General features: G+C 46.8%; 4 protein-coding genes across 7 annotated transcripts in view; 2 read left to right on the forward strand and 2 right to left on the reverse strand.

Annotated features, from left to right (window-relative positions):
* Positions 1-1,433, reverse strand: part of Ccdc107 (coiled-coil domain containing 107) — a 2,653-nt gene extending 1,220 nt beyond the window's left edge. Inside the window, exons 1-2 of one of the 2 annotated variants that reach the window (XM_027403245.2) lie at positions 1,254-1,433; positions 1,020-1,171 (exon numbers count right to left, since the gene is read on the reverse strand). In XM_027403245.2, coding sequence (XP_027259046.1) covers positions 1,020-1,171; positions 1,254-1,359 — 258 coding nt within the window. In that variant the 5' untranslated portion in view covers positions 1,360-1,433. Of the gene's footprint in view, positions 989-1,019; positions 1,172-1,253 lie in introns of those variants that run through there. The other variant, XM_035439909.1, reaches the window with a different exon arrangement.
* Positions 1,434-7,867: 6,434 nt separating this feature from the next.
* Positions 7,868-8,894, forward strand: Sit1 (signaling threshold regulating transmembrane adaptor 1). The gene is given in 6 exon segments (XM_035439070.1): positions 7,868-7,909; positions 7,912-7,987; positions 8,109-8,244; positions 8,332-8,390; positions 8,509-8,570; positions 8,661-8,894. Coding segments are annotated over 6 exon segments (609 nt in total).
* A 25,285-nt stretch (positions 8,895-34,179) lies between these two features.
* Positions 34,180-41,953, forward strand: Cd72 (CD72 molecule). Of its 3 annotated transcripts, none has more exons than XM_035439910.1 (8): positions 34,180-34,450; positions 34,542-34,649; positions 35,206-35,277; positions 35,738-35,827; positions 36,255-36,587; positions 40,020-40,171; positions 40,699-40,811; positions 41,821-41,953. In XM_035439910.1, the coding sequence occupies exons 1-8, from the start codon at positions 34,369-34,371 to the stop codon at positions 41,951-41,953; spliced, it is 1,083 nt and encodes a 360-aa protein (XP_035295801.1). In that variant the 5' UTR covers positions 34,180-34,368. The 3 variants fall into 3 exon arrangements, with proteins under 3 accessions (XP_035295801.1, XP_035295802.1, XP_035295803.1); XM_035439911.1 differs by having other exon boundaries at positions 40,020-40,158; positions 40,701-40,811; XM_035439912.1 differs by having other exon boundaries at positions 40,020-40,158; positions 40,701-40,793.
* Positions 41,954-42,154: 201 nt separating this feature from the next.
* On the reverse strand, positions 42,155-46,769 carry Tesk1 (testis associated actin remodelling kinase 1). Its single transcript, XM_027403250.2, has 10 exons — positions 46,534-46,769; positions 46,282-46,403; positions 46,088-46,136; positions 45,432-45,578; positions 45,028-45,110; positions 44,776-44,866; positions 44,531-44,614; positions 44,330-44,419; positions 44,080-44,209; positions 42,155-43,608 (listed from the first exon to the last, which is right to left on the reverse strand). Exons 1-10 carry the CDS (start codon positions 46,735-46,737, stop codon positions 42,722-42,724), a joined length of 1,887 nt encoding a protein of 628 aa, XP_027259051.1. The 5' UTR covers positions 46,738-46,769; the 3' UTR covers positions 42,155-42,721.
* Between the last annotated feature and the right edge of the window lie 14,179 nt (positions 46,770-60,948).

Genomic DNA, 60,948 nt, shown 5'->3' on the forward strand with positions numbered 1-60,948 from the left:
TCTCCCACTGTTATGATGGGCAGACCCTTTAATTGCAAAGCAAGTTATTATAATGCACCATAAAACTATCTGCTGGAATGCCTCCATCTCTTCCACAGGTACTGCAGCTCTTCTCCCCAACCGTTTGGCTCCATTTATATTTTTGGTTGTGAGCCTAGCCTTTAACGGCTAAGCCATCTCTCCAGCCCCGTTTGGCTCCATTGATAAGACAGGAATAGAACTTGTTTTGGTTTGGTTTTTCCAGATAGAGGTTCTCTGTGTAGCAATACTGACTGTTCGGGAGCTCCATTTGTAGACCAGGTTGGCCTCGAACTCACAGAAATCCTCCTGCCTCTGTCTCCCAAGTGATGGGATTAAAGACGTGAGCCACCAGGCTCTGCTAGATTTTATTAATCAATCCCAATGCCCGTTCTACCCTGTCAAGTCTGCCTGGACTCGTTAACTAGTCATCTCATATAGTTTTATGCCACTGATTCTATTTCCTAATACAAATAATTGATCAGGGCTGAAGCTACAGCCCTCGGTGGTAGGTGCCACTTTTTAGTTCAACAATTTCAAATCCATCAGAATTACTGTCAGCTCACATTTCAGGACTTCCTTCCCAAGGAGAACACGAAACGGCTTGGGGTCTGGCACACTAACACTGTTGTTGCAACGGTTAGCCCTTGGGCCAAGGTTGGAGCCTCAGCTATAAGTGCACTTTTTCGAATGTAGACACTATCTATTGTTGGGTTAAAATACCACTTCCACCAGACACTACGTGGATGATCTCGAGTAAGAAAATCGCTCTTCAGTGGACTATGGGAGGATTAAACCTAACGGTCATTAGCTACAATTTCCCAGGCGCCTCTCTGGGAAATTCATTACCTCTCTGGATCCTTGAACCCCCATAATGTAGGAAAACCAAGGAACTAGTTTTCATTTTACAGGTAGCTGGGAAGCGGAGTCTTGTTCTTGGCACAGTAGCGCCCCCAGGAGATTGAGGCCCAGGACTCCCCCAACCCACGTCTATACCACACCTGCAAGCACTTGTACAGCACAAAAGCCACGACGGCCGCAGTGTACAGCGCCCCCAAAGGCAGCGCTCCCGCCCGGGCCCGCTCGCGCTGGTCCTTGGGTGGCGGCCGCCGCCGGGGTTCGGTGGACCCGGGACCGACCTGGGAGCGGCGTTCTGCGGATTAAAGACACCCGTCAGGGGAGAGGACGCTTTTCCCAGGCAGTCCAAGCCTCCCTCCAGCAGCCCTCGCTGGTACCTGAGTGTGCCCCTTGATCGGGGCTGGGGCGCTCACCAAGGACCCCAAACAGCGCAGACACAAGCAGCAGCCCCAGCACACTGGACACGGGGCCCGCGCCCGCCATGCCTGGCTCACCGGGAAGGTGCACCAGCACCCCGACTTCCCAGCGTTGGCTTCCCGCTGCAGTGCGCACGCGCACACGACTACAGCGGCTCCCGCTCTGGGTCGCCTTGGGTGACCACGCCCACCGCATAGGGCGGGCCAAATAATATTTGCATAATACCACCCCCATCTGGCTTTCCTACATTACTTAATTTCCTATCTATGTATATTTATTCCTCAAGCAAGAGTGATTCCAGAATCTTTCAGTGTAAAGTATCCATGCTTAAAACAGTGGCTGGTTGTTTGGGAATTGAACCGACAAACTTTGTCACCATAAGCGTAAAATAAAGGATGTTTTAGAGGTATAAAGGGGCTCCACCATGACTAACTAGCAGTTCGCTCTGAAGGCCTGTTTCCTAGGCTACATACGAGGGACTTGTTCCTTACCCTTCCGCCTAGGGGAAAGTCCCCGGACCATGGGCAGAGAGTGCCGCGTGCACACGCGCGCAGACTTACCCCGCGAGTCACTGTTAGTCCGCCAAGAAGCGACCCCCTCTGGGGCGAGCCGAGCGGCGTGCGGCGGGGCGTCATCCGTCAGCTCTCCTAGTAACGCAGGCAGTGCGCCTCCCGCGCACCAACCACACGGGGCTCATTCTCAGCGCGGCTGCTCTTTTACTTCTTTCTGATGGGGCTGGAGAGATGGCTTGGTGGTTAAAAGCATCGACAGGCTCTTGCGGAAAACTAGGGTTCGATTCCCAGCACCCGCATGGCAGTTTACAACTCCAGTTCCAGGGTACCTGACACCAATGTACAGAAAATAGAAATAAATAAAATTACATTAAAAAAAGCCCCATTTTAAAAGAGAAGACTTCTAATGGGATGAAGAGGAAAGAAAGTACTGTACGTTTTCAGAGGCAGATGTGGTGCCTACCAGTCATCTTCGTGGAAGCAAGAGGATCAGGAACTCAAGGTCACTCCCACCCTCGAGACATGAGACACTCTCTAGCTAAAAGAAGGAAGAAAGATCTAAAATAAAAAAAATATATAATATCACTAGGCTGTGGCCATGTCTCTTTTCCTATTTTACTGACCGATCCTGGCGAAGCTCTTGTCGCTAGCGGGCGCTTGAGGAATTGAATGAAATTAGTGAATGAACGTTCACAGCGAACCAGAAGATAAATACAATTAGATTCTTTGGGGTCTCATGTAGCCTAGACTGGCTTCAAACTTGCTATGTAGCTGGTGCTGACCTAAAACTCCTGATTCTCTGCTTCCACTTCCCAAATGCTGGGATTATAGCCATGCAGTACCACACGGTTTATAATTAGAGCTGCCAGATGTGGTGCCATACTCCTTTAATCCCAGCACTGGGTGGCAAAAGCAGGAGGATCAGCCTGGTCTATAGAGTGAGACCCTGTCTAAAAAAAACCAAAAAACAAAAAACAAAAAAACAAGAAACTAGGATAAAATAGGGTGTTACGCCCTCTGCCTTACGTTGTGTTATCTGTTTGAGACAGTCTGTGTCTCAGTATATACAGAGATCCTCCTGTGGTAGTCTCTGGAGTGCTGGGGTTACAAGGTATGCAACCAGCACACCCAACTTTCCCTGTTACCTTTTAACTGGGCAACACAGGGCCATCTTCAATCAATAGCTCTCTAAGGGAAGAAACATGTTCCATTTGCATCTCTGTCTCAGGACTTGGCAATCACCAGGCAAGAGCTACACATGTGCTAAGCAAATGAATAAACTACGGGAGTCTATTTTTGTTTTTCCTGAAAGGGAGACAGAAGGATAGGGTAGGGCAGTGGGCGTTGTCAAGGTCTGATTGCTCCAAGATAGTTCAGAAAGCAGGGCAATACAAACCTGGAGTTGATGCCAGATGGCATAGTGCATGTGAGTAAGTTCAAGCCCATTCTAATGGCACAAGTCACTCTCAACTGAAGGCTGACTTTTTTTTTTTTTCGACTTTTGAGTCATGTAGTCCAGGCTGGCCTCAGAACTCACTATGTACACTGCCAACTTGAACTTCTGAGCCTCCTGCTTTTCCCTCCTGTGCACTGGGACTATAAGTGTGTACCACCAAACCTGGTCTTTAGAAAAGGTTTCATTGTTTGATGTTGGTGGTAGTGAGGGTCTAGCCAATGCCCTCACACTTGGTAGGCAGGAACGCTATCACTTAGCTGTAACCCCAGCTACTGTCTTTGTTTTATTTTAGTTGAGACAGGGTCTCATTCTACAGCCCAGGCTAGATTCAAACTCATAATCCTTCTGCCCTAGCCTCCGGAACATGTGTCACAATGCCTGGCTCTGATTGCTACCTCAGAGAACTCTTGCCCACTATTGCCAGATCTGCCAACTTTTTTCCTTTCAAAGAACCAGCAATCAAGATTTTAAAAAATTGGCAGGCCATGGTGGCACATACCTTTAATCTTCATACTCAGAAGGCAGAGGCAGGAGGATCTCTGAAAATTCAAGGCCAGGCTGGTCTACATAGTGAGTTTCAAGACAGCCAGAACCACACAATGAGACCCTCAAGAAAAAGAAAAAAAAAAGATTAAAAAAAAATCCCATTTTTTTCCAGGCAGTGGTGGTATATGCCTTTAATCCCAGCACTAGTGGGACAGAAGACAGAGACAGGCAGATCTCTGTGAGCTGGAGGCCAGCCTGGTCTACAGCTTGAGTTCCAGGACAGAGAAACCCTGTCTCAAAAAACCAAAACCAAAACAACAACAAAAAAAAAGAAAGAAAGAAAGAAAGAAAGAAAGAAAGAAAGAAAAGAAAAAAAATAGCGGGACTCCCAGGGATGTGGATGTCAACTGAACACAACATGAGCTAGAACAAGACCAGGCGCAAAAAAACCCTTACATCAAGGCTGGTTGAGACAACCCAGTAAGAAGAAAAAGTGTCCCAAGAGCAGACAAATGAGTCAGGGACACCCCACTCCCACTGTTAGGAGTCTCACAAAGAAACCCAAGCTAAACAAACATAGCATAGGACTTAGCAGGGACCCATGTAAGCTGCTTGATTGCCACTCAGTATCATATCCTCCATACCTAGGAGTCTCCCACTGGGCCACCATGGTAGATTTCTGGGAGTTTCCACTACACCAGGTTCTACATCCCTTCCCCACCATGCCCTCCAATTCCAGTCTCTCTCCATACTCTCTCCCTCCACTCCCCTACCTGATCCCTTCTGTTCCCACCCCATTCACCCTAGTCCACCTCCAAAGCCTATTTATTGTATTTCCCCTTCCCAGGGAGATCCTTGTGTCCTCCCTTAAGCCCTCGTTACTTAGCCTCTCTGGGTCTGTGGATTGTAGCGTGGTTACCCTTAACAGCTAATATCCACTTATAAGAGAGTACATACCATGTTTGTCTTTCTGGATATGGCTTAGCTCACTTAGGATGATTTCTTTTCTAGTTCCATTCATTTGCCTGCCTGTATTGCATAGGAACTTGACTCAAAAATTCAAATAATCTTTTAGGTGTCAAATACACTAAGGATAGCATAGGTTTCTTATCAGCATTTCAAAACAGGTATTTCTGGCACTTTAGTGGTGAGATGGGAGAAGCAATCTGGTGGCAAGTTGGAGGCCAATCTGAGCTATGGGTTCAAATTCAGCCTAGGCTACATAGCATGAGCTTGTCTGAAGAAAAAAGAAAGAATGTTGGCTGCTCTTCTAGAGGAACAGAGTTTGATTCCCAGCACCAATAGGGCAGTTCACAATTGTCTTTAAATCCAATTCCAGGGAATCTGATGCTCCCTTCTGGCTACTCTGGACACCAGGCATGCAAGTGGTATACAGAAAGATATGCATCCATCCATACATGAAATAAAACTTTGAAAATCTTAAAAACCAAAAACATTCTCATACATTAAATAAAATCAATAAATCTAAAAAACAAACAAACCCCCAAACAACAACAACAACAACAAAAATAATTTAAGTCCAAAAATAACAGGAAAAAAAATGCTGGTTGCAACATACAGGGGGAGGGACCAGGACCTGGGTTCAATACCTAGAGCCAGCAAATAAATAAAACTAAAATTTATGGGATAGTGATTATAAAGTTAAGAAAAATAAACCTACTACTTTAATTCCCAGTTCCTTCATTCAAGGGGACCATTTGGAGTTTTAATTTATATTTAAGATTTTTTGAAATTTGTTGTGAATCTTTGCTAAATGTTTTCCCCATAGCTAAGACATTTTCTAGTTATATATTTGTTGCTTCATATGAAAGAAACTTTTTACACACACACACACACACACACACACACACACACACACACACACACACACACAGGTGCAGGTGCCTTTGGAGGCCAGAGAGCATCAGATCCCCTGAAACTGTTGTTACAGGTAAATTGTTGTTACTGGACCTGCTTGATGTGATTCGAACTCAGGTCCTCTGGAAGAGCAACAAGTGCTTTTAACTATTGAGCCATCCCTCCAGCCCCTAAAAGAAATTTCTTGAAACGAAATTTAAGAGATACAGTGTGATGGCTCAGGGAGACTGTTTGCTCTGGAGGCATGAGGACCTGGGTTTGAATCCCCAACTCCCACTCCAATGTTGAGAGCAGGTAGAGTTCTCTGGCCAGCTAATCTAGACAAGACAAAATGGTGAGAAAGACCATGTCCTTCTCCACATGTGTGTGCATGGGTGCACATACCCATGTACATTACACACATAAAGAAATAAACTCTATGTATGTATATATGTATGTATGTATGTATGTATGCAGGGTCTCATTTTATAGCCCTGCCGGGCCTGGAACCCTCTAATATAGACCAGGCTGACCTTGAACTTACAGAGATCTGCCTGCCTCTGCCTTTTGAATGCTAGGTTTAAAGGCATGAGCCATCATGCCAGTGGTCAAAAAGTAAAAATATTTAGTTATCTGTGAAGTTGGAGACACTATGCCCGCCCCCAAAAAGCCCTGAACAATTGAAAACTTGTAAGAACTAATCCTAGATGAAGAGGGATCTCCTTGTGTCAAGAACTCCTTGCATGACTAGATGCTCTCTGAATCAGCTTCTATGGCAAGTCAAGGTTTTTAGTTTATTTACTTGTTTATAGCTACAAACCACAGTCCAGCTCTTACCAGTGTTCCAGGATTATGGGCATGGGCCACCGCACCTGTTTTATGATGTTTTTAGAAAGATAAGCAACAGCTGGGTTGGCTGAGTAAGCCGGTGATCCAGTCCTCAGCAGGTGTAGCAGTAGCAGTTCAAGGCCAGTCTCCACTGTACAATGAGGTTGGGCTACATAAAGCCCTGGCCCCACCCCAATGCTAATTTGAAGCATACATATCATAGGAGCTCTCATCATTGTTCACATCAATTTAGAACTAAGATCTATAAAACATTAAAAAAATTATGCGTGTGCGTGTGTATGCATCCACACGTTCCCGAGGGGCCCGGAAATCAACTTCTTGTGTCCTCCAGTACTCTCCGCTTTAGTCTTTGAGACAGGGTCTCTCACTGAACATTCCTACGAAAATTCCTCCAGGCCGAGGAAGCTCACTTACTCAGCTAGACTGGCTGGCCAGTGAGCTCTAGTGGTCCACCTGTTCCCCTGCCACCTGTAAAGCTGAGGTTACAGATGTGTGCCACTGAGCCTGGCTTTTATGCGGGTGTTAGAGATCCAAACTCAGGTCAAGTCCTAGACAAGTACCTTACAGATTGAGTTGTCTCCCAGCCAGCCCTTCTGAAGGATTTTTCCTTCCCAAGACAGGGTTTCACTATGTAGCTCTGGAACTCCCTACTACTCTCTAGCAAGTGACTAGCTGCAAAGACAGGCCCAATTTGCCTGAATTAACCTGGGACAGAGATTCCCTTAATGCAATTGATGGAGTGTCAATTGATTGACAGTTTGAATGAGTTAGGTTGTGAGGAAGGAATCTTAACTCCTCTATCTTCCTATCCCCAAGTATAATACAGTAACAACAGCAACAACAAAATACAGATATTTTCTCAGCTGGGCATAGTGGTACATGCCTGTAATTCCGGAACTAGGTAGGTGAAGGAAGGAAGAACAGGAGTTCGAGTTCAAATTGAGTTTGAAGCCAGTGTGGGCTACATAAATAAATACATCTATTTCCTGTAGTGGAACTGTGAATTCTGAAGCCATTCCACTTTAAAGCATCCGTACTGAGGCGTACATCTCCTTCGTGGCAATGTGAGTCAGAGACAAAAAGTGCACATCCCATGAGAAAGGGCTCCTGTCCTTGTTAGTCCTGTCTTAGGCCAACTCCGCTCTTCAGAGTCTTTGTGGACTCACCCGCACGTGGCCCGGAACACTCAGGCCTGTGACTGCTCTCTGGTTAAGGGGACTCAGGGGCGTGGGGATTTCAGAGAGTTGAGAGCTCAGGGCAATGCAGGTGCAGGCACAGGGCGGGGTCTTTGTTCTTTTGCTCATCCCTCCTCTCTGCCTTCCTCTCCGGAAACCAGTATTGAGTGATGCTGAGCTGTGGAGGCCAGGTTTAAGAAGACATTGGGGTTGTAGGGGGTTGTGACAGCTGTCAGGTCATGAGTAGGGCAGACCCTTGGCTCGGGACAGTGTGATTATGGACCCGACTCTCACACCAGCAGCAGTCAAGAGCAGAGATGCACAGACCATCAACTGCACAGACCATCTACTAGCACCGGGTGAGCTGGGCGGAGCGGGGGCTCCTGGGGGAGGGGTTATGTGGTTCCATGTCCTATCTGATGCTGGCTGGGGAAGGGGTTTGCACAGGGCAGTAACAGCCCCCTCCACTCACATCCGCAGGGATCCCCTCCATAACGTTTGCGTGGGGACTGTGGGCCCTCTTAGGGCTTGTGACAGTGCTGCTTCTCATTTTGCTGGCTGCGCTCTTGTCCCAGTGGACCTCTCGTCGGAGCAGGAGCCTGGAGGGACAGGAACGGTGAGTAAAGGATAACTGGGATGGGTTAACTGGGTACTCCCTCTTAACTAAAAAGTCCCCACTCATCTCCCAAACTCTGTGCTGCAGCTCTGGAGGGTCCGTGGAAGAAATTCCCCTGTATGGGAACCTGCACTATTTACAGACGGGTAGGTACTGCATGTGGGAGGAACAAGGCACAAGGGCCAGCTCTTAATAGGTGGGATGGCGATGGAGAGTTGCCAGGGGCAAGCAGGGACTGACTGGATTCCTGTTCCCTTGTCCCAGGACGGCTGTCTCAAGAGCCAAGGCCAGAACAGCAGGACCCATCCTCAGGAGGCCCTGCCAGGGTGAGTCAGCTGGCCGAAGAAAAGGGGAGGGAAGGAAATGGGGACCGTCCCCGAGGTTCCAGAGAACGTCCAACAGCCTCGCAGCTCCAGGATACAGAGGAGGCGACGTGCTACACCAGCCTGCAGCTGCGACCTGCTCAAGGTCGGATCCCCAGCTCTGGGACCCCCATAAAGTACTGTGAGGTGGTGCTGGACTCTGAGCCAAAGCCCCAGGCCCCAGGCCCTGAGCCAGAACTCTATGCCTCGGTGTGCGCCCAGACACGCCGAGCCCGGGCTTCCTTCCCAGATCAGGCCTATGCAAACAGCCAGCCTGCATCCAGCTGAGGAGAACCTGGAACTGTGGGCAACCACGGCTCCGCTACTGGGTCAGGGACTCCTGATGCCCTGGCCAGTGCATGCCTCGCTCCCGACTGCCCCCAGGACACTGAGCCATTGCTTAGTGACAGGTGATGACCTACCCTGAACTTCCTATGTTATAAGGCATACATCTCGGAGTACGAAGGTTCCTGGCTTCCTGAGGATGGAATTGCAGAGGCAGACGACACCCCCCCCCGCCGCCGCCCACACACACACCTTTTCTATGTGTTTCTGTAAGCCCCCAAACTCCCTGCTTCGCACCTTTTCCTCCTTCCGGAGTTTAACCGGGTTCTCCATCTCCCCTTCTCAGCTTATCAGATACCCCAGCATCTCCTCAGACACAGGAAGTGGGCAGGGAGGAGGAGGTAAGAGCCAGAGAGGATGTGGGTGGGAGCCCACAGCTGAAAGGCTCCTGGGGTCTCAAGCTTGGTATCTGGCCAGAAAACCCTCGACAGAGAATTCGCTCCATGTTGATGTCTCTGGTTTTCAAATAAAACATCTCAAAAACGTTTTTATTTTCACCAGGGGCTGCAGGTCTGCAACAGACCTGACATTGTGTAAAGCATTTCTGCAGTTACCTAGCTGGGGAAGGACGAGGGTGAAGGACTGGAGCCCAGCTATTCAGGTGCTATTCCTGACTCTAGAACATTCACAAGGCTTGTATTCAGAGCCACCCCATCGCCACTGGGGTCTGAAACCTCACCAGTCTTGAGCTACTCTCTCTGTTACTTCTGTAATTGTGTCCCCATACCTTCTGGCCTAGCTCCTTCATCAGTTTCCCCATTAGTGCTGTCTACACCCTTATGGCGTCAGTTGCCCTGTCTGTATTCTGTCTGCCAGATACCTCTACCGGCCTCCTCATCACCCTGTATCACTATGGTAATGGTCTACTCCACTTTCTTAGTTGTCACAACTTGGATTTAAAACCCCTATCCAATATGCCCTGCCTGCCATTCATCACCTCTTTATTCTTTTCTTTTCTTTTCTTTTTTGAGACAGGATTTCTCTGTGGCTTTGGAGGTTGTCCTGTAACTAGCTCTTGTAGACCAGACTGGTCTTGAACTCACAGAGATCTGCCTGCCTCTGCCTCCCGAGTACTGGGATTAAAGGCATGCGCCACCACCGCCCGGCTTTTTTTGCGGTTTTTAAAATTAATTTATTTTTTACATTCTGATCCCAGTTCCCCCTCCCTCCTTCCTTCCCTCCCACTCCCCCCTCTTCCCCCTCCTCCCATCTGCTCCATGGAGAGGGTAAGGCCTCCCCAGGAAGTCTACTAAGTCTGTCCCATCATCTCCTTGAGGCAGGACCAAGGCACCTTTCCACGCCCACACCCCTGTGTGTAGGCTGGGCAAGGTATCTCTCCATAGAGAATGGGCTCCTCTATGTCAGTTTGTACATTAGTGTTAGGTCTTGGTCCTGCCTGCCAGTGGCCTCATATACTGCCCAAGCCACACCACTGTCACTTGTATTCAGGGGTCATAGTTCCGTCCTATGCTGGTTCACCAGTTGACAGTGGTGAGTCAGTGATCTCTCACTAGCTCGGGTCAGCTGATTCCCTGGGTTTCCCCATCATGGTCTGGACTCCTTTGTTCACATTATCTCTCCTCCCTCACTTCGATTGTACTCCAGGAGCTTGGCCCATTGGTTAGCTGTGGATTTTTGCATCTGCTTCCATCTATTTCTGGAAGAGGGTTCAAACTTCTCTGGGGTTATGGATTGTAGGCTGTGTATCTTTTGCTTTATTTCTGGTATCCACTTATGAGTGAGTACATACTATATTTGTCTTTCTGGTTTTGGGTTACCTCACTCAGGATTTTTTTTTCTAGTTCTGCCCATTTGCCTGCCAATTTTAGGATGTCTTTGTTTCTTACTGCTGAGTAGTACTCAGTTGTGTAAATATACCACATTTTCTTTATCCATTCTTCAATTGAGGGGCATCTGGGCTGATTCCAAGATCTGGTTATTACAAATAATGTTGCTATGAACATAGTTGAACAAATGTCCTTGTGGTGTGAATGTGGTTCCTTCGGGTATATACCCAACAGTGAGACTGCAGGGTCTTGAGGTAGGTTGATCTCTAATTTTCTGAGAAATTGCCATACTGCTTTTCACAGCAGCTGTACAAGTTTGCACTCCCACCAGCAGTGGAGGAGTGTTCCCCTTTCTCCACATCCTCTCCAGCCTAAGCTGTCATTGGTGTTTTTGATCTTAGCCATTCTGATCGGTGTAAAATGGAATCTCAGAATGGTTTTGATTTGCATTTCCCTGATGACTAAGGATGTTGAGCATTTCCTTAAGTGTCTTTCTGCCATTTGAGATTGTTCCATTGATAATTCTCTATTTCGATCTGTACCCCATTTTTTTATTGGATTATTTAGTAGTTTGATTTCTAGCTTCTTGAGTTCTTTGTATATTTTGGAGATCAGCCCTCTGTCAGATGTGGGGTTGGTGAAGAGGTGCCATTCTGACTTGTTGACTGTGTCCTTTGCCTATGTGTTCAAATGTATTTCCCACTTTCTCTTCTATGAGGTTCAGTGTGGATGAATTTATATTGAGATCTTTGATGCATTTGGACTTGAGTTTTGTGCATGGTGATAGATATGGATTCTTCTACATGTTGAGAGCCAGTTATGCCAGCACCATTTGTTGAATATATTTTCTTTTTTCTATTTTATATTTTTACCTGCTTTATTCTTAACCTGCACCTCCTGAACTATACAGCATTCAGTGGCAATAGGCAGATTGGCAATAAGGTTAGCTGTGGGCTTGGGAGTCAGACTGCCTGAGTTCAAGTTCTACACCTTCCACCTGTCACCTGTGTGTCCCTAATCAACTGGCCTCCGTTCCTAAACCTGTATGATGGAGAAGATATTCTTGTCATTATTTTTGTGGGTATGCATATTAATGTATTCACAAGGGAGGGTGCATATGTGGTGTGTGTGTGTGTGTGTGTGTGTGTGTGTGTGTGTGTGTGTGTGTGTGTTCCTACATGTGGAGGCCAGAGGCTAACCCTGGACGTTCCTAGTCAGGTATGGTCTATCTTGTTAGATTTAAATTTGTTTTAAAATCACATTTATTATTATTATTATTAGTGGTGGTGTTTGTGGAAGAGGATGATGAGGGAACAACATTTGTAGAAGTTTGTTCTCTCCTTCTACTGTGTCATATCCAGGGATTGAACTTAGATTGTTAGACCTGTCAGCAAATGCATTTACTCCTCTTTCCCCAAGCCTTGCTGCCCCAGCCATTTTGTCAGCTCCTTGCTGTGGAACAGTCTTTGTACACTGTAAACATGTGTTACTTTAATTGCTAATAAAAAGCTGATTGGTGGATACCTAGTCAGAATTTTGTGGGGCAGAGAGAATGCTGGGAAGAAGGACACAATCTTTGAGTCTCAAGAGACTCAGAGAGAAGCAAGATGAACATGTCATGTTGAAAGAAGGTACAGCCACGTGCCTGAAGTTACAGATAAGAAATATAGGTTGATTTAAAATGTAAGAGTTAGCTAGTAACAAGCCTGAGCTATCAGCCAAGCATTTATAATTAATAATAAGTCTCTGAATAGTTATTTGGGAGTTGCTGCCAAGACACAGAGAAACTCCACCCACAGTTCCTATCTGTGTTTTTGAGGCAGGGTCTCTTACTGGGCCCTGGGTCTAGTGGAATAGACCAGCTGACTGGATTTTGAGCTCCAGGGATTCACCTGTCCCCAATCCATTCTGGGATAACAACATGTACCACTGTGCCCTACTCTTTTATATGGGTGCTGGGATCCAGCTCAGATCCTCATGTGTGCAGAACAATGTACTTTACCCTCTGAGCTACCTTCCCAGCCCCTTTAAGAGTCTGACTGTTTCTACTCATATTGATGTGTGTGGGCGTCTTGCTTGCATGCATGTCTGTGCACCACTTTTGTGCCTGAAGTTACAGTACCCACCATGTGGGTTCTGGGAGCCAAAGCAGGGTCCTCTGCAAGAGTCACAATTGCTCTTAACTGCTGAGCCACCTCTACAACCCCATAAAATTATTTTAAAATTTTAACCTTTATTTTTATTTTTTTTGGGGGTGCTCTGCCTCCATGTATGTATGTGCAGTGCCCATGGAGACCAGGAGAGGGCGTTGGGTCTCCTGGAACAGGAGTTACAGTCGGTTGCGAGCCACCATGAGGGTGCTGGGAACCAAACCAGTATCCTCTGCAAAAGTAACAAGTGCTCTCAGTGGTTGAGCCATCTCCAGACCCCTTGTTCATTTAAAAAACAAAACAAAACAAAACAACGGTTTTTGTATGGTTTAAATGAATTACCATATCGTAAGCACTAAGAGTGTGAGTAAGCAATAGTTCTAGAATTATTAAAATCAGGAAAACATGTGGTCTTGTGGAGGAATTCATAGGTGAGGCAGAGAAACATTACTGGTAACCCGGAAAATGAAAGAACAGAAAACAGTCCAGCAGGGGGCACCACGAGGCAAAGGAGAAGGGGCTTGTCTATATAGAGTTCCAGATGGGCCTCGAGGTGAAGGAGCAATGAACAGGAAAAGAGCAAGGTGAGTCTGGTGGAGTGACGGAAGCCAGTCATGCCAAAGAGTTTGGATTTTCTGTTTCTGGTGAGGTGGAAAGGAGTCGCTGAGTGAAGCAAGGGATGAGCTCCAGTGGCCGCCACGGGGACTGTAGGATGGAGCTAGGCAGGCCCCTGCAAAGACGTCAAAAATGAAAGAAAAAAAAAAAGTCTCAGTAGGGATGGAGAGGAGATAATGGGTTAGAAGTGTTTAGGTTTTAAAACAAAGTGCCATCCATCGTATCATCCATCTTTGTGGTCTGAGCCCCATCACAGAAATATAGCCCAGTTCCAAACTGCTTAAGCACCCCACCCCACCCCCTTCCCGGCAGTAACACGCTGCGCTGTAAAAACCCTCTCACGCCATTGGCTGCTCTCCTCCAACTTTTTTTGCAGCCCATCTATGAACTACCCCACTCTGTCAAAAAGCCGAACCTGGTGAGCTCTTTCTTAGCTCCAGCTTCCCATGGCAGAACAGGGAAAAAAAGAAATTGCCTTCAGTCGGAGCTCCAGCCCTTTCTGCCTGGGGCCTCTGTCCAGCTCCACCGACCTTTTTGAGGTTCCAAGGACAGAAGAAAGAGGAAGCAGAGGTTTCATTCCCACGCGTTTCTCCTTTCCATTTACAAAGTTCTGAAGACAATCAGAGAGCAGGGAACCTTGAGCCTGATAGACACCGGGTGTCCGAGAAAAGAGTGGTAGCGGGGGCTCTCTGCATCTCTGAGGATGCCAACTTGTGTCTCCCTAGGAGACACCTAGCTCGTAATCAAGGATAGACAGTTGCGTGGGAAGAAGGGTTTGGGGGCGGACGCCGGATGAGGGGAACCACTGCATCGGGAAGTGGGCTTCAGAGGGCTGCTGTGCTTCTGAAGCTGGTTCAGAGCCTGCACCAGAAGGACTTGAGAGCTTAGGTTTGGGGGAGCTGATGATCGGAATAGCTCACACGCATAAGCGGGTATCGGGGTTAAGGGCTCCGAGGCTCCAAACGGAAAGCTGATTTAGGTCCCCCACTGGACTTAGTTTGTACTCAAAGCACTTAGAACTAATTAAGCTCCCGTGTCTTCGCCAGGCAAGAGGCAGTAGTGCACCACCTCAGCGCATGCGACCTGGCCATAGCATCCTGGGAATTGTAGTCCTTTGATTTTGAGTCGCTCCAGAAGCCAACCCAGGACATTATGTCTGGCTCAATGAATAGGCTTGAAGTTGGGCAAACACTGCTCATAAACTGAGTTTCTGTAAAGCAATAGTTTTGTATTTTATTTTATGTGTAGTTGTAATGAAGTATGATTTGAAGTTTGCTTTTCTTACAGTCCCTGAAGCCTGTGTTCTATGCGTTTCCTTTCCATCTCTCCCCAGTCTCCCAGTGCTAGGAATCAAACCCAGGGGCCTCATTCATGCTGGGCAAGTGATCTACCACTGAACCATGCTCCTAACCCCTTCCTCTCCCCCCCTCCCTCCCTTCCTTTACTTCTTTTTTTTTTTTTTAAGATTTATTTATTATGTATACAGTGTTCTGTCTGCATGTATGATTGCAGGCCAGAAGAGGGCACCTGATCTCATTACAGATGGTTGTGAGCCACCATGTGGTTGCTGGGAATTGAACTCAGGACTCCTGGAAGAGCAGTCAGTGCTCTTAACCCTCCAGCCCCTAAAAGCTACACACCTTTTTTTTTTTTTAATTTTATTTATTTATTATGTATACAGCCTTCTGTCTGCACGCCAGCATAGGCCACCAGATCTCATTCAAGGTGTTTGTGAGCCACCATGTGGTTTCCAGGAATTGAACTCAGGACCTTTGGAAGAACAGTCAGTACTCTTAACCACTGAGCCATCTTTCCAGCCCCTTCCTTTACTTCTTTCTTTTCTTTCTTGACAGGGTTTCTCTGTGTAGCTCTGGCTGTCCTGGAAATCGATTTTTGGATCAGGCTGGCCTCAAACTCAAAGATCCACCTGCCTCTGCCTCCCCAGTGCTAGGACTAAAGGTGTGCACCACTATGTCTGGCTTCTTTTCTTGTGTTCTCTTGTCTATAATTTTTAAAGGAGATTATTTTATTTAGTTACTTATTTATTCATTTTTTGAGACAGGGCTTCTCTGTGTAACAGCCCTGGCTGTCCTGAACTTGCCCTGTAGACCCTGTAAACCAGGATGGCCTTGAACTCACAGAGATCCACCTGCCTCTGACTCCTAGTGCTGGGACTAAAGTTGCGGGCCACCATGCCTTTAATTAAAGGCCATCATTAAGGTTTGTGCTTTGGCCCAAATCCTGAGCACCTGACAGGCCAACTGAGGCAACTGCCTAACTGGTTCCTAAATCAAGGAACATAACCACACCTTTTTGGTTAGTCACCTCACAATGTGTGTCTCCAGCTCCAAGTTCCTTTGTTTGTGGATTCCTTCACCTTTTTGATGTATTGTTTCAGCCAGGTAAATCCCAGGGGCCAGATTTTTAAGGTAAGTCACTAAAGTCACCTGGGGCCCAGGTTTCCCTCTTTCTGAGATCTGGTCTTTGATAACAATTGTAACTTAGGATCAAGGGCCACAACAGGAAGTTCTGAAGTGTCTTCGGTTACAAGTGGTGAGGACTGCAGGCCGTATCAGAGCTATCTACACAGGCTTCCATCTTTAGCCTTGCCTTTTCAGTCCATTAAGATGGGTTTAAATTCCAGGATGGCTTTGCCTTCCAGGAGGGAAGCGGAACTGGGTGGCCGTGTGAGACCAGGTCTTGGTGACTTCACTAAAAATCTTGGATCCAACCATGGGCAGAACTAGATCTGCTTTCTGGGATTTTTGGCCATGTAAATAATAAATTCCCTATTCTGTTTCAGTCAAAGTTGGGATTTTCATCCTTCAGTCACATGAGTTCTGAACAATTCTCTTCAAAAAGACCAGCAGATAAAAGCTAAAGTTGTAGAACCACTGATCTCTTCACTCACTGCTCAGTTCGTCTGCGAGCCACTTACATGCACTAGCGTGTCATTTGGCCCTAAGGTATTTAAAACAAAATAAAAACACAATTATGCAGGGCGGTGGTGGCGCACACCTTTAATCCCAGCACTCGGGAGGCAGAGGCAGGCGGATCTCGGTGAGTCCAACTTCAGCCTGGTCTTTGTGGGGAAGGAGGGATGTGCAAGGGTGAACAAGTGGAGGTTAGGGGACAACTTTCTGAGTTGGTTATCTCTTCCATCATGTGTGTCCTGGGGAATGCATTTAGGTCACCAGGCTTGGTAGCGCATGCCTCCACTAGCTGATAAGAGATTGCTGGATGTAAGATATTGAAGGAGGCATCAGATAGAATCACTTTGTTCCATTCTGATTCTATTTTTGCCTTTCAACAGTTTTTCTCCATCTGAGTCTGTCCTTTCCTCTTTGTGAGTCTCATAACCGGCCTTGAACTTGGGTTCTTCTTGCCTCAGCTTCCTAAATTTCTGGGATTATAGGCTCAGACCATTAGGCATGATATCCTGGGTCACTCTCTCTCCTGCAGACACCAGAAAAAATTAGATTTAATTGGTAAACATCTTTATTCCAAGGGGTTGACCCACATCAAGTAATAGCAAACCTTGCAGGACAGATCACCGCCTCCCTGAGTGAAGGCAGTCACCCACACAGTGAGGCTGCATCCTGGAGACAGACTGCGGCCCTCAAGTGAAGACATTAGCAGCTCATTCAGAACCCCTTGGGGAACCACAGTGATCAATCAGACCACCCCTACCCTAGTTGGAGGTGCAAACCCTGGGTACCTCACTTCCTCTAAAACCTCTAAGTTCCCATTAGTCCCGAAACTGAGCCTGGGGGTCACTGACCTCATTATCTATTCTCAGCATGGTCGTGTTGATTAAAGCTTGTTTCTCTACCCTTTCTCTGTCTCTGTATCCTTAGACTCTGGCAACATCATTTTTAAAGTTTTTATTTTATTTTTTGTGTATGAGTGTTTCACTGGCAGGGATGTATGTGCTCCAGCTGTACTAGAGGAGGCCATAAGAGGATGTCGGATGCCCTGAGACTGGAGTTACAGATGATTGTGAGCTGCTATGTGGGCGCTGAGGATGAAACCTGGGTCCTCTGGAAGAGCAATCAGTGCTCTTAACCTCTAAGCCATCTCTCCAGCTCCTGTAATGATATTTTTTATTTAATGTGTTGGTTAACTTGTTCTCTAGCCTAGTTTATCAATTTCTAGAACTATTTAGTTAGAAAGAGATTGGAAGATCTGGTCTAAACTTACAATGTTTTTATGAGTCACCTTCCAGGTCTCACTGTGAGCATTGCCAGAGTTGGGGAACTTTATTGCTTGACCAAGCACTCTTTTCCAATCTTTATAACCATAGAACTTTTAAGATTTTGAACCAAACTGCCTCCTTGTTATTTTCCTTCTTCTCCTGCTGGCTGAATTACAACCACACAATCTTTTCCCTTCCTCCTGTCCGCAGCAACAGGGAGGAACCGAGGAGATGCTCCTAGGAAGAGAACAGCCTAAGTGGTTTTCTGTTTTGTTTTTAAATTTTTAAAAACTACATTCTAAGCCAGGCAGTGGTGGCACACGCCTTTAATCCCAGCACTTGGGAAGCAGAGGCAAGTGAATCTCTGAGTTTGAGACCAGCCTGGTCTACAGAGCTAATTCCAGGGCAGCCAAGGCTATACAGAGAAACCCTGTCTTGAAAAGCAAACAAACAAGCAAACAAACAAACAAACAAACAAACAAACAAAAGAGTGCTTCTCAGAAGTGAATGGGGTTTCAGCCCCACACTTTGACTAGGAATGAAGTCAAGAAACAAGAAGCCTTTGTAAGATTAGACTACATGAAGGGGTTTATATTGAAAGAATGACTGGGGAAGTTGCAGGCTTGATAAAATGGGAATGTCAGACTGTGGCTGTGGTACAATGGACCTGCAGTGCAGCCACAGGGACTGGGAAATGCAGGCCTTCATGCTCTGTCTCTTCCTGATCTGCTTTCTCCATCTCTGACTCTTGTGTTTACCTACATCTTCTTCCCAGGTTGCAAACCTACTCTCTCATAACAGCTTCATCTTTCTTCCTTTGCCTATGGCCTCAGTTGAACATTTATTGATAGGAATACTGTATATACATGGTTTTTGGGTTTTTTTTTAAGGTTAAGATGGAGCCTGGCACAGTAGCATATGCCTTTAATCCCAGCATTGGAGGCAGAACAGGTGGATCTCTGTGATGAAGTTGTCCCTTCCATACCTGCTTTGACAGCTCCCAACTATAGGCCAGGAGTTAACTCAAGCTCTGCTGGTCTTGGCAGAGAAAATTCCCTATAGGCAATTCTGGAGGACAGCCTCATAGCCAAGGCCCAAGGACTGTCTGGAAGAAAGCAGATCCCAGAAGCAGCCTGCTTCCAATAAGAACCGATACCTCTGCTGGGTCTCTATGACTTCCCCAAAAATGAATAATAGGTTGAATCGCTCGGATTTTGTAATGAGGAGAATGCAAACAAACCAAAGGGCAGAGGAACCTGCTGGCAGAGATGGGGAAATCCCTGCCCAAAATTTGTGAATTTGGAAGTTCACACAAAATATTTCCTTGAACTACGGAGCGTGATCTCAAAGTTTACAGTTCCTATAGGTAAAACAAGGGGAGTCTTTGCTGAAACCCCTAAACAAGCCTAAGAAGTTAAAAAAAAGGAAATATCTCAAAGCACTTGACAAAAATATAGACATGCAAATTCTGTGGTGAACCATGGGATCAGAGCAGAACCAGGAAAGTCACCATGCAAAAGCTGTGGCTTCCCAGAGAAAAAGGTTATCACCAAGTGAAGGCTGACATTCCCTGGGCCGAGGGAAGACTTACCCTCCAGACCAGCTTGATAGAAAAAGAAACACACTTCAGCCATTCACAAGTAAAAAGAAAGTCTCAAAACTCAAAGTGATGTAGAAAATCAAGTCAGCAAGCAGGTTCCTCTATCTGCAGTTCTACTTCAACGAAATTCAACAAAATGTGGGCCAATGAGAGAAATGGCCTGCAACATGGACCCAGCAAGGAGGGATGAAAGGTTTGTAAAGGCTCACAGAAGTCTCAAAGTATCCCATCTGAGAAGTGATTTTGAGAAAACAACCCAAGCAGTCAAACAGAGGAATCAGAGCAGAGATGTCAGACAGGCAAAAATGCAAAGGAAAGAGAGCCGTGGAGGGCAACGAAACGTGGCCTATATATTTATATCTAAACCTATTTATAACGTGTAATATACATGCTAAATAAGAACTCAAGACAGATGGAATGCACTGTAAGGGAACTTTTAACAAGGACTAAATGATCTCAATTAAATTCTGGAATCGAGGGGCGAGAATTACAGGAAGGCAAACACACTCCAGATGTGTAAGAGAGGCGAGGGAGAGAAGACGGGGAATAATCTAAAGACCACATTATACTGGGGTGGGAGAATAATCATAACATTTTGGGAATAATTGTTGCTATATATTTTTTTTTTGTTGCTATATTTTTATATGCCAAGAAGAGTCATGTGTGTCTGAGAGTGCCGACCAACCCGGGCTGAAATTCTCTGAATGTTTTTTTAGACAGAATCTTGGTTTATAGCCCACGATAGCCTTGAACTCCCCGCCTTTATGCTTCAGCCTTGTGAGTGCTGGAAATAGAATAAAACAAATGGTATGGAGAACCAACTACATCATAATTGAGAGCGACACAGGCAAGTAAACTGAATTCTGCTGTTGAAAGACTAGTTGTCTCATAAAATTCAAATGAATATTTACCTAAGAGAAACACACAGCAAAGCGATAAAGTTGTGAAATAAAATGTGGATGAGAGATGCCAGAAGAAAATCAAATACAAGCAGATGTACGCTGATTTCAGACCACTAGAATTCAATCTACAGCCAGGCTTTGGGGGCCTGGGGACTATTGCCTTCAAAGAAACTGGATGGAATTAGGACGAAATAAGAATTCTCTTTTCTTTCCTTATTTTTTTCATTTCTTTTTAGGTTTACTTTATTTTGTGTTGAGTGTTTTGCCTGCGTGTGCATTCATGCATGCCTGATGCCCGAAGAGGTCAGAAGAGGGCGTTAGATTCCCCTGGTACTGGAGTTATGAATGATTGTGAGCCACCATGTGGCTGCTGGGAACTGAACCCAGGTCCTCAGCAAGAGCAACAAGTGGTCTTAACCATTGAGCCAACTCACCAATTTATTACTTTATTTATTTATTTATTTATTTATTTATTTATTTATTTATCTTTGGAGGGAGAGGGTGGGCTTGTGGAGCTCAGAAGATAGATTTGGGGGATTGGTTCTCTCCTTCTCTCTTGTGGATACTGGGGCATTGAACTCAGATCCTCAGGTGTGGCAGCAAGTGCCTTTGCCTGCTGATCCATCTCATCAGTTAGGAAAATAAATAATTTTAAAAAGCTAGTTTTCCTAAATTGAAGTGTATAATTATTATAATTCCAATCAGTAGCTTAAGGAGTAGACAAGGAAATTTTTGAAAACTTGACAGAGTACTGGGGAGATGGCTTGGTGTGTAGAGCACTTGCTGTGCAAACATAAGGACCAGGGTTTGACTCCCCAGACTTCATGAAAGTCACAGTGAGAATCTATGGATCTCAGCGCTCCTACAGATAGATGGGAGGCAGTGGCCTATGCAAACCCATATTCACACATACGAATGTGTACATACACACAGGTTATTTTTAAAAATTACTGAGGGAGAGCTAAAGGTGTATTTCAGTGGTACTGTGCTTGCCTAGCATGTGGGAGACCCTAGGTTCAATACCCAGCACTATAAAAAAAAAAAATAGCGAGAAAATTTTACCAAATATCAGTTGCTGTATCAACTTTTCTGGGAAAACATGAACAAATTTCTACTCCGTCCAGATAAGGCACCAATGACAAACCAAAGTGCAACTCTACTGATATCCAACTTGGGGAACTAACGAGTTTATAGGGCTCACTTATAGAGTGGGGTAGGGGCTACTTACAGGAGAATGAGTGACCCCAAAGCAGCCACACCACTGAAAGGCTCAACCCCATAGCCAACATAGATGGAGCTCCCACTTCAGTTAACACTGCCCATCACTTCCAGAGAGCAGCTTGTACAGAATTACACACAGCTGGCATGCAAGGGTAAAGCATGGCTGGAATCTTAGATCCTAATCCCTAGTCCAGTGACCTGTTCCACCCCTTTCTTCCATGGTGTTGTCAACAGGCTTGATCCTGAGGATCTCTGCAAGTAGTCACAGCTGTTCTGAAGGTGGTAATGGCTGTTATCCTGGGAAGACGGCACTCTATATAACATTCTACCCCTTCTGGTATCTCTTATGTTCCTTTCTGTAATGATCCCTGAGCCTTGGAAGGGGGACAGAGAGATATCTGGTTATTTGTCACTGAATGATGCACCACCATTCTACAGAAACAGTTACTCTTCAGAAGTTTAATTGAAACTGAGCAGTGATGGTGCAGGCCTCTAATCCCTGTACTCTGGAGGGTCTGAGTCTGTGAGTTTGAGGCCAGCCTGGTCTACAGAGCTAGTTCCAGGACAGCCAGGGCCACACAGTGAAACCCTGTTTCAGAACAAACAAATGACAACCCCAAACCAGAAGTTTAATTATTGAATATGTCTTTAAATTACGTGTGTGTGTGTGTGTGTGTGTGTGTGTGTGTGTGTGTGTTTGACAGAACAATGTGTGTGGGAGAGTTGGTTCTCTCTCCTTCCACTATGTGGACTCCTGGGATTGAACTCAGGTGTGAGGCTTAGGAATAAGGACCTTTACCTGCTGGTCTGAGAGCCATCTTGCCAGCCTCGGAACTTAAATTTTTACAATAAATACTACTCACTTAAAAAAAACAAAACAAGATTCCTTGGTCAATGCTGATAGCCTAAAAATAAATATTTAGAAGAAATTTTGACAGATTTATCATATCTAGTTAACAAAGCAGTTGTTTCCTCACTAGGGCCTGTGACATCTTCAGTCACAGGTTTTTTTACTGGTTTACATACAGTACCAGATGTAAATTCTGCCCTCTGGAATAAACCTTAAATCCAATCAGAAAGTTGGTGGTTGTATCCATTTACTGTTTGTGCCACTATTGAACTAGCTTGCACAACTCAAGTAGTATTTCTACAGTGTAGCTCCAGGGTCCAAGCCTCAGACCATAGGGAACAATTATCCCCAAGCAATTTGCACAACACCTTACAACACTGTGTGAACTAAGCAGCAGGGAGGGAACCTCCAGCCACATTCCATCTTGATTTCTTTAGATTCTGCAACCAAAGCATTCGTCGTCCTCAGCAATAGGGTCGCAACATCTACTTCGGGTGGTGGCTGTCCTAGTTAGTTTTGCTGTCAGCTTGACACAGCCTGTATTCATTTGAGGGAGTCTCAAGTGAAAAATTTCTGTCTATAGCCATGTCTGTGAGAGATTATCTTGACTGATGATTGCTGTGAGTGGGGCCAGCCCACTGTGGGCAGCACCACCCCTAGGCAGGTGCACTTGGACTGTGTAAGAAATCCAGCAGAGCATGAACTAGTGAGTGAGCTGATAAGCAGCATTTCTCCATGGGTTCTGCTTCAGTTCCTACTTGATTGAGTTCCTGCCCTCACTTCTGCTGCAGCTTCCTTATAACCCTCTTTTGTGCATACTACCATCAGGGGCTTGAAGATACTCTCTGGCCCGTCAGGCATTATCAGGATGTCCCTACTCCACTGGCAAACAAAATTCATCAAGGATGCATGCCACTCCATAACACATACAGGAAGATAGCCCCACTGAGATACCCTCACAGACTTTCACTAAAACTTTCCTTCTGGGGAGAAAATCCAGCCTCAATTGCATTAAAGGGCTCAATGCACACGCTGCTACAGCAACAGAGACATGCCATTCCATAGGCCATGAAGACGCCCACCCCAGGATTCCCCTAGGACACCCCACCCTCAGACAGTTGAGCTTCAGTTACACATCTTATCACCTATGGCAGAGACAAAGTCACTGCCCCCCTCCCCCAAACTCATCCTAGGTTCTGCACCAGGTGCTTCTTGAACATTTCCTAGGTAAATATAAATAAATGTATACTCTCCCCACATAGAGTACCAACAACAGACCAAAGTGCGATTGTACTGATGTCCAACTCAGTGAAGCAATGCGTTTATTTGCTCCACTTACAGAACTTGGGTGGGTGGGGGGTAACATACAAAAGAGTGGGTGACTTTAAAGCAGTCATGCCACTGAAGAGTCTCAAACCAGCCTGGATGACAACTTCCCCACAGCAGTGTGGGTGGAGTCCCCTTTCCGTTAGCCGTCTGACTGTCTACACTCTAATTCCTCCTGGAGTTGCTGCACAGGTGCAGACTTGAAGGTGATGGAGAAGGCTTGTAGATTCAAAATACCTTTATTCTGATAAACACCAGCCCAAACGCAAGCCAGAGCGTGCCCAGAGGTCGCAAGCTAGGGTGGCCAGAGAGAAGGGGCTATATGCGGTCCCTTAAGAATCGTTCCGCATCATCTTTGACTTCCCCTGACCACGCCCGTGAGGTCTAATACCTGTCGGGGGCTACTAGGAGGCGGGGCTATAGTGTCTCCCTACAATGACTCACACACATCTGGGATGAAAAGTGTAGGAAAGAGTGGCTGGAATCTCAGCTGAGGGTCTCGTGGCCCCCTCCACCCTCTTCTATGGGGGAAAGTCAATAAGCCTGACCCTGAGAGTTTCTTGTAAGTAGCCACAGCTGCCCTGATAAGATGCTAGTGGCTCTTACGCTGGGCTCTTACGCAACACAGCGCAGCCTTAAAGGCAAGGTAAAAGGCCACGACTATTGGAAACAGTATTGGAGCAGCCTTGATCCTTAGTGAGTGTTGATGCAGAGCTTGATCTCAAGTTGGAAGTGGAACATGCTGGGTAAAAACACAACTTGTTCTGCATCACAGCCTAAGAGGCGGCTGATTCAGGTTCCAATGTGCCCCATGGGTCCTGGTTTATCCGTAACTTCCTGCATTTCCCCATCCTCACTGCCTACTCTGCAGAGTCCAAGCTTAGCCTCAGAAGAAAAGGTGTGTGTGTGTGTGTGTGTGTGTGTGTGTGTGTGTGTGTGTGTGTGTTGGGCGTGTGTACAGAATCATGTGCCATCTAATACATTTGCGAGGTTTATTAGGCAACTTTGTTCTTGTGTGACCATCATAGACCATACTGAAACCTAGATGGCATTGCTTACTATACTCCTTGACTGTATGATAGAGCTGTTTGCCCCTAGTCTACAAGCCTCTCTGCAACATAATGGTACTTACACATCTAAACAGAAAGCATTAGACAGTAGGGCTTTTTTTTTTTTTAAGCTCTGTTATAATCTCATAATATTGTGTATTCTCTCTGTCGGAACCAAAATATAGTGAAGACAGGTGTGACAGGACATGCCTGCAGTCTTAGTGCTTGGAAGATGAAGGCAGAAGATCACTGTGAGTTCAAGGCCAGCCCATGTGTCAGCATGAGACTTTGCCTCAAAGTAAAATCAAATCAAGTCATATAAACAAAAAACCAATCCAACTAAGATTATTCTATAGCACATACCAGTATGTGTATGTAAATGAACACACATATCCTAATGTCTGTGTTTATCTCCTTGGGCCCTGACTGACTGACATATCAGATGAAAAGCATAGAGGTGTCTGTATTTATCTTTTTGGGCCTTGACTGACTGACATACCAGATGAAAAGCATAGAGGTGTTCATTGTATTATTCTTTCAACTTTCCTTTAGGCTCACATTTTTTTCAAAGTAAAATTATGGTGAAATAATGTTAGCAAAGGGTTTTGTTATAACTTCAACAGAGCAAATTCAGCTTTCTAAGAGACATGAAGACATACACAAATTCACAAGGTGTCCAGATGTGTAACCTAAAAATGGGGTCCACTTTATATCCAGGGCAGAAGCAGGCTGAAAACCGCTGGGGAGTTCTGAGAGCCTCTTCAGAATGTGTGCCCTCTAAAACACCTCCCATCCCTGGGAATGAGGCCCCTGGTGAGTCCACACAGCAGTGTCTATGCCCTGACAGTGTCTGCCATCTTCACACTTGGCTCAGAAGTTAAATTCATGCAGTCACTGCTTCTCAAGAGAGTTTATTTAAAAGGAGGAAGAGAAGTAAAACATACAGTTAGAGGCCCGTGGAACATAAAATCCCCAGTGTGCAGTTGGTTCTAAAGCTGAGCTCATGTTCTTTTTTTTTTTTTTTTAGAGTTTATTTACTTATTATGTATACAACATTCTGCTTCCATGTATATCTGCACACCAGAAGAGGGCACCAGATCTCATAATGGATGGTTGTGAGCCACCTTGTGGTTGCTGGGAATTGAACTCAAGACCTCTGGAAGAGCAGTCAGTGCTCTTAACCTCTAAGCCATCTCTCCAGCCCAAATGGGTGTTTTTTATTTTTTGTTTTTTTGTTTTGTTTTGTTTTTTGTTTTTTCAAGACTGGGTTTCTCTGTGTAGCTTTGGAGCCTATCCTGGCACTCGCTCTGGAGACCAGGCTGGCCTCGAACTCACAGAGATCCGCCTGCCTCTGCCTCCCGAGTGCTGGGATTAAAGGCGTGCGCCACCGACGCCTTGAGCTCATGTTCTTGATTTTCATCTACTGCCATCTGTTCTGGACCCCTACCCCACTCAAGCAGTGATGAATGGACAAGATAGTTTGCTGGTGTAACCTAGACTTCATTTCTGAGGGTTCTGAGCCCTCACTCCTGGGCCCTTTCCAGCTGGTGGTCAAAGTTGTCCATTTGTGGATGTATTTTGGGGCACAGGGCACCAAGAGGCACTGGAGCATCCCTGCTGTGCGCTCTGGTTCTGCATCTGTCTGTCTGTAGATGGTTTTCAGGACAAGCACCCCTGCCAGGCTCCTCACCCACCTCAGTCAGTGTGGGAGTCAGGAGTCAGGCACAGTCACTGTAAGTGGCAGCTCTACTCCGTGGGTCAACAGAGATTATCTCCAAGCACGAATTAACCACCAGCTCCTGCTGAGTAGTCATCTCCATGATTTCTACTTAACTTTCTGAGATGATCATTGGATAAGCTCACACCACTACCAATTTCTAAGCCATTGCTGGTGATAGGCTGCTTGGTCCCCCCACTTGCTTCTTTCAACTAGCTGGAGCCGAGGGGCTGGGGCATAGAGTCCAGAACTGCCTCGTTGGTAGGGTTTTGCCCCTTAGAAGAGTTTTTGAAGTGGCAACAACAATAATTTTATGATTGGAGGTCACCACAGCATGAGGAACTGTATTAAAGGGTTGCAGTACTGGGAAGGTTGGGAACCATTGCACTATGTAGTTCTGGCTCACCATTAGACTGTGTCACCCTTGAACAGAACAGGATCCCCCTGCCTCTGCCTCCCAGGTGCTGGGGTTAAAGGCATGCATCACCATGACCAGTTTCTTGAACTTTGGTACATAAATTATTGTTAACCCCAAATTCCTTCTATCCTTGGGGCTGTAATTGAGTTTTGAGCCCCCAATTTCATTTTTCTTTAAATGCTAGCCTTTATGTTTCCTTCTGACACTTTATTCTGTGTTTTGAGCCATCATTTTTGTACCACTATAAATTCTGAGTTTTTTCTCTTTCTTTCTTTCTTTCTTTCTTTCTTTCTTTCTTTCTTTCTTTCTTCATTCCTGCGTTCCTTCCTTCTTTCCCTCCTCCTCCTCTTCTTCCTCCTCCTTCTTCTTCCTCTTCTTCTTCCCCTCTTCCTCCCCACTCTCCTCCTCTCTGTCTTCTTCTTCAGGTGGTCTTGCTATGTGGTCTTGGCTGAACAGTGATTTGCTATGTAGACCAAACTGTCCTCCAATCCTCCTACCTCTACTTCCCAAGTGTTTGGATTATAGACATGTGCCAATGTTTGGAGGTTGAGTTTGCCTTTCCATGTACAGTGTTTGCTTTTCTTTTTAAATCATTTTCATCTGCATGAATCAAGGTGTCTTGTGTATCACTGCTCAAGGAAAGACCAAAGAAAAGCCAATTTGGCAGTCACCAGAGATCTATCAGGAGCCATGAGGTTCAGAGATCAAACAACCATAAGTCCCTTTCATGATGCTACCAGATGCCCACAGTTGTCCTCCTGATTCTGAAGCTATTGTGACAATTTTAGTTATGTATTTGTTTATGAAAAGGTCTTGCCTGGAGCCTACTGTAATTGTCATCAGAGAGACTTCATCCAGCAACTGATGGGAGCAGATGCAAAGACCCACAGCCAACATTAAGCAGAGCTTAGGGAATCCAGTGGAAGAGGGAGAGGAAAGCTTGTAGGAGCCAGAAGGGTCAAGGATACCACAGAATTAACTAACTAGGGTGCACACAGAGACTGAACCAATAATCAAGGAGCCTGTATGGGTTTTACCTAGGCCCTCTGCATATATATTATGGTTGTGTAGCTCGGTATTCTTGTGGGGCTCCTAACAGTTGGAGCAAAGACTGTCTCTGACCCCTTTGCCTGATTTTAGGACCCTTTTCCTCCTACTGGGTCACCTCACCCAGCCTTGATACAAGGGTATGTACCTAGTCTTATTGCACGTTGTCATGGAATGTTTGGTTTATATCCCTGGGAGACCTGTTCGTTTCTAAAGGAAAATGGAGGATGAGTGGATCTGGGGAAAGGGAAGGAGGGGGAGAAACTGGGAGGTGAGGAGGGAGGGGAAACTGTGGTTGGGATGTAATATATGAGAGGAGAAGAAATAAAAAGAAAGAAAAGAAAAGATCTCGCTAGGCATGGATACAACACTTTAATCCTAGCACTTGAGAGGTGGAGGCAAGCAAGTGATCTTTGTGAGTTAGAAGTCAGCCTTGTCTACACAGTGAGTTCCAGGACAGCCAGAGCTGCATAGTGAGACCCCAAAAAAGAAAGAAAGAAAGAGAGAGAGAGAGAGAGAGAGAGAGAGAGAGAGAGAAAGAAAGAAAGAAAGAAAGAAAGAAAGAAAGAAAGAAAGAAAGAAAATGGTCTTGGGTCTTGGGTCTTGCTGGCCTGAAACTCATCACTACAACCATTGGCCTCTGGAAAACCCTAACCTACTGATAGTGACAGACTAAGGGCATCCAAATGTTTATACATTAATCCCAGATACCTATGAATATGTGAATTTACCTGACAAGGTGTAGATGTGCTCAAGTGAAGGCCCTTTAGATGGGCGATCACCCTTTCTATCCTGGCAGTCTCAGTTTAATTTCAGGGCAATAGGTTTCCTGCCTGTGCCCACATGCCCCCCCCCCATAATAAGTTTCTTTACTGACACAGTAAGCCAGATCAAGCTGAACTGAAAAAGCATAACAGCAGGTTTATTGAGTAAAGCAACTCCCAGGAAAGTTCACTGGTCTCAGAGAATGAGGCTAGAGAAGTTGCACACTGGAACTAAGGCAGGGAGGTTTTATAGATTGTAGGCAAGGGGTAATGACGTGTCTGCCAAAGCTGGGTTGTACCCAACTATGGTCAAAAGCTGATCACTTAGGTGGGATTTGAGTGATTGATGGCAACAGAGGAACTAGTAGCCAAGAATGCAGAACTGGACTTTTGGGCACCTTTCCTTTCTTCAAAGACTCTTTGAGCAGGTAGGGTTTAGAGAGGCAGGTGGCAGGCAATGGAGGGACAGAGGAATGGGGCTCCAACCAAACACAGGGGACCTCAATAGAGGTCATTTCCAAGCTAGGGGAAGAAAGGCATTCCAGAAGGTGGAAGGGTCAGAGAGATGAGATGTAAAAACTCACCCCTGGCTGGTTTTGAAGGTAAGGGGCCAAATGAGCCAGTGAGTCCAGACAGCTTCCAGAAACGGGTAGAACAAGGAAGCATGTTCCTCGTGAGCTCCACAAACAAGCCAGCCCTGAAGACACCAGATTGACTTTGAACTTGTGATCCTTCTGACTTAATGTTGGGGTGTGACTTTAAAGAAGCCTTTGCTGGAGTTTATACCTCCTGTTAGTAAAGCTTTGATTGACTTCTAGACCATTTATTATTTACAGATAGGAATAGTAACTTGTATAATTCTAGCACTTGAAAGGTACAGGCAGGTGGAGTTCAAGTATAGCCATGGATACGTATCAAGTTCAATGCCAGCCTGAGCTACATGAGACCCTGTCCCCTCCCACTCCCTTCCTCCTTGCCCAAAAGAAAAGCCACTGTAACTTGCCCAAAGAGACATAGTTGAGAGGTGGTCTTCATGTCTGTAGTCATGTTCTTTCTATCACATCACAGCTTTGTTGCTAACCACAAAACTTACCTCCTGCTGCCATAACTAAGTCTGATAAACTTGGTGGTTAACTGATATGTTTTCTTTCTTTTTAAATGTTTTATTTTATACAGGGCCTCTCTGTAGCTCTGGCTGTCCTGGAATTTGGTATATAGATCAGGCAGGCCTTGAACTCACAGAGATCCACCTGTATCAGTCTCCCGGGTGTTGGGTTAAAGGCCTGTGCCACCAACACCCAGCTTGAATTTAGTCTTAGGGAAGGGACGATGGCTTGGTATGTCTCTGTTCTTTACCAGAAATCCTACAGCTAAACAATACTCTTGTGAGGTTTAGATGGTTATCTATTAATGGCCTTCCAGGCAGTACACAGTGTCACGTCTCCACCAGGATCAGCATTACGACAAAGATGCCCCCCTCTTCTGACCAGTCATCAAAAAGTCCTGACTTCCAAGCCCGATTCTGCAAGCTGCTGACTAGGAAGGGTGGGTCCAACCTCAATGACCTTTGGTTGTTGTATTTGGAAGGCTAGAGAGGTGGCTCAGTGGTTAAAAGCACTGGTTACTCTTGCAGGGGACCCAGATTCAATTCCCAGCATCACAGGGTAGCTCGCAACCATCTGTAATTCTAGTTCCAGTGTCCTCTTCTCAGGTGCCAGGCGTGCACCTGGTGCACATACATGCAGGCAAACACTTATTCACATAAAATAAAATGACTCTGCAAGTTTTCTTTAAAAGGTAATTAAAAAAATTTTGTGTGTGTGTGTGTGTGTGTGCGCGCGCCCAAGGAAGCCACAGAACATTGGACAACCCTGGGGATTTCCTGCTGGAGTTACATGCAGTTCTGAGATGTCAGATGTGGGAACTGGACTCGGGTCAGCAAGTATACCACACAGTGCTCTGATGAAAGTGACGTTAAGGTGTCCCTAGGGCTTCCTTGTTCTACTGGTTTCTGGAAGCTGCCTGGACTCCCTGGCTGTTGGATCCCTTCCCTTCAAAACCAGCAAGGGGTGAGCTTTTGCATCTCATCTCTTTGAGCCTTCTTCCTTCTGGGATGCTTTTCTTCCCCTAGCTGGGAAAAGATCTTCCTCTGAGGTCCCCTGAAATCAACCTGGGACTGCCAGAATAGAAAGGGTGATCGCCCATCTAAAGGGTCTTCACATAAGGGCATCTACATCTTGCCAGGTGAAGTCACATACACATAGGCAGCTGGGGTTAGTGTATGAACTGTTGGGGTGTCCTTAGTCTGTCACTATCAGTAGGTTAGGGTTCCACCAAGACCAGTGGTTGTAGTGGTGATGAAGATAGAGTTTAGCTCAGTTTCCTGATGTCTGCGGGATTTGCATGACCGAAATGACACAGATGAACCCCTTTCACATAGCATATTCACAGTTGGGCCCCCTGCCTTAGTGAGACAATCCGTTCTCTGTAGTAAGCAGAGTGGGGGGCAGGTCAGGGCAAGGCAAGGCTGTGGTGTTTGTCCTCTTGATGTCAAATCTCAGACTGTGGACTTGAAATGCACAACTCTGACCTCGAAGTTCTTAAACCCTCAGTGTTGTTGACATGGGACTGTGGGGAAAACCGAGTTCCAGACTTGTGGGTGTTCAGCTTTGAAAGGTAACATGAACGCCAATATTGCAAAGACTTTCATACACACCCAGGAAGGGCAAGGATTGACCCTTCCTCATTCTGTTTCCCATCTGTAAAATGTAAGATCACTTAGAAGTCAATCAAGGGATAGCAGTGCTCCCGGACATCCCCAGGATCTGTCACATTGTATCCTCCAGGGGAGCTTTGACATAGACACTACAAGCTGGCCTAAGACTGAAGGGACTGCAGGATGTCATGAAGAGATAGTTCACCATCACCAAGATGGGGAAAAGGAGAGAAATCCAGACCACTCCTGATGAAGACCTCTGGGCCATTCAAGCCCAGATCCATCTCAGTGCCACTTTCTTGTTTCTTGGAGACAGCATGAGGGTCCCTGATGCTGTTTCCAGTGCACATTAGAAGCTAGGCTTGGGCATCTAACCTGACATCCAGGTCATGTTCACCTGTGTACTGGGGTTTTGGAAATGGAGACATTGTCTATGGTCCAGGGAATTCCTGCCAGTGTCCTTATAGTCACTCACTCTGACCACACCCACAGCTTTTGTGCCACAGATGCAGTGGCCCTAACTGTCCCCACCCATCCCTGACACCAGCTGCTCTGTGCCCTCCCACTCACTCTCACATGCCCCAAGGTCCCCAGGGAGTCACCAGTCCACTGCTAGTATCTGGGGGAGGCCCTGAGCCTGGAGGAAGGCTGGGCTGTTGGAAACTTTAGTCTAGCAGGGACCGTTAACAGCTGCTGCAGAGAACCCTTAAAACACAAACGAACCTCAAAAAGGAAATACTTGTAAAACGTGTTGGCTTGACCTGTGATGAATTTTCTGAAAGGGTTCGTCATTCCCTGCTGTGGCAAAAAAAAAAAAAAAAAAAAAAAAAGGCATCTCTCTGACAAAGACACTCACCTCCCACAACACCCCTAACAGGCCACAAAGTATAGGAGCTGTGCACATGCAAGCGCACACAGATGCTTCCTGCACCTGCCTCTTTTCAGACACTTTCCTCGGGTGACAGTGTGCTTGCTCTTCTGCCCCATGGGTCACTTTCTCTGGGGCAGGCAGGCTCTCCTGTGCTACTTTGAGAAAGCTCTCCCACCATCGCCTAGCCCTGCTATATACCACCAGTCACAAGAGTTGGTTGCATGTAGTGAGGAACTTTACCTCTCTTTCTTCCTCCCCACAGCTGCAGGACAGCTGGTGTGTGTGTGTGTGTGTGGGTGGGTGGTGGTGGTGGTGGGCGGATGTGGTTCAAAGGGGGTGGGTTTTTCTCACCTCCGTGCCTCATCCGGCTCCAGCTCATTCCAACCCCCAGCCATGAAGGCCTTTTGTGATTCCTTTAAGAGGCAACAATGTGGTAAAAGAATATTATATAGTCCCTCTGGGTACTGCGGCTCTAAGCCTCACCTTCCTGCCACTGTCAACTGGGCCCTCTTCACCTCTTCACCCACAACAACTTAGTAGGTTTGGTAGTCTCCTCTGCAAATGCCTCTTCTCTCCGTGTGACTGATTCTTTGTGTGTCTCTCTCTGTGTGTCTCTGTATCTCTCTGTCTCCCTGTCTCTGTCTCTGTCTCTCTGTCTCTGTCTCTCTCTCTCTGAGACAGGGTCTCATTACATAACCCTGGCCAGCCTGGAACTCATGGTGTAGACCAGGCTGGCCTCTGACTCACAGGAATATACCTGTGCCTGCCTCTGCCTCCTGATTTCTGAGTTTAAAGGTGTGTGCCACTACACTTGGCCAAGTGTCCTTTTTCTCTGGGGATGAGTATGGTGGACAATGTTTGGACTATATGCATGTCTACATGTTCTGGGAAGTAAGCCCAGATCATTATACTCCTAGTGTACCATTGAGCTACACCTCCAGCCCCTAGGACCGCTAAAAGAAAAAATTAACTATAACAATGGGACATTTCTTTGCCTCGCCGCTTCCTAGGAAGCCACAGCCACCACTTTCTTCTTTTTTAAGTTTTATTTTATATTATTTTTATATGTATGAGTGTTTTGCCTGAATGTATGTTTGTACCAGGCTGATGACTGAGGTGGTCAAAGAGAGTGTCAGATCTCCTAGAACTGGAATTACAGATGGTTGTGAACAGCCATGTGGGTGCTTCGAATCGAACCAGTACTCTTAACCACTGAGCTTTCTCTCCAGCCCACCACTTCCCTTCTTGAATCCCACACTCAGTTTCCTTTCCTCCCTCCCTAGGAGGTATGTAAGAACTATTGTTACTCCAGGCTAGCCCTTCAGCACAGCCCAGAGCTGCTCCTGAGCCCCTGCTGAGTGGACATTGATCCCTGATACTGCTCTGGTGTGGGAACACAGGGGATGCCAGAGGAGAGGATGTGTGAGAGAAGGAGACAGACCTGGTCACAGGTGTGTTCAGGTAGACAGCAGGAAAAAGCTGTACAATGGGGAGTCTGGGGTGCTCACAGAGGAAAACCAGCTTCTTCCTGCCTCCCTTGCATCCTCACATTCCCAAGAATGGTTTCTGGGTGACAGTTCAGCAAGCAGGAGGGGAGTCAGAAGCGCTCCATGCTAAATGGGGGACATGAACCTTATCTAAGCTACCAAATTAAGGAACCCTCCTGGTAAGCCATGGCCCTACTGGGCACCCTAGAATGAGGAGAAGCTAAGGCTCCATAATAGGAACCCCAAATCTAATGGTTGAGGATGAAGCTGCAACCTGGAGCAGTGATTGGTGCGTGCCCTGGGTCAGTTAAGAGAAGAGTCCCAAGTGTACACTGATCTCAGTGAATGGCAGCCCAGAGGGAGTGGACAACCGGAGAACACACCAGACTGGTGCGTGGATCTTAAGTACTGTGGAGGACAGAGTGGGTCTAGGATAGGTGGGGAAGGGCACTGGCTGGACACAGGTCCAGGCTAGCGTCAGTGTCTGTACTTTGGACCTTGGTAGCCCTCCTTGGTCTTCTGGCTTCAACCCAGGGACCTCTTCTGCTTCATTGAGTCCATCTGCCAGCCGCCTTCCTCTTTTGTGACTTGGGGTCACAGCACAAAGCACGGAGCATCACAGTCAGAGAGAACTCAATGTCTAAGAGAGGAGAGTGGCCCGTGGATTAGCTGGAAGACCTTGAGGCAGAGGTGCCCAAGGCCATGGCTGATGCCATCACCTATGCAGACCTGCGCTTTGTGAAAGTGCCCTTGAAGAACAGCATCTCTAACCACTTAGGACAGGGTAAGTCCTGCTTGCTGCCCCCCTTCATATTCCACCCTCATTCCACAGTCCCCATTGCAGACTCCTCCTACTTCGGACCTTCCTCTTCCAGACTGTGAGGCCTATGAGGATGGAGAACTCACCTATGAGAATGTGCAAGTGTCTCCGGTCCCAGGAGGACCATCAGGCTTGTCTTCCCCTGCACGAGTGGACAAAGCAGGTATGGAGGCCCCGGGAAGGGTGTGTTTATCTACGAAGGCTGTGTTTATCTGGCGAGTGTAGAGCAGTCTTGGAGAAAGCAGCAGGGCTGTACTTGAGAACAAGCTAAGAGTCAGGGGCAAGTTGAACGTCCTCGCGGTAAGCTGGGGGGAGGATCAGGGCAGCCGGGTGCGAGATGGGTGGGGAACAAGAGTGGGAAGAGATGTTGAAGGATGAGAAGTCACAGACAAGGGACCCCAAGGAAATGATACAGAGGTGATAAAGGGAGACCCAGGAGAGAGAGGAGGGATATGAGGTGTGGACAGGGCGACCCAAGAAGGGCTTCCGGAGAGAGGACTTCACTGCGTGGCATTTCTGGGGGCAAGCAGGAGGTGAGCAGGGACCACTCCCCCAAGCCCCGAAGGCCAAGGGACATGAGTCCTGGGGCAGCAGAGGAAGTCCCGAGAGTGACTGTCCCATAGCACTTAGTCCACGACAAAGGTCTCAGCATGGTGTGGGGCCGGGGGAAGGGAATTACGGGGACTTTCCACCCTCATTGGGACGTTCCCCTTCGGCAGGCGTCAGGTCAGAGCAGCCAACTGCGTCATGGAGCTCCGTGAAGTCGCCGGCTGGAGGGCGGATTCCCCGTTGTGTGTATCTCCCCCTCCCACCCCCGCAGCTCCAGCCTGCGTTCACCCGCAGCCCACCTGCGGGCAGCGGGCAGGGATGCCAGATGCCGCATGCGTGTGTGTCCTGGAGGGGTGGGGCTGGGTTCTGCCCTCCGCTGCTCTTTCTGGGACTTGAACGACAGCCCAGCCACTCCACCTCATCACCGGAGCGATTGTTCGATTGTTCGCACCTGCAGTCAATCCAGACCACAATTCCCCTGTTCCGATGGTCCCTAGTCACATGCCTCCAGGTCCCTTTCCCTGTATGAAGTTTAGTTCCTTCCGCCGGGTAATGCCCCCTTCAATCCGTTTCACCAGTTACAATCCCCAGCCCCTATTTCCTGACTGACAGAGCCCGCTTAGGAGCGATTTCCATTCTCTATGTGTCCCCACGTGGACACCCTTCCCCGGGACTGACTGTCCCTCATCTCTGTCCCCTAAGGTCCCACAGTCGGCTTGCAATACTTCTTGCTGGGCCTTCTCCTGGCCTGTCTGATGTTAGGGGTGGCTGCCATCTGCCTGGGAGTTCGCTGTGAGTATGGGTATCCCCATGCCCCTCTCCTTCTAAACATCTCCCCTTCTCTCTCCGCCCAACTCGCCTTTCATCAGGAAGGCTCAAAGACACTGTCCTGACACCCTTGGCTTTTGGGTCTGTCCTAGAATGCCCTGCCTTCCTAGGTTATCCTTACCCACTTCAGGAGTTCCTCAAACTGGGCAGACAGATCTTAAATTCAGCACATTATACAGGAAGTTACATAAGCAGAAAGGTTGATAATGCAATCTTAGAGCACCAGCAGGAGGAAGCGCTCTCAAGTCCCCCATCTGTGTCTTGCCCCCGCCCCCCCCCCCAGTTCTCCATTTGTATCCCAGGCTGGCCTGGGCACCTATCTCAGCCTTCCCTAGACAGGGATACAGGTGTGTGTTGCTACACCCAACCAGTGTCTTCCATGGCCAAACAGATCTGCAGGTGTCTCAGCAATTCCGGCAGGTAACCAGGATTTTGGAAGCCACCAACAGCACCTTGTGGCAGCAGCTCAGGCAGAAGACAGCTCAGCTGGGGCAGAAGGAGGTGGATCTGCAGGAGTCCCAGACAAAGCTGACCCTGAGTCAGAGCACTTTACAGGAGAAGCAGAAAATCCATGAAGCCACTGAGCAGCAACTACAAGCCTGTCAGTCTGAGGGACAGAGGACCAAGGAGAATTTGGAAAGGGAGGAGCAGAGGAGGAGGGACTTGAACCAGAGGCTGATCAAAGTTCAGGACACACTGAGGAGCCGCCTCTCTTGTTCTTCAGGTATCTTCTGGGAGGTTTCAGGGAGGTGGGGCAGACCGCCTGTGAGGGATGGACTGAATCCAGGAGTGTCTAGTGACTGGGTCTGCCTAGTTCTCAGCAGCCAGTGAGTTATTCAGGAAAGGGGCAGTGAGCCAGAGCAGTGGCTGACCTGGGTGGGCTATGCAACTTGGTTACTGAGAAGAACACTGGGTTTAGGGGGATGCACCCAGCTATATGGCAGATCATGGGGGCAGAGGCACAAAGAAATCTCCAGCAACCTACATCACATTGTCCAAATCTCTTTCTGACCCAGGGGGCATCTAGATGCTTCCACCAAGCTTAAGACAGCAAGATTGAATTTAATTTTATACTTATCTAGCTCTATATGCAACTTAAACTGTTAAGTCTCATATTTCTAAATTGCTATATATCTTTAAATGATGGTAAACATTTAAAGTCATAAAGGTCTAATTTAACTATACTTAAAATATAAGCTAGGTCCATACAACTTAAATTTAACTCATGTATCTTTAAATAATGATGAAAGTTTAAAATCACAAAGGTCTATTTCAAACTAACAAAATATTTATACCACTCAGTCCATCCTGTAAGCCGTTTACAAAGGTACAGCTTTTATTACAAAAAGGGATTTTTCTCTAACTAAAGGCAAACTTTTAACTGCTGAGATACTAAACAGACAGTCCTCAAATGCTCAGAGATCTAGAGAATATGGCATTTAAAATGTTTTGTTAAAAAGCTTTTTATAACAGAGAGACAGGCCAGCATAATGCCTGAACCTTTCACACGCCCCTAGCTCTCATCTTATGCCTCTGGTGTCTCTGTGTGCATGTGTGCATTCGTGAGTGTGTGCTCTTTCTCCGCTCCCCCGCCCCCCCCCCCACTCCCGTGTGTGTCGTTGGAGAATAGTTTTTGAGATAGGCTTTCTCCACTCAATGTAGAGCATGGCCAAGCTCAGCTCTACTTTTTCTATGGGTGCCAGGTATCTGAACTAAAGTCCTCATGCTTTTGTGGCAAACACATTTAACTACTGAGCCATCTCCTAGCCACTCTCCTTCACCTTATTTTCCATGACTCTCAGTCCCTTGCCAGTGCTGCCACCCATTCCCATATCTACACTTTAGACCTTCATGTCCCGTGGTGCCCATCTGTTCACAGCTTGGGTGTAGACATCTATTTCGATTGTAGCTACCCAGCCCTACAGGGTTCTCTACTCTCCTCCCACCTTCCCAAGGCATCCAGCCTGGGGAGTCCCAGTTTTCTTTCTTTCCCACAGCTATCTCTTATCCTCACTTCTCTCTCAATCCATCTTGGGTTCCAGAGCCTATTACCCAATCACCCACTCTTTTGTTTCCTGGTCCTGGTGCACTAGACTGATTGAAAACTCAATCCTGGATGAGCCCAGCTGACAATTTAGTATAGGCCTGCATCAGGTGTGATAAATTGTACCATTGATCAGCCTGGTGCCACTGAGGTTCTGCTCTGCAGTAGTCTGTCTGCTTTTCGCAGTGACTCCCTCTCCATCGTGCCTTTTCCATCATGTTCAGCAGGTACTGCCATTATCAACTCATCAGAACGATTCCACCTAGCCTACCTGTATTCCTCCTTTTTTTTTCATCTGTTCATTTTCATGTGTGTGTGTGTGTGTGTGTGTGTGTGTGTGTGTGTGTGTGTGTGTGTGTTTGTATGTGCGTATGTATGCATGTGTGTGTGTGTGCACAGTTTCTTTGACGCAAAGTTTCATCCTTGATTGCTCTTCTACTTTATTCACTGAGGCAGGATCTCTTGGTCAAACTCAGAGCTCATCAATATGGCAGCTTTCTGTGGGGATTCTTTGCTTTCCACGGCAGGTATGATAGGATGGCTACCACTCACTGGTGTCTTAGTTACTTTCTATTGCTGAGACAAAACACCAAGACCAAGGTAACGCAAACGAGTTTAATTGGGTTTGTGGATTCAGAGGGTTAGGATCCACGATGGCAGAGTGAAGGCATGATGGCAGGAACATCTGAGAGCTCACATCTTGCTCCTCAAGTGGGACACAGAGAGAACACATGGGAGTAGTAGAAGTCTTTTGAAACCTCACCACCTGCCTCCACTGACTCCTCTCCTTCCACAAGGCCACACCTCCTAGTCCTTCCCAAACAGTTCCACCAACTCGGGACCAAGCATTCAAATATATGAGTCTATGGGGGCCGTTCTCATTTAAGTCACCAGACTCAGGATCTGGGGATTCTAAGTTTGGAACTCATGCTTGTGTGGCAAGTGCTTTAACCATTGGCCCAACTCTAGTTATGGGGAAATCCTTAAAAAAAAACCCACAAATCTAATCATGCTGTCCCGGTCTAGGCCATGCCATTCTAATTAGTTATCTAAGTAGTAAAGGGGTATAATACACTCCAGTATATGCCCAGACATGGGATGTGGATAGAGAGCAAAACTCCTCTATGAAAAACCTGACATTATTTTCTCTTCCTAATAGTATAATAAAAAGTCCAGAGCCAGACATAGTGGCACACACACTTGTACTTCAGCATTTAGGAAGCTAAGGCAGGAGGATGAGGAATTTGAGCCCAGCCTAGGCTACATTATGAGATCCTCTCCCTCTCCCTCTCTGTGTCTCTCTCTCTCTCCCTCCCTCCAGCCCCCTCTTTCCTTAACATGACTTTCAAGGCCCCTGCCTACCTTTCAGCATGTTTCTTATTCTCTCACTCTCTTCAAGTCAGTCACACTGATTTTAAAAAATTCCTTTAAGTTGCCACAGTATAGATCAATGGGAGAAGCTTGAAGCTTGATGGGGACATAAGAAAATGTAGATGGATGAGAGGGGGGGAAGAGAGAGAGAGAGAGTGAGAGAGGGAGGGAGGGGGGAGGGCGGGCGAGTCAGTGGATAGGGAATGCTTTCTGAGTGATAGAGCTAGGACTGATGGATCAAATGGAAAGAGGTGTGGGATGTTAAAGAGGATGTTCATTTTTAAAAGGTAACCTGGAAAACAACAGAGCCAGGCATCTTTAAGTGAAAATATAGAAATGGAGGTGTTTGTAATTTCAGAAAAACAGGAACCAAGTCTATCTGCTTATGGCGTTGTGGAGAAAGATGTGGTCAGGGGTCGAGGACAGAGGCAAAACTTTGAATGTGCAGTGGAGATGTGTTAGGAAGTAAATGGAATCAGTGAATGAATGAATGCCTGAGAAGCCCATTGATCAATGTGGGAGCCCAGGCAAGGGACAGTAACACTAGCTCCACTAAAATAATCTTCCCACATTGTTAAGAAGTAAAATGTTTCCAGAAAAGGCAGAAAGATTGCAAAGATCAAGCACTAAAGTTGATGAAGATGTCAAGAGTAGACCTGAGGGACTACTGTTAGCAACCAGCTGGCTAACTGGTCACTTTATTCCAAGTGTTGTGACTGTCATATTCTTTCTGCTTTGTAGACACCTGCTGTCCGCTGGGATGGACACGAGAACAGGGAAGATGCTTCTATATCTCAAGCACTCTCAGAAGTTTTGAGGAGAGCCGAAAATACTGCATATCTCTGTCTTCCCAACTGGCAACATTATGGACACTTGATAAGTATTCTTACTCAGTAAGCACACCCTTATCCATATTCTCAAGTGGGTACCATTGGTAAAGGGAGGTGTGTCATTGAGTCAGAAGTGGCAGTGTATGTCTGCCACATGCCATGGTTTGCATTGCTTCCCCGTGACAGATATGGACAGTCACACTAGTGCCAGGAGATGTGGCACCAGCTTCGGTATCTTCTCAGTCTTGTGTTGCTATTGCTTAACATTGGTGAGAGCTGATATGTCTGAACCATCTCCACTTTAGTGTGTCTTGGCTTGCTGACCTGCCCCTTGACTGCTTAACTGTTCATCAGCTCTCGTGCCTCTCAGGCAGACTGGGGCCAGACCCTGACACTCGATTACCCAAGATTAGAAGTTCAGACTGCCTCCACTCCAAATTCTTACTCAGCTTGGAGGTGAAATGGAGAGTGGGCTGTATCTGGTGGCACTGAGAGGATGATTATGTATTAAATGGGCATGGTCTCTTGCTAAGTAAAACATAGGCCTCCTAGGGTGTCCCCATTTTATTCCATATTCTTACTTTTTACAGAGCTACTCCCATTGGGTTTCTCTGCCCAGCAGCTTAAAGAAGTTGCTAAATGATGCAAAGTCATATTGGATCCAGCAGACTGAAGAACACTATCAGCGAGATGAGATTTCGAGGTATTGTCAACTCAGTGTCTTATAAAGGCATACTGATAGGATTTGTTAGGCCTTGCTCCCAAAACTTCTACAAGTCAGCATTGTAATTCCGTGTTTCTTCTATTTAACAACTGTTTAAGATATTAATTAAAAAAATGTGTTGAGGGAGGGGTGCCCTGTGGCAGCCAGAAGACAGCTTGCAGGAGTCAGTTCTCTCCTGCCATGTGAACTCCAGGGATTACACTTGGGTCACTAGGCTTAGTGCCTTGACCTGCTAAGCCATCTCACTGACCTGCATTCTTATCCCACATTCCATCCATAGTACCTGGAGGTCTCTAGCACATACTTAAAAAAAAATTGCAATGGTACATTCCTTTAATCCTAGCACTCAGGAGGCTGAGGTAGGATTGGGAATTAAGGCCAGCCTGGGCTACATAGCAAGACTCTCAAAAACAAAAACACAAAAGCAGTTATTAGGTAGATGTCTGTGTCATCTGTCAGAGGGAGGTGAGAATTTAGCTAGGGCTTCATAGCCAGAGAAACACTAATATTGAACTCCCTACGCCTTGACAAGATGCCCAAACTGTGGCTGCGCTTGCATAGTCCATGAAAACTGGGCCACTAGAATTCCCCAGCAGAAAGCGGAGAGCAGCAGAGTAGCTGCGGTTTGTCTCAGGAACCCTGAAGTAGCGTGGCTACTTCATGTTCCATGGTTTTGAGACTGTCTTACTGTGTAGTGGCTGGCCTGGAACATACTATGCCTGCCTGTCTCCTGGGTTTAAAGGAAGTAAAGGCGAGCACCAGTGAACCCAGCTCCTTAGGTGGAGTTTTCATCTTTTATGACTTTGGTGAGCTTTTCTCTCCATGGTCTTAAGAACCATTTGAGCTGAAGTTCAGAAATCTGTACCTGAACCAAGTGGCCTTAGCAGGAGATAGGGACTTGGACTGGTTTTTACAAAAAGCAAGGGGAAGGGAGGGTTCCATTGTGTATCCCAATTCTATTCACAAAACTTCCATCTTATTCTTAAAGCCCATACTGCAGAAAACTAGAAAAATTTAAAGAGTCATGGATGAGTTTTTCATCATTTACGTGCACAGAGCTTTATCCCTGCATTTGTGAGTTGGAAGCTTTCCCGTTTCCTGGTGGAGATCACCTGCACTGAAATGGTAAGCATAGAGGGCACGGGTAGACAGAGGCTCAGAGGACAGAGGTAAATTTGTTCCTGAATCTGTCACATCCACAACCTCCAGTGACTCAGTCTGCTTATGTAGGGCCAGGCTGGGCAGGGAATGGGGACAGATATGGCCTGGGACAGGGGAGCTGGAAGATAGGGTGAACTGGATTAGGGTTAGTGACAGTCAACTGGAGCTCACTGATGCTTTATTTTTCCAGACACATAACAAGAGCTTGTGGCCTACATCCTTAACCTGTGGTCTGCCAATTCTGAAGACTGCAATTCCTCCAGCATTCTCTCACTCTTGGGCATGCTCAGCTAAAAGATCCTGGCCTGGCAACCTGCTGCCTGCTTGAAAGCCGCCCTAGAAACTGGACTATTCCTGGGAAGAGAGTGAGGACTTTGGCCTTCCTTAAGAACTTCTCAAACTGGAGATGGGTCAGGGGAGGAGGGCGAACCGCTGAGTGGATGGATGGCCCGGAGCCAGCCAGGCAGTTTTATTGAAATATTTTTAAATAATTTGCACGTGTTAGTCTTGTGTGTCAGCAACGCTGTGTCTAGTTCAGTGATCCCCATGGGAAGGCAAACCCAGGGGTCGGATAGGAAGTGCTCTGTCTTTGAGACCACGCTGAGGCTCCCCTAGACGGGGAGAAGAGCCAGTCAGCCCATCTGGGGTTGGCTTTGTCCAGCAAGTGCGCTCTGTCCTTACAGGCTATCCTGAAGGCCAAGGCTGGAAGCTTGAGGTCACAGGCCTTGCTAAGAGCGTGCCCCAGGCAGCTGCAGGCTGGGTGTGGGTGGCTTAGCATGGTGCCCTCGGTGGCAGAGAAGACTGCCCGCCTCACAGTTCAGGTTGCGGTATCGGGCAACAGCTGGGGTGGGGCGGGGACACATGGATAGGAAGCCAAAGCTGAAGGGACCAAGGCAGCAGCCAGGGCAGGGCAGGCCCTCCTCGGGCTCCCGGGGAGCTGATGGGGGTGGCGAGGGTTCTGTCCGCTCCAGGGCTGCTGCCCGGGGAAGGCTATGCTGTGCTCGGTTCCAGGGCTCCCCAGCCCATCCTTGTGGGGAACTGACCACCACAGCAGGGGGGTTATTATTGAGGGGAGGTCCTGATCTGGGAGACCAGGGTTGAGAGGCTGAGGAACAAGTACTGATGAAGTTGTCAGTGGCCACAGCCAGAGGCAGCTGGGGAGCTAGCCCTGGGGGTTCTGGCTCAGGGCTGCTGCCCTCACACTCCATCTTTTCTTCAGCTGAGGGGCCCAAGGGAGAAGGGCCAGGACCTGGCAGTGCAGTCTCCATCCTTCGGGGGAGCTCGGGGGATGAAGGTAGAGAGCGGCAGCGGCGGGCAGGCGTCTCAGGCTGGACCAGGGTCTCTGGAGTGGTCACCAAGGGCAGCTGGGTAGAGGTCAGTGGCGACGGCAGTACCAGGGGTAGCGGAGTGGCCGGCTTGCAGGGTGTGTCCAGGAGTTTGATCTTGCCACCCCTGAGGTCTTCCCGTAGAGAGAAAGGGTTGACTCGTGTTAGATTGTCCCCCCAACTGGGGGGTGATTCTGGTGAAGGTGGCAGGAAGAGGTCTGACCGGCTGCGGGAGAGCCGGGGGTCTGGCCTGGGAAGTGTGGCAGAGGGACCTCCTCTTGGAACAGACCCTGTAGAAAGAGAGGTACATGACCATTGTTGTCAGCATCTGCTCACAGAGTGAGGCCCTTATTCCCCCAGGAAGGTGGTGGGACAAGAGCTCAGGAGGAGTCCTACAGGTGCTCTGAAGGGAGAGCTGTTACTTCCAATTACCTTTTTTCCTTATGAAAAAAAAAAAAGAGGTACTCATATGTCTATGTGTACACCTGTGTGAACCATAGGATGCTGGAGCTGTAGGTGAAGGTCAGAGGTCAGAGGAAGCTTTCAGGACTTGGGTCCTTATGCAAGTGCCTTGACCTGACAAGTCATATAACCAGCCCCTCCTCCAGCTACCTTTCTACCTTTTCTTTCCTACCTCTGCTTTCTTGGGCTCTCTGAGATGCCTCTCCATCCAGCCTGACTCCACCTGACCCCGCCTCCTCCAGATAGCTGAGTCTCAGGAGAGACAGGACTTCTGTTGGGTCAAGGCCATGCTCACTTACCCCGATTGTATGGCAAGGGAGCCTCAGCAAGGAGCATCTTGGAGAGGGGAGCAGGCTCAGGCAGCTGCTCCAGGATCTGTTCCAGGTGCTTGGTGATTTCAGTAAAGGGGGCACGGGTGCTGGGTTCCATCTGACAGATAAAGACAGGGCAGCGTCACTCAGGGCTCAGGAGAAGGGTGTCTTCTAAGTCCCATTATCACCAGGACTTAGAAGACAACTCAAGGACAGGTCAGGAGGGAGTGGAGCTTACGCTGCAGCAGTGGATAGCCAGAAGCAGGAAAGGCAGCGGGCAGTCCTTTCCCACCAGGGTTTGAAAAGCAGGCACATCCAGGCCAAAGTCCTGTGGGGACAGAGGAGGGGCTGCCGAGTTAGCCTTCCTTGGGCTCTGCTTGTGCCACACTGGGAGGAGCCCTCCTTGGTTATGAGACACTTATTGTGGACGTTACTTCACCTCAGTACGGGGTAGGTAGTCAGGGTCCGCAGGTACTCGGGCAATGAGTTCACAGAGAACAATCCCAAAGGCGAAGACGTCAGCCTGGAGGTAGGAGACGGACCATGCCAAGGGGAGGAGTTGTCAGTTATCTTGTGTTGGAAAGCAACAGTGAGGGGTATGGGGGGATGCTTCTGAATATTTAGTAGGGTTGTTGTTGGATGGGGCTCCATCTCAAGATATCTGGGGGAACTTGAGGTTCTTACCTTCTCATCATACAGCTCTCCTCGCAACACCTCTGGAGCCATCCAGTATGGGGAGCCCACCACAGCCAATGGCTCCTTCCTTGCCCCTTCCCTGAAGGAGCAGGGTGGTCAGAACTGCCTATTTAGGCATCTCCCCCAGGGAAAAGGGGATGGGGCGAGCCTTCTCCCCACCCACGGAAAATATCACTGGGGGCTTTACTCATGTATAGGGGATCCCTGGAAGGCTTGGGGTATGAAGGACATTCACCTCACCTATACACAGGAATCTTTTCAGCCAGTCCAAAGTCACCCACGACAGCTGTGAAGCCTCGGTCTTCCCTTCGGACCAGACAGTTCTGACACACACACATAGGCATCCTCACACACCCTTCACCTGCTTCTGATCTTCCAGTATATACCCAAAACCCTGTGTCACTACAGCATCACCCCAACCTTCCCTCTCAGTTCTCCAATGCACCCCATTATTGCAGCAACATTCAATACTCAGTGTGACAGTTCCTCAGAGCACTCCTAGCCCCATTCTTTAACAATTTCCAACACCTTGTCACCACAACATCCTAACATATTTACTACCCACAGGCCAACATCCACAGGCCAGTCACAACGTAATGCTCACAAACCCTCTTTCATTTTCTCACCCACCTTGGCCAGCCTACCTTGGATGTGAGGTCTCGGTGAAACACACCTTTGGCATGTAGGTACCGTAGGCCTTGGGCAATGTCCAGAGCTAGGTGGAGCCTGACTGGCCAGGATAGGGGTTCTGGGGAGCTGAGCAGCTGTTCAAGGGTGCCCCCATTCATATACTGGGACACAGGGGAAAGAGAAGGGGAATGACTGTCTGCCACCGATAAGCCAGGTGACACTCAGGAGAATCACAGAGGTCAGAAAGGTGAGTGTGCTCTAAGGTTCCCACTTACACCCTAGGCTGCCCTGTCCATCACAGCAGTGCTGGGTGTAGCTATGCCAGCTAATACATTTAAATACAATCAGGCATTCAGTTCTTCAGTCACACCAGCTCTTGCTTTAGTCTAGCCCATGTGTGGCTGCTAGTTCCTGTGTTGGGCACAGATACAAAATATGGCAGAAAGTACCATAGGTCAGCACTGTTCTCAGGGATACACGGAATGACTCTAGCTGAGGATTCCGGTATATGGTTTGCCCTAAGGAAAGTTCAGGGCGCCTCCTGTTGAAGGAGGTCCCAAGGTCTCAGGTGGCTCCTTTTTAATCTCCCTGCAGATTCACCAAACCCCCTGACACTTTCACTTGGAGGTGTGGTGCCTTCCCTCTTTCCTGGCCTATACCTAATGCTTACCTCCGTAAGAGCGTGCAGCTGCCCCTGGTGCACACAGACCCCCATGAACCTGAAAGACCATGAGAAGATAGAAGAGTAGGCGGTAAGAGCCCGGGCTCCACCGCATCTCCCTCCTTTCCCGAGGGACCTTTCCTCCCCACCCCCCTAGCCCCCCTGGTCCAGCAAGCTGCCCGGCAAGGGGCTAGGCCGTTCACCTGAGGATGTTAGGGTGCCGGAGCCGGTTCATCAGCTGCACCTCCCTTAACGTGTTGCTCCGGTTACTGGGGAGCTTGTTCATCTTCAGCACCATGACTTGCCCCGACTGTCGGTGCCGAACCTGGGGGCGGCAAGGATCGGAGTGTGCCCGGCTAAAGTACTGGATCTCTAACCCAGGCTGTGGGCCTCTAAAGTTCTAGCCTCCCGGGGAAGGCTCGGTCCCGCCCCTCTACTCTCCCTGTGGGTCTTACCTTGTAGACCTCAGAGAAGAAACCGGCCCCGATCTTCTCTGCGCAGTCGAAATCGTCCACACGCGCCAGGCTGGACACGGCGCTGCGGAGGGCCCGGTAGGAGGAGGGCCGGCCCCTGCCCGGGCCTCCGCCTGCGCCCCCCGGCCCCTCCCCCGGCGCCTCTCCGGGCCCGGGGCCCCGCAGTGGGGGTCGTTCCCCGGCCATGGCCGGGCCCCCAGGCCAGGCCTGCTTCACATGGCCGGGTCCCCGGGACCCGGGCAGGCCGCGCTCGCCATGGGCGCCGGCCCAGTCCGATCCCGGGTGCCGGGACTCCCGCTCCCGCCGGGAGGACGGAGGACCTGCCGAAGGTCCCGGGCCCGCCCCCGCCGCGCCGGCGAGCTGGGCCCGGGGGAACGCCGCGGTTCTCCGCTCTGCGCGGGCCTGGGCCTGGGCGGGCGGCGGCGGCGCTCCGGGGCGCCGGCGGGCGGGCTCCCGCGGGCGGAGGCGGGCGGGCGGCTGCTGCTCCGCTTCGCCGCCGGGCTCAGGCTGCGCGGCCTGCCCGGGGCGGGGCTGGGCCCGGCCTGGGGTTAACTCCTTGGAGCCCGGGCGGGCTGCGGCCCGGCCACGCCCCCTCAGGTACGCACCCGCGCGTAGGCCGGCCGTGAATAATTAATTGAGGGACTTAAGGGTTGACGGCGGGCGCCGAGCCGCCGGCGCCCTGGGCTCCACCGATCAACCCCGCTACCTGCGCACCACCGCGACTGCCCATTTCTAGGGTCTTCTGACCCCGACACCCTAAACCTCGGGGCTCGCTAACACCTGTCTTCTCGGGCGGCCGTGGTACCCGGGCCCGTAGGGAGCCTCTGCCGCATCCCTGCCCGGCCCCGACCCCTCCTCACTCCATCCCGATTCCCCCTAAGTTCAGGTTCCGGGGCCCCGCCCGGCGACCACCCCTCTTACTTCTTTGTCCTAATGACCCTCTCTTAAGAGAAGCCTCCACCTGCCAGGGAGCCCCTCCCTCCGCCCGAGCCCACCCCCTCGGCAAGGTCCCGCCCCTCGGAGCCCGCTCTCCTTCAGGGGGACCCTTCCTTGGGGTGACACCGGCCCATCAGCGTACCCAGAGCCCCTCAGTGCTGCACCCCCTCCTCCTCTTTGTGTTCCTGTCACTAAGAGGGACCTCTCGGAGCCACCCCTCCTGTCCAGGTGAATCCTCCCCTCGCTATCGCCCAGCCCGCGGCGGTGTGACCCCTGTCTGCAGGTTGCGCCGGGCAGCGCGTAGACGCGAGTACGCCCCCTCAGGCCACAGGAGGCGGTGCAGAGGCCTCTACAGCGGTTGGGCGCCTCTGAGTGCGCACGCGCAGTCTCGGGACGTGGCTTTCGCTGCTCCCGGCGTTTCCGGCTCTGTCACTGACTCCGCCCCTCAAGGTCATCGCGAAACAGCCAATCATCGCCAGGGTTGCGTGACGTCACTGGATCCCTGCCGAGGGCTCCCGGCGCCCGGGACCCTCCCGCCACCTCGCGGCGGAACGGAGCGAGGCAGGACGGGCCGTGCGGACGTGTGGGTGGGTAGCGCGCCGTATAAGGGAAGGAATCGTGCGGGTTTGGAGAGAGAAGTCGTCCCAGAGGCGGTGGAGCAGGCCAGTGCGTGTTCATCTTTCCAGCAAAACGCACTCTTCACAATTAGAGTTAACTGAGAAACTGTTTGCGATCTTACGGGCTGAGAGAGTGAAACAGGGTGGCTTTGGAATCATGGGGCTCCTGTACTGGGATTACAAGTATGTGCTACCAGGCCTGGAGGGAATCTGTTTTCTGTAGTTTGTGCAGGGGCTAGAGACTAGGAATGTGGGCCTGTCGAGTAATTAAGCTGTCCATGGTAAGCTTAACAAACACTGGATTCTGGCCCTTTACTCATGTTTGAGGACTAATGTTGGTGGCAGTAATTTCAGGCTGAAGAGCCTGCTTTTAGGAAGAGCGCTGTGGTGGTTGTAGTGAGGGAGAATGTTTCCGAAGAAGGCTGTGTGGTGGTTCCATCTACTGGAGATGAAAGACTGAACTAGGACAGGACTAATAAAAGAGAGGAGGGGATGTTAACTAGCTTGGGAAACCCCGTAGGGGAACTGCTGCAGCCCGTTCACCGTTAGGTTTTTAGTTTACTGGGTGATGTCACCGATCCTTAAAAGTTGATGCTGATGCGGTGGGAGGTAGATCTCCCTCTCTCTCTCTCTCTCTCTCTCTCTCTCTCTCTCTCTCTCTCTCTCTGTCTCCCTCCCTCCTCCCCCCTCTCTCTCACACACAAACCTTCTTTCTCACATGTGAATGTACCTGCTTTCAGATACCTTGCCTGTGACTCTCCTGGAGGCAATTCATGGCCAATCTTGTTTCATCCATATGTCTGCGCCACCCTCCCCGCCGCACCCCCTCCCCGTTATTTGGTGGATATCTGTGGTGTTATTTTATCAATAAATATTTCAGTATATTATTCATAAAAATAAGGATTCTTCATTAAAACAAAATCATAGTGTCAGTGTCGTGCCTTTAAAAACTTAATAATAGGGCAGGCAAGATGGCTCAGCAGGATGGTGTCACTCACATTCTAGGTGTTTCTCCCATAATCCTCTCTGGAAATGCCTTCACAGATACACCCTAAAAGGTGCTTTACTAACGTTGGTGCTTCTCAACTCAATCAAGTTGATAAAATTAACCATTAGAGAGAAGGGGTATTCCCCCAACCCCAGTGCAGAAATATGCCCAGCCTGCAAAGCTTCTTTTCTTTTCCTTCCTTCCTTCCTTCCTTCCTTCCTTCCTTCCTTTCTTTCATTCTTTCTTTCTTTCTTTCTTAGGCTGTATCTAAATATATATCCTAGGTTAGTCCCAAACTCAAAATCCTGCTGCCTCTGTGTCCTGAGTGCTAGTATTCTAGATGTGTACCACTATGCTCCAATTTCTATGGCTTCAATAAGAAGTATAATAATAATAATAATAATAACAACAATAATAACAATAACAATAATAATAATAGAGCCTAGAGAGATGGCTCAACAGTTAAAAGCACTGGCTGCTCTTCCAGAGGACCCAGGTAGGTTCAATTCCCAGCACCCACATGGAGGCTTACAATTATCTGTGACCTCAGCTCCAAGAAATCCAATGCCTGCCCTTTTCTGGCCCTCTTAAGTACCAGGCATGTACAGTGTGCATGCAGGTAAAACACACATACACATAAAATAATAAAAATTGTTAACTAATAGTGGGAAAAGATGGAGAAAGATGAGATTATAAAATATTAAGAGCTATTTCAGGAGCAAAGTAAGGATCTCATGTAGATTTTGATTAAAATAGACAATTTTGAAAATCCAACATAAAGGAAAAAGTGAACAACTAGATACTTGATATTAAAAATTACTGTTTGGGCTGGGTGGTGGTGGGTGCATGCCTTTAATGCACTCAGGAGGCAGAGGCAGGCAGATATCTTTGAGTTTGAGGCCAGCCTGGTCTACAGAGTGAGTTCCAGGACAGGTTCCACAGCTACACAGAAACTCTGTGGGGGAGCAGGGTAGGGACCAACACTATCTGAAAGTTGGTAAAAGGAAACATTTATCCAGCTTTTCCCATGAATTGCATCTCTGAATAACAGAGAGTTAACATGGAAACTGTGTTGGTTTTTTTGATCCAGTGTCAAGCCCTGAAAAAACCCATCTCTAGGATTTATTCTGGCTCTGGGTTTCAGTAGCTTCTGTATATCTGGTGAGGAGGTGCAAATGTGCAGCTCCCAAAACAGCATCACCAGGAAAAAAGAGAGAGGATACTTATGCTGTGAGCTTCCCCTGATCCCACTGAGATCCCAGACTTGGTGACCGAGTCTGATGTCTGGAATGCACCACCCAAAGTGGAAGGAAAGAATCAACTCCACAAACTTATCCCCTGGCCTCTACACGTGTTGACATGTGTGCCCTCTCACATCATACATACACACATTAATAAAAATAAAATTAAAAAAATAAAAGCCAGGGGGCTGGAGAGGTGGCTCAGAGGTTAAGAGCACTGACTGCTCTTCCAAGGGTCCTGAGTTCAATTCCCAGCAACCACATGGTGGCTCACAACCATCTGTAATGAGATCTAGTGCCCTCTTCTGGCCTGCAGGCATAAATGCGGATGGAACACTGTATACATAATAAATAAATAAATCTTAAAAAAAATAAAAGCCAGATGAATACCTATAATTCCAAGTCAGGTGTGGATGTTGCCTTCGACACACATGTCTAATTTTAGTTGCCATTTAACCAGCTATTGAAAGGAGGGGCAGACACTTGGGAGATGACATGGATGACTAGCTCTGGAGGGTACAGACCTCTTGAATGTCCTGATGGTGTCATCTGAGGACTGGGATCTCCACAAAAGGACAGAGGCATCCTGAGTTTCTCTGTCTCACTTTCTGTGTTGCTCTTTGGCATATTATAGGGCAGTGTGATGACCCTTGCCTGATGCTGATGCTGTGTTCTTGGAGTTCCTGTCCTCCAGAGCCATGAGCCAAATCAATGTTTTCTGTTGCTGATAAATGTGTAGTCTGTCCTAGTCTATGGCAGAAACAAAACAAGAGACTAATATAACACTCCATCTTTCCATCTCCTTTCTCCTGTTCCCCTCTTCTTCTCTCCCTTCCTTCCTCCCATTCTCCTTTTTAAAATGACATTTTAAAATGACATTTTTAAAATGACTTTATTGCCCAGGCTAGCTTTGAACCTGCTATGTCATGGAGGCTAGCCTTGAACTCTTTTTGTTTTATTCTTCCATCCAAACAGCAGTTTCCCCTTCCTCCCCTCAGCCAACCTCCCCTTTCCCCTAGATCCAACCCCCTTCCATCTCCTCTCAGAAAATAGAAGGTCTCCCAGGGACACCAACAAGACACTGCACAACATGCTACAATAAGACCAGGTACATCTCATCAAGGCTGTCTGAGGCAACCCAGTAGGAGGGAAAGGGCCCCCAAAGCAGGCGAAAGTCATAGATAGCCTCTACTCCCTCTGTTGGGAATCCCACAAGAACACCAAGCTACTCAGCAGCAACATACATGCAGAGGACCTGGATTAGACCCCTACAGGCTCCCTGACCTCTGTGAGCCCCCCAGAGCCCTGGTCAGTTGATTCTGTGGGTTGTGTTCTCATGGAGTCCCCGACCTTCTGGTTCCTGTGATCCTCCCCCCCCCCTCCTCTGCAGGACTCCAGGGGCTCTGCACCTGCTCCCATCAGTTGTTGCATGAAGTCTCTCTGGTCTCTTTGATACCGATTCTGCTAGGCTTTGGTCCCAGAATACTCTGAAGGCTGGGCACACTGCAGGTTGTAGTTTTGTGCCTGGGTTGGTGTTCTAATCCCTCCACTTGAGGTCTTGCCTGGTTACAGAAGATGGCCAGTTCAGAATAAGTGTTCCCCAGCCACCCCTAGTCCACTCTTGAAATTTCTGCTTCCTACGGAGATCCTTGTGCCCCCCTTAAGCTCTCATTACTTAGCCTCTCTGGGTCTGTGGATTGTAGCATATTTTTTTTTTTTTTTTACTTTACAACTATTATTCACTTATAAGTGAGTACATACCATGTTTTCTTTCTGGGTTACCTCACTCAGGATGATTTTTTCTAGTTCCATTCATTTTCCTGCAAATTTCATGATGTCATTGTTTTTAACAGCTGTCTAATACTCAATTGTGTAAATGAACCACATTTTCTTTATCCATCCTTTGGTTGAGGGACACTTAAGTTGTTTCCAGTTTCTGGCTATTATGAATAAAGCTGCTATGAACATAGTTGAATAAGTGTCCTTGTGGTAGGATGTCCTTTGGGTATATGTCCAAGAGTGGTACAGCTGGGTCTTGAGGTAGATCAATTCCCAATTTTCTGAGAAACTGCCATATTGATTTCCAAAGTTAGCCTTGAACCTTTGGTCCTCCTGACTACCTCCTGTGTGCTGGGATTAGAGGTGCACCGTGCCACTCTCATCTCCCTGCCATTTTAGAATATGTTTTTACTTAGAAAATGTTTTGCGTACATATTTAGACTAGAACTGGTATCAGCTATTTTTACAGTGATTTTCCCGAGTTGGAAAAGGAATAGCATTTATACCAAAAGATGAGTACTAGGAACAGATGTTATTTGACATTGGGAAGAATGGGTAACGGAATACAGTCAATGGCTGCCCCTTTCAAAGCAGCCTCTCCCAGCATCCTTATTATGAAAGTGTACATGGAACACCTGTGTGCCCTTCACCTATATTAACAGGTCTTAGCACTCTGTTATGAGATCTGTCTGTAACATGATAGGAAAGCAATGTTAGACAATACAGTTTACAATCTGATTGTAGGGCTGAGAGAAGGCTCTGTAAGGACTGGCCTTACAAGCATGGGAGTTTGGATCTCCATAATCCATTTAAATGCCCTGTAGGAATAGCCACTGAACCCAAAGGCAAGCTGACTAGCAGGATTAGCCATGTTGGCCAGCTCTGGTTTTGATTGAGAGATCCTTCCTCAGGGAATAAAGTGGAAGAATGATCCAGAAAGATGGATGCTTCATATCAGCCTCAGGCCCCTTAAATGCATGTGCAACACCTCCCCACACACAAGTGGGCCAACACACATGGAAAACATACATATATACATGCACACCACCCACAAATGAAAATCGAAAAAGAAAAAAAAAACTTATCATACTATTTGAAGATAAATTGCCCCAAATCATGAAACTTGTTTAGCATTGTCTCCTGTGAGGGTTGATGTTGACAGTCAACTTGTAGGGTCTAGAATCATCTAGGAATCAGGTCTCCAGGAACACCCGTGAGGACTTCTGAGGAGGAAGAGCCACTTTAATGGTAGCATCATTCCCTGGGCTAGGGTCCTGGGCTGCATAAGGAAGAGGAAGTTTGCACAATCATCCATGGCTCGCCCCTTCCTGACTGCAGACACAATGTGGCCAGTTGCTTCAAGCTCCCATTGCCTTGAATTCCTCATTGGGATGGACCATACCCTCACTGTGGCCAAAATAAACCTTTTCTGCACCAAGTTGTTTATATCAGGGTATTTCATCATGGTAGCAGAAAAAATAACTGAGCACCCTATGAAGTTATATATTCTGTTACATTGTGTCTTGGGTCAATTTCTTCGTCATTCTTGACACTTTTCATAAGTCATTGGCTTCTGTTTCTATGTGTTCTTTGCTGTTTCCTGTCCTTCCAAAAGGAGTACCCCCAACTTCTCTGTACACATAGTGGGTCAAATCATTGATTCCAAAAATTAAATACTATTCTTATGCTGAAGAACCCCAATTTCTTTGTCATGGCCTGATCTTACCTCCAAACTTCTGACTCTTCAATTATATTAATTACTCATTATCTTCACCTGAATATCTGGTTTTTTTTGTAATTTTTTTAATTAGTTCAAATTAGGAAAAAGCTTGCTTCACATGTCAATCGCTTCTCCCTCTCCCTCACCTCTCTCCCACCCCTCCCCATCCTCCCACCTGCCCCCCACCCTCCACTGCCCAGGCAGGGTAGGGTCCTCGACAGGGGCTCCCCAAAGTCCACCACATCATCCTGGGCCTGACCTAGGCCCTCCCCCATGTGTCCAGGCCGAGAGTGCATCCCTTCACGTGAGATGGGCTCTCAAAGTCCCTTCTTACACCAGGGAAAAATACTAATCCACCACCAGGAGGCCCCTAGAGTGCAGAGGCCTCCTCACTGACATCCATGTTCAGGAGTCTGGATCAGTCCTGTGCTGGCCTCCCAGACAGCAGTCTGGGGTCCATGTGCTCCCCCTTGTTCAGGACAACTGTTTCTGTGGGTTTCACCAGCCTGGTACCGACCCCTTTGATCTTCATTCCTCCCTCTCTGCAATTAGGTTCCAGAGTTCAGTTCAGTGTATAGCTGTGGGTGTCTGCCTCTGCTCCATCAGAGCCACTGGATGAGGGTTCTGAGGCTCAGGTGTCAGACGCAGGACCCTGAATATCTGTTTTTAAAAAATGAGTGGGTATAATCCCAACACTTGGGAGGTGGAGGCAAGAGAATCAGTAATTCAAGGCTTTTTCAGCAGCTACATAAAGAATCTGAGGCCAGCCTGGGCTATCGAAAACAAGCAAATCAGTGGTATAAAAAACACACCCTCCCCCCCCCTTCTCTCCAAGGTGTCTCTATGTAGCCATGGCTGTCTTAGAACTTGCTATATAGACCACCTGGCCTAGTACTTAGATCTGCCTGTCTCTGCCTCTCAAGTGCTGAGACTGAAGATTTGTGCTACCATGCCCGGCACAAACACTTGATTCCTCTTTTAGTCCTAACTTTCCGTTAAAGGAATTCTGTTACTGGTCTGCTGGCCAATTGAGAGGAGTTTTTTGGTCCAAGAGGTGGGATTTTCATTGGGAATGGAAGTGACTAAGAGAAAAGGTGGAGCGGAGGAGTGACTCCAGCTACAGCTGGTGTTGGCGATGGCTTGTGATTAGGCTTAGGTTCTCCTTTTGTTCTTTAATGTTTGTGCATGGTGTTTTGCATTTTAATAAACCATAAAGAAAATTTTAGAATCTGGCTCCCAAACGTGGAACATCCCACAGCTTTGTCGTTCCCCGCACGCTCCCTGCACCTGCTGACCCTGAGCTGCCTTCAAACATCCTCACTACAATCTGAATACCTTCAGACAATTCAGTCCTCCAAGCAGTGGCTCTATCTGGTGGTAAAACATCATTACTACATCTATACACCTCAGTTCTCTGAGGATGGGAACTGTGGTAAGTCACTTGGAAACTTTTAAACAGTAAACTAGGCTATTATCTATCACCATGCGCTAAACTTAAGTCCAAATGGATCAAAGACTTCAACATAAATTCAGCCACACTGAACCTCCTAGAAGAGAAGGTAGATGGCACCCTTGAACAAATTGGTACAGGAGACCGCTTTTTGAACATAACACCAGTAGCTCAAACATTGAGATTAACAATTAATAAATGGGACCTCCTGAAACTGAGAAGCATCTGTAAGGCAAAGGACACAGTCAGCAAGACAAAACAGCAGCCCACAGAATGGGAAAAGATATTCACCAACCCCACATCTGACAGAGGGCTGATCACCAAAAATATACAATGAAATCAAGAAGCTAGCCACCAAAACACCAAACAATCCAATTAAAACGTGGGGTACAGAACTAAATAGAGAATTCTCAACAGAGGAATCCAAAATGGCTGAAAGACATTTGAGAAAGTGATTAACATCCTTAGCCATCAGGGAAATGCAACTCAAAACCACTCTGAGATACCATCTTACTCCTGTCAGAATGGCTAAAATCAACAACACCAATGACAGTCTATGCTGGAGAGGATGTGGAGAAAGAGGAACTCTCCTCCATCGCTGGTGGGAATGCAAACTTGTACAACCACTTTGGAAATTAGTATGGTGGTTTCTCAGGTAAATGGGAATCAGTCTACCTCAAGGTCCAGCAATCCCTCTCTTGGGCATACACCCAAAGAATGCACACTCACACAATAAGGACATATGTTCAACTATGTTCATAGCAGCATTATTTGTAATAGCCAGAACCTGGAAACAACCTAGATGTCCCTCAACTGAAGAATGGATAGAGAAAATGTGGTATATTTACACAATGGAGTACTACACAGCAGAAAAAAAACAATGGAATCTTGAAATTCGCAAAATGGATGGAACTAGAAGAAACCATCCTCAGTGAGGTAATCCAATCACAAAAAGATAAACATGGTATGAACTCACTCATTTTTGATTTTTAGACATAGAGCAAAGGATCACTAGCCTATATTCCACCCTGGCAGAGGAGCTAGGAAACAAGGAGGACCCCAAGAGAAGATTGCATAGTCCCTTGAAGAAGGGGATGGGAATAAGAACCCCTGACCAAATTGGAGCCCGGGGGCAGGGAGAGGAAGGAGAGTCTTCATCCAGTTGCTGTTTGAAGCAGGAACAGACACCCATAGCTAAGCACTGAACCATACTACTGGAATTCAGTTGTGGAGAGGGAGGAGGGTTGAGCAAAGGAGCCAAGACTGGGATGGAGAGACCTGCAGAAACAGTGGACCTGACCTACTGATAGAATGGAGACCCTAGTCATAAAGCTGGGGAAACAGCATTGGACAAGACCAAACCAACCCCTCTGAATGTGGGTACCAGCTAGGAGGCCAAGACAATCTATGGGTCCTCTAACAGCAGAGCCAGTCTTTATCCCTAGAGCACAAATGGACTTTGGGAGCACATTCCCTATGGAGGGATACTAGTGCAGCCTAGATATAACAAGGAGGGTCTAGACCCTCCCCCAAACAAGATGACAGACTTTGAAGGTCCTTGGTGGAGGGCCTCACTATCCTTGGGGAGGAGTCGGGGAGTGGGTTGGGGTGGGTTGGATGGGGAACATGGGAGGATGGGAGGGCGAGGGGTGGATATGTAAATATGAGTAATTAAAAATAAAATAAAAATTATCAATAAAAAGAAAAAATTACCTACATAAAAAATTTTAAAGGCAAAAGAATAGAGGAAAGAACAATCTTAAAACATTTCCCATGTCAAAGACTGGAAATATTACAATGCAGGGAATTAGGACCCTGCTCACAGCTACTATGGATGGGATGCTAAAAAAACTGAGGAGAGTCGGGCGTTGGTGGCGCACACCTTTAATCCCAGCACTCGGGAGGCAGAGGCAAGTGGATCTCTGTGAGTTCAAGGCCAGCCCGGTCTCCAGAGTGAGTGCCAGGATAGGCTCCAAAGCTACAACAGAGAAACCCTGTCTCGAAAAACCAAAAACCAAAACCAAAACAACAACAACAAAAAAAATTAGGAGATAAACACCTTAGCTAGGATTGATATAATGTTGATCATAATAATGATTAGTCTGGTAATTCATATTTTATCCTTAAAATTGTTTGATAACTGTGCCAAATATGAAAAATTGATTGATAATATGCAAATCTAACAAAAACTTAACTATTCAAAAAAAAAACAAAAAAACCCAAAAACTTACTATTCAAAAGATACAAGCCTTAGAATAGGCTACTACTGATAATATGCAAGCCTTACAAATAATTATTAAGGAGAATAATACAATTTTGACTGATCAGATAAAGGTTCTAGAAATATTTACTGATTAAAAAGAGTAAAAAAGGTGTTTGATAACATACAAAACTTAATATTCAGGTACAAGCCCTAGAAAAACTTATTAAAACATAATAAAAATATTCAGAAACAGACAGACAAATTTAGCAGAGAACCAACCTCACCAGTATATTATGAAATCAGAGAGGAGCAGCCACAGGTTATTAAAAAAACATAATTTATTCAGATACCATTCAAGAAAGACCACCAGATGTTATATATCCTCAAGGCTATTCAAAAGCTATATGGGATCATATAGAAATGTTAAATTTAGAGAGATTTAAAAAAGCAATAGTTTCATATGGTGGGCATTCACCTTTTGTGAGGCAAATGTTAAGTTCATGGTCCACTCAGAACAGTTATTCCACAAGACTGCAAAGATTTAATTACAACAGTATTGGAATATGGTCCTCAGTTACAATGGAATACTTGGTGGTTGAGATGAAGCTAGGGTCATCAAACAGCAAGGTAGAGCTAGAAGTTATGAGATTTCCTAAGATTGAATCCTTGGTGAGGGCCATTATGCTGATATGGACAGACAAGTTACATTTGATGATCACGCCTTGAGCCATTAATTAAAGTCATACTACGCCCAAAAGAAGCCTTCACCAAATTTTTGCAAAGATTGACTTCAGCTGTAAATGGAATGATATCAGATCCAGAAGTTAGATGCTAGCTCATAATGCAAAAGGGTGATTGGGCCCTTTAAAGATAAGATCAACACCCACAGAGGAATGGATCCAACATACAGTCAATATTGAATCTCATAACCATGATGATTTGTGGATAGGAGAGGTGATTTCCAAAGGCTTAAAGAAAAGCAAAATGTCAGTTTTTTTTTGTTGTTGTTGTTGTTTGTTTGGTTTTTTTTTTTTTTGTTTTTTGAGACAGGGTTTCTCTGTGTAGTTTTGGAGCCTGGCATTCGCTCTGTAGACCAGGCTGGCCTCGAACTCACAGAGATCCCACAAGGTGCTGGGATTAAAGGTGTGCGCCACCAACGCCCGGCCAGATGTTTTAATTGTGGTAAACAAGGTCATCTAAAAAGGGATTGTAGGCAGGGTATTCCTAGAAACAATGTTTTTTTTTTTTTTTTTTTTTTTTCTAGAGATAGCTAAAGCAGAAGGCCCCAGGACCTAATGCCTATTGCAAAAAATCATACTGCAAAATTTTTAGGAGAAATCATAAAACAAATATTTTGATAAACTTCTATAAATGATCAAAGACCAAAGTTAACAATACAGATATATGGCATTAAAATTGAGGGTCTGGTAGACACAGGGGTAGATGTAACTGTAATTGCACCAAAATTTTGGCATTCAAATTGGCCTCTTCAGGAGGTATACATTCAGCTTTGAAATTGAAACTTTATCTCAGGTGAAACAAAGCACAGAATGGGTGAATACATAGGGCCTAAAGGATGGAGAAGAAAATTAAAGTCATAAGTGGCCAATAGAGCAATGAATTTATGGGGAAATGATTTACAGCAATTGAACACACAGATCAACATTCCTCCAATCTCAAAAACAAGCTATAAAATAGAAAATTCTTCAGGGAGAAATATTAAAAGGTATTCTCTAGAGTGATCACAGACTGTTCAAGTCATACATAAACAGGACCCAATAGCTGGTGACCTCTCAAATATGCCAACAGTCCTACTTTTAAAATGGCTAACTGATAAGCCTATCTGGCTGAAACAATGGCCTTTGACATCAGAAAAATCACAGCATTAGAACATCTGGTACAGGAGCAGCTAAATGCTCAACATATTGAAGAACTGACCAGGCCTTGAAATTCTCCTATATTTGTCATTAAAAAGAAATCTGGAAAATAGAAAATGTTAACACATTTGAGAGCCATAAATAAAGTAATTCAGCTGATAAGTCCTCTACAACCTGGAATTCCCCTGCCTTCTCTGTTACCTAAAGGATGGTCTATTATAGCGATTGATTTAAAGAACTATTTCTTTAATGGTGTAAAATGCATCCTAATGGTATAAAATGCTTTCATAAACCTTTCAAAATGTTTTTTTTTGTTGTTGTTTTCTGCATATATGTTAAACAGTCTTTATGTAGTCCTGGCTCAATTAAAAACTAAAGTGAGCATGGCTCTTTCCTTCTCTGGACCCAAGTTCATTTGTTAAAATAAAATTCAAAGTCTCTGTCTCACATCAGAAGAGCCATCTGGTATGGGATAGAAGAAAATTAACATTTAGAGACTATTATTGTCACAAATCTCATATCCCCCAAATTTATTTTGACTCTTTAAAGCTTTTCTTTAGGTATAAATACTATCTCAAAATTTAAACTTTCTGTTATGATATTATAAAGTACTAATTCTAACCTTAGGCTTCATGTAGTTTACTGTATGTGATTTTGGGCTTGAGTTTAAACAGATATTTAGGAATTAAGCCTGGATATCCCAGATGTATTTAATAGATCATGGTCCTTTAAACCTCCTAAGATTACAGCATTTGACACTTAACATGCTTAAGTTTTTTTTTTTTTCCCAGTGAATGACAGACATTCCTAACAGCTGTCTCTGAAGTGTCCAAAAGGAAAATGGGGCCCATAACCATGATTCCACCCCAATTGTGATAATGACACTAAGCTGATACATACCAGCCAAAGATTGGCTTTGAACTACAAACTGCTTGGGTTAATTTCAAGGGTCCCCTAGAGATGCCACAGTCCCCCAGACAACATGAAGTAATTAAAAAATGATGCCCACATTCCCCAGAGATGGAGTGGATGGTTTTTGATCTTTCACTGGGTTATGGATACTCGTCATTATGTAGGGAGATTGGTTACAAGATGTCATTGGGTATGATTTAAAAAGGGGGGGACTAGATATGTTAGGATAAAAGGTAAGTTATTGAATCTACTTTCAAACTAACAAAAGCAACTACTAGTTTTAAATAATTTACATTGGTATGGATTTTTTGTATATTGATACAAATTTAAGGTTATTTTTGTTATGCTGTATATATGTATCTATTTCTGTTTAAGATAGTTTTGTATATTGTTACAAATTTGAGGTTATTGTCCTTATGTTGTACATCATTACATATTTTTGCATAAGGTATTACCTATACAGCTTGTTTATTTATACAATGTGAAGTTTTAGTCCTTGAAAGCTATATAGGATAATAAAGAAATACAGGTTAATAGTCACCTATAAGTATCAAACTTACAGTCATGTTAGTTAGGTTTTATAGGTATACAGAGATATATTTCAAATAGATAGGTAATCTTCAAACACTTCAAAGACCTACAGAAAATGGCATTTAAAATGTTTTAATGAGCTG

Source organism: Cricetulus griseus, chromosome 2 (assembly GCF_003668045.3).
Source record: "Cricetulus griseus strain 17A/GY chromosome 2, alternate assembly CriGri-PICRH-1.0, whole genome shotgun sequence".
Taxonomy (NCBI): Eukaryota; Metazoa; Chordata; class Mammalia; order Rodentia; family Cricetidae; genus Cricetulus; species Cricetulus griseus.

What these genes read in the sequence shown, in the direction of transcription:
- Tesk1 (XM_027403250.2), bottom strand. Translation starts at nt 46,737, where the DNA reads ATGGCCGGGGAACGACCCCCACTGCGGGGCCCCGGGCCCGGAGAGGCG. An exon ending in TCTTCTCTGAGGTCTACAAG is followed by an intron (nt 46,404 to 46,533) that starts GTAAGACCCACA and finishes TGCCGCCCCCAG; the next exon opens with GTTCGGCACCGACAGTCGGG. An exon ending in TGGCTATCCACTGCTGCAGC is followed by an intron (nt 44,210 to 44,329) that starts GTAAGCTCCACT and finishes TTTATCTGTCAG; the next exon opens with ATGGAACCCAGCACCCGTGC.
- Cd72 (XM_035439910.1), top strand. Translation starts at nt 34,369, where the DNA reads ATGGCTGATGCCATCACCTATGCAGACCTGCGCTTTGTGAAAGTGCCC. An exon ending in TTGATAAGTATTCTTACTCA is followed by an intron (nt 40,172 to 40,698) that starts GTAAGCACACCC and finishes TACTTTTTACAG; the next exon opens with AGCTACTCCCATTGGGTTTC. An exon ending in CAGCGAGATGAGATTTCGAG is followed by an intron (nt 40,812 to 41,820) that starts GTATTGTCAACT and finishes TTATTCTTAAAG; the next exon opens with CCCATACTGCAGAAAACTAG.